Here is a 71,746-nt window from a genome sequence, read left to right as displayed (position 1 = left end):
CATACTTACAGACCACAAGAACCTTTTATACCTGAAGGGCGCACAATGTCTCAACCCTCGTCAGGCCAGATGGGCACTTTTCTTTTCCAGGTTCGACTTTAAACTCCAGTTCTGTCCGGGCTCTCAGAATCGCAAGGCCGATGCCCTTTCCCGCTCATGGGAGCAAGAAAATGAGTCAGAGTCTTCAGACAAGCATCCTATTATAAATCCGTTGGCATTCTCCACGGTAGGGATGGACTCTACGCCCCCATCAGGGAAAAGTTTTGTGAAGCCGATGCTAAGGAAGAAGCTCATGCATTGGGCCCATGCTTCCCGTTTTGCCGGACATACAGGTATCCAAAAAACCCTGGAGTTTATCTCTAGGTCCTATTGGTGGCCAACTCTGAAAAAGGACGTCTTGGAGTTTATTGCATCTTGCCCAAAGTGTGCCCAACATAAAGTATCCCGCCAGTCGCCTGCGGGGCAACTGGTTCCACTATCCGTTCCCCGTCGACCATGGACCCACTTGTCGATGGATTTCATTACAGACTTACCCATGTGCAACAAGTTCAATACCATCTGGGTGGTAGTTGACCGGTTCACCAAGATGGCACACTTCATTCCTCTCACCGGTCTTCCGTCAGCTTCCAAGTTGGCTCAAGTATTCATACAAGAGATCTTCCGACTCCACGGTCTTCCTGAAGAAATTATCTCAGATCGAGGAGTTCAATTCACAGCCAAATTCTGGCGAAGTTTATGTCAAGTCCTCCAAGTCAAGCTAAAGTTTTCCACGGCTTACCATCCTCAGACCAATGGTCAAACCGAGAGGGTGAATCAGGACTTGGAGGCCTTCCTCCGCATCTATGTGTCCTCCTCTCAAGATGACTGGGTTCAATTACTTCCCTGGGCCGAGTTCTGTCATAACAACCAGTATCATTCTTCATCTGCTTCAACACCATTCTTCACTAACTTTGGATTCCACCCTAAAGTCCCTGAGTTCCAACCGCTTCCAGCAACTTCTGTCCCCGCAGTGGATATCACCTTGCATCAGTTTGCCAATATCTGGAAGAGCGTACGATCAGCTCTGCTCAAGGCATCGTTCAGGTACAAGAAGTTTGCGGATAAGAAGCGTCGAGCAGTTCCTGCTCTCAAGGTGGGTGATCGGGTATGGTTATCCACGAAGAATTTGAGGTTAAGAGTTCCCAGTATGAAGTTTGCACCTCGCTATATCGGTCCTTTCAAGATTGAACAAGTCATCAATCCTGTTGCTTACAGACTCCAGTTGCCTCCCTTCTTAAAAATACCCAGGACATTCCATGTTTCCCTGTTGAAACCGCTGATCTTGAATCGGTTTCATTCCTCACTTCCTCCAACTCCGAAAGTCCAAACTCAACGAGGCGTTGAGTATGAAGTGGCCAAGATCCTGGACTCACGTCACCGTTACGGTCAACTACAATATCTTATTGACTGGAAAGGTTATGGTCCTGAGGAACGTTCATGGACCAATGCTTCTGATGTCCATGCTCCTGCCTTGGTCCGGAGATTCCATTCCAAGTTTCCTCAAAAGCCAAAGAAGTGTCCTGGGGCCACTCCTAAAGGGGGGGGTGCTGTCACGATCCGGGTATCTGGACGCCATTTCTTACCCATCAGATGCCTCCTAAGGCTGGCTCAGCGCTCCAGGACCGGATTCCATCTGTTATCCTGATGTGTACATTCCTGTATCCTCTCCTGTCACTCTGGGACGCTGTCACAGTAAACGCCATATTACACCTGGCATGGCGTCTCCCGCGGCCTCCGCCGCCGTCCCTGAACTTCTGCATGCAGAGTGTCTGAGTGGCAATTACGTCAGCCGCGGCCTCCGCTGTGTCCGCGTGGTTGGATGTGCATCTGTCAGCCTGGCGCCTCCTGTCTCCGGTGGCCGGCGCCGCCATTACTGTTTTCATTACCACATGGATTACAAACCAAACTTCCCTCCAAGTGTCTGCATGGGCGCAGCCATCTTGGATTCTGTCAGCTGATCATTTCCACCAATCTGTTCTCAGTATTGATAATCTGCATAATTGCCTAGCCAATCCCTTCCTTGCTGCAGGTATAAATACACTGTGCCTGAGCAAGGAAGGCGTCAGTGCTTTGGTTGTCAAACCTAGTTCCTGTTTGTCTCTCTCCTGTGATTGTCTTCCAGGTTCCAGCTCCTGTCTCAAGACTTCCACCATAGAGACCCGCACCAGCATTCCACCTGCGGTGTAGCCTGACTCTCCAATCCATTGTGGATTCATCTGTTTCCAGCTACAACATTACCTGCTTCCAGCAGAGTACAGCTTCCCTTAAAGGGCCGGTGTCCTTTCTACACTTTACCACTCTCCACCGGTATTATTATTTCTCCGCTCTCAAGTTCTACATTTCAGTTCATATTTCATCGCTCCCAAGTTCATTTATTATTTAACTGGTTCCAGCCAGTATCCACTCCGTGCTAACAACAGTCTGGTTCCAGCCAGTATCCACAGCAGCTGTTTTATCTTCAGCAACCCAGCTTTTCCTGGAACATCAGCTGGCACAATCCTGGGTTATCTCCATTGCTACAGTCGGGCCTGGTAAGGACTTTCCATCTAGAAGATCATAAGAACTATCTCACACTACCAGTGCCCTGTGGCTCCTGCCATCCTGTAGTACCCAGGAACTGTATTTATTCTTTGCTGACTTTTACGTTTTCTTTTACTGCTGCTGTGTTGCGGAGTTCTCATAATAAACATCATTGACTTTTATCCAAGTTGTCGTGGTCACGCCTTCGGGCAGTTATTATTCATGTTACTTACATGTCCAGGGGTCTGATACAACCTCCCAGGTTCCGGTACATCTCAGCCCCTACAACTGAGGCTGCCTCCCGTCAGCTCAGGCCCTCAGTTGTGACAATTGCCGCGTGTGTGTGTGTGTATGTATGTATGTATGTATGTATGTATATATATATATATATATATATATATATATATAATAAGAATTTACTTACCGATAATTCTATTTCTCGTAGTCCGTAGTGGATGCTGGGAACTCCGTAAGGACCATGGGGAATAGCGGCTCCGCAGGAGACAGGGCACATCTAAAGAAAGCTTTAGGATCACCTGGTGTGCACTGGCTCCTCCCCCTATGACCCTCCTCCAAGCCTCAGTTAGGATACTGTGCCCGGACGAGCGTACACAATAAGGAAGGATTTTGAATCCCGGGTAAGACTCATACCAGCCACACCAATCACACTGTACAACCTGTGATCTGAACCCAGTTAACAGCATGATAATAGAGAAGCCTCTCGAAAAGATGGCTCACTACAACAATAACCCGAATTTTTTTTTTGGTAACAATAATTATGTACCAGTATTGCAGACAATCCGCACTTGGGATGGGCGCCCAGCATCCACTACGGACTACGAGAAATAGAATTATCGGTAAGTAAATTCTTATTTTCTCTGACGTCCTAGTGGATGCTGGGAACTCCGTAAGGACCATGGGGATTATACCAAAGCTCCCAAACGGGCGGGAGAGTGCGGATGACTCTGCAGCCCCCAATGAGAGAACTCCCGGTCCTGCTCAGCCAGGGTAACAAATTTGTAGAATTTTACAAACGTATTTGCTCCTGACCAAGTAACTGCTCGGCAAAGTTGTAAAGCCGAGACCCCTCGGGCAGCTGCCCAAGATGAGCCCACCTTCCTTGTGGAGTGGGCATTTACAGATTTTTGGCTGTGGCAGGCCTGCCACAGAATGTGCAAGCTGAATTGTACTACAAATCCAACGTGCAATAGTCTGCTTAAAAGCAGGAGCACCCAGCTAGTTGGGTGCATAGAGGATAAACAGCGAGTCAGATTTCCTGACTCCAGCCGTCCTGGAAACATATATTTTCCGGGTCCTGACAACGTCTAGCAACTTGGAGTCCTCCAAGTCCCTAGTAGCCGCAGGCACCACAATAGGTTTGGTTCAGGTGAACGCTGAAACCACCCTAGGGAGAAACTGAGGACGAGTCCTCAATTCCGCCCTGTCCGAATGGAAAATCAGATAAGGGCTTTTACAGGATAAAGCCACCAATTCTGACACGCGCCTGGCCCAGGCCAGAGCCAACAGCATGACCACTTTTTCTGTGAGATATTTTAACTCCACAGATTTAAGTGTGTCAAACCAATGCGACTTTTGGAACCCAAAAACCACCTGGAGATCCCAAAAGTGCCACTAAAGGCACAAAAGGAGGCTGTATATGCAGTACCCTTTTAACAAATGTCTGAACTTCAGGGACTGAAGCTAGTTCTTTTTTTTGGAAGAAAATTGACAGAGCCGAAATTTAAACCTTAATGGACCCCAATTTCAGGCCCATAGATACTCCTGTTTGCAGGAAATGTAGGAATCGACCCAGTTGAATTTCCTCCGTCGAGCCTTACTGGCCTCGCACCACGCAACATATTTTCGCCAAATGCGGTGATGTTTTGCGGTTACATCCTTCCTGGCTTTGATCAGGATAGGGAAGACTTCATCCGGAATGCCTTTTTTCTTCAGGATCCGGCGTTCAACCGCCATGCCGTCAACGCAGCCGCGGTAAGTCTTGGAACAGACAAGGTCCTTGCTGGAGCAGGTCCCTTCTTAGAGGTAGAGGCTACGGATCCTCCGTGAGCATCTCTTGAAGTTCCGGTTACCAATTCCTTCTTGGCCAATCCGGAGCCACTAATATAGTGCTTACTCCTCTCCATCTTATCAATCTCAGTACCTTGGGTATGAGAGGCAGAGGAGGGAACCCATACACTGATTGGTACACCCACGGTGTTACCAGAGCATCTACAGCTATTGCCTGAGGGTCCCTTGACGTGGCGCAATACCTGTCGAGTTTTTCCCAACGGTTTATAATCATGTGGAAGACTTCTGGGTGAAGTCCTTACTCTCCCGGGTGGAGGTTGTGCTGAGGAAAACTGCTTCCCAGTTGTCCACTCCCGGAATGAAAACTGCTGACAGTGCTATCACATGGTTTTTCGCCCCGCGAAGAATCCTTGCAGCTTCTGCCATTGCCCTCCTGCTTCTTGTGGCACCCTGTCTGTTTACGTGGGTGACTGCCGTAATGTTGTCCGACTGGATCAACACCGGCTGACCTTGAAGCAGAGGTCTTGCTAAGCTTAGAGCATTGTAAATGGCCCTTAGCTTCAGGACATTTATGTGAAGTGATGTCTCCAGGCTTGACCATAAGCCCTGGATATTCCTTCCCTGTGTGACTGCTCCCCAGCTTCGCAGGCTGGCATCCATGGCCACCAGGACCCAGTCCCGCATGCCGAATCTGCGGCCCTCTAGAAGATGAGCACTCTGCAACCACCACAGGAGGGATACCCTTGTCCCTGGTGACAGGGTTATCCGCTGAAGCATCTGAAGATGCGACCCGGACCATTTGTCCAGTAGGTTCCACTGGAAAGTCTTGCGAGGAATCTGCCGAATGGGATTGGTTCGTAGGAAGCCACCATTTTTACCCAGAACCCTTGTGCATTGATGCACTGAGACTTGGTTCGGTTTTAGGAGGTTCCTGACTAGCTCGGATAACTCCCTGGCTTTCTCCTCCGGGAGAAACACCTTCTTTCTGGACTGTGTCCAGGATCATCCCTAGGAACAGAAGACAAGTCGTCGGAACCAGCTGCGATTTTGGAATATTGAGAATCCAATCGTGCTGCCGCAACACTACCTGAGGTAGTGCTACACCGATCTCCAACTGTTCCCTGGATCTCACCCTTATCAGGGAATCGTCCAAGTAAAGGATAACTAAAATTCCCTTCCTTCGAAGGAATATCATCATTACGGTCATTACTTCAGTAAAGACCCGGGGTGCCGTGGACCATCCCTACGGCAGCGTCTGAACTGATAGTGACAGTTCTGTACCATAACCTGAGATACCCTTGGTGAGAAGGGTAAATTTTGACATGAAGGTAAGCATCCTTGATGTCCCGAGACATCATGTAGTCCCCTTCTTCCAGGTTTGCAATCACTGCTCTGAGTGACTCAATTTTGAATTTGAACCTCTGTATGTAAGTGTTCAAAGATTTTAGATTTTAAAATCGGTCTCACCGAGCCGTCTGGCTTCGGTACCACAATAGTGTGGAATAATACCCCGTTCCCTGTTGCAGGAGGGGTACCTTAATTATCACCTGCTGGGAATACAGCTTGTGAATGGCTTCCAAAACTGCCTCCCTATCAGCGGGAGACGTCGGTAAAACAGACTTTTGGAAACGGCGAGGGGAATACGGCTCGAATTCCAATTTGTACCCCTGAAATATTACCTGAAGGATCCAGGGGTCTACTTGCGAGTGAGCCCACTGCGCACTGAAATTCATTGAGAACGGGCCCCCACCGTGCCTGAACTTGTAAAGCCCTAGCGTCATACTGAGAGCTTGGCAGAGGCGGAAAAGGGTTTCTGTTCCTGGGAACTGGCTGATCTCTGCAGCCATTTTCCTCTCCCTCTGTCACGAGCAGAAAAGAGGAACCCTTTTGTCCGCTTGCCAACCAGGACTGCGCCTGATAATACGGCGTCTTATCTTGAGAGGCGACCTGGGGTACATTCCCTTTTTTTTTTTAAGGCAATACTTCCAAATGCCGTTTGGAATCCGCATCACCTGACCACTTTACTGGTATAATTGGACAACGCACTTATACTTGATGCCAGTCGGCAAATATTCCGCTGTGCATCATGCATATATAGAAATGCATCTTTTAATTGCTCTATAGGCAATAATATACTGTCCTTATCTAGGATATCAAATTTCCAGTCAGGGAATCCGACCACGCCAACCCAGCACTGCACATCCAGGCTGAGGCGATTGCTGGTCGCAGTATAACACCAGTATGTGTGTAAATACATTTTAGGACACCCTCCTGCTTTCTATCAGCAGGATCCCTAAGGGCGGCCATCTCCAGAGAGGGTAGAGCCCTTGTTCTTACAAGCGTGTGAGCGCCTTATCCCCCCTAGGGGGTGTTTCCCAACGCACCCTAACCTCTTGCGGGAAAAGGTATACTGCCAATAACTTTTTAGAAATTATCAATTGTTATCGGGGGGAAACCCACGCATCATCACACACCTCATTTTATTTCTCAGATTCAGGAAAACTACAGGAAGTTTTTCCTCACCAAACATAATACCCCTTTTTTTTTGGTGGTATTTATATTATCAGAAGAGTGTAAACTTTTTCCATTGCCTCAATCATGCAATGTGTGGCCCTATTGGAAATCACGGTTGTCTCTTCACCGTCGACACAGGAGTCAGTATCCGTGTCGGCGTCTGTATCTGAGGTAACGGGCGCTTTAGAGCCCCTGTATGAGACGTCTGGACATGCACAAGCTGAGTAGCCGGCTGTCTCATGTCAACCACTGTCTTTTATACAAAGCTGACACTGTCACGCAATTTCAACAGTACATCCACTCAGGTGTCGACCCCCCAGGGGGTGACAACACTATTACAGACACTCTACTCCGTCTCCTCATCATTTTTCTCCTCATACATGTCGACACAAACGTACCGACACACAGCACACACACAGGGAATGCTCTGATAGAGGACAGGACCCCACTAGCCCTTTGGGGAGACAGAGGGAGAGTTTGCCAGCACACACCAGAGCGCTATATATATACAGGGATAACCTTATATAAGTGTTTTTCCCTTTATAGCTGCTGTATTGTTTATACTGCGCCTAATTTGTGCCCCCCTCTCTTTTTTAACCCCTTTCTGTAGTGTAGTGACTGCAGGGGAGAGCCAGGGAGCTTCCCTCCAACTGAGCTGTGAGGGAAAATGGCGCCAGTGTGCTGAGGAGATAGGCTCCGCCCCTTTCTCGGCGTCCTTATCATCCGTTTTCTTGTATGTTTTGGCAGGGGTTAAATGCATCCATATAGCCCAGGAGTTATATGTGATGCATTTATTTTAGCCATAAAAGGTTTTCTATCGATTTATTGCGTCTCAGGGCGCTGCTCCCCCAGCGCCCTGCACCCTCAGTGACCGGAGTGTGAAGTGTGCTGAGAGCAATGGCGCACAGCTGCGGTGCTGTGCGCCTACCTTTATCTGAAGACAGGAAAGTCTTCTGCCGCCGATTTTTCCGGACCTCTTCGCTCTTCTGGCTCTGTAAGGGGGCCGGCGGCGCGGCTCCGGTGACCCATCCAGGCTGAACCTGTGATCGTCCCTCTGGAGCTAATGTCCAGTAGCCTAAGAAGCCCAATCCAGTCTGCACGCAGGTGAGTTCGCTTCTTCTCCCCTTAGTCCCTCGATGCAGTGAGCCTGTTGCCAGCAGGTCTCACTGAAAATAATAAACCTAAACTAAAACTTTCACAAAGAGCTCAGGAGAGCCCCTAGTGTGCACCCTTCTCGTCGGGCACAGAAAATCTAACTGAGGCTTGGAGGAGGGTCATAGGGGGAGGAGCCAGTGCACACCAGGTGATCCTAAAGCTTTCTTTAGATGTGCCCTGTCTCCTGCGGAGCCGCTATTCCCCATGGTCCTTACGGAGTTCCCAGCATCCACTAGGACGTCAGAGAAAATATGTTTATGACTGCTGCCCAGGGCGCCCGCCCTGCGCCCATACAGTGCCGTCAGTGTGTGAATGTGGGAGCAATGGCGCGCAGCGTTACCGCTGCGCGGTACCTCAGTGAGGATCAGAAGTCTTCTGCCGCCTTTGAAGTCTTCTTATACTCACCCGGCTTCTATCTTCCGGCTCTGTGAGGAGGACGGCGGCGCGGCTCTGGGACAAACAACGAGGGTGAGACCTGTGTTCCGACCCTCTGGAGCTAATGGTGTCCAGTAGCCTAAGAAGCAGAGCCTATCATTTAAGTAGGTCTGCTTCTCTCACCTCTGTCCCACGATGCAGGGAGCCTGTTGCCAGCAGTGCTCCCTGAAAATAAAAAAACCTAACAAAAGTCTTTTTCAGAGAAACTCAGTAGAGCTCCCCTGCAGTGCATCCAGTCTCCTCTGGGCACAGGATCTAACTGAGGTCTGGAGGAGGGGCATAGAGGGAGGAGCCAGTGCACACCCATCTAAAGTCTTTAGAGTGCCCATGTCTCCTGCGGAGCCCGTCTATACCCCATGGTCCTTACGGAGTCCCCAGCATTCTCTAGGACGTAAGAGAAAAGGAGACATACCCATGGTAGCCGTGGCAATCCACGCAGCCAGCGCCTCCCCAAAGAGAGCCTGACCTGTATAGGGTAGGCTCTCCACACTTCCTGGATTCCACGTCCGCAGACCATTGGCGCAGACAGAGACCCCTGCGAGCAGAGACTGACATGGAGGAGATCCTAGTGTTTACTCTAAGCTTCTTTCGCAGGGCGCTGCGCCCTGCCGCCCTGTTAATCACCAAAGGACTGCCTTCTCCCCGCGCCAGCGCTGTCACTTCTCCCCGCGCCAGTGTGCTGTCATTTCTCCCCCAGCCGCACTGTTACTCCTCCCCCCGCCGCGCTGATAGCTCTCAGTTGAAGGTGGAGACAGGGTCAGCGTGCAGGAGCAGCCAATCAGAGCCTGCGGTGTCTCCCGCCCGCCAGTCCTCCGGCATGGTTTGAAATTCCCCCTCACCACGGCGCTGCACGGCCATTCCCCCTCACCACGGCAACCTAGGCTCCGCCATCAGCATCAAGAGACTGGACCCGCTGCAACGGTGAGTGCTGCTCTGCATCTGCCCGTCTTCCCTTCTCTCCCAGTGCTCTCTCCCTGGTGCAGTGTGTCTCAGTGCTCTCTCCCTGTGCAGTGTGTCTCAGTGCTCTCTCCCTGGTGCAGTGTGCCTCAGTGCTCTCTCCCTGGTGCAGTGTGCCTCAGTGCTCTCTCCCTGGTGCAGTGTGCCTCAGTGCTCCCTCCCTGGTGCAGTGTGCCTCAGTGCTCCCTCCCTGGTGCAGTGTGCCTCAGTGCTCTCTCCCTGGTGCAGTGTGCCTCAGTGCTCTCTCCCTGGTGCAGTGTGCCTCAGTGCTCTCTCCCTGGTGCAATGTGCCTCAGTGCTCTCTCCCTGGTACAGTGTGCCTCAGTGCTCCCTCCCTGGTGCAGTGTGCCTCAGTGCTCCCTCCCTGGTGCAGTGTGTCTCAGTGCTCTCTCCCTGGTGCAGTGTGCCTCAGTGCTCTCTCCCTGGTGCAGTGTGCCTCAGTGCTCTCTCCCTGGTGCAATGTGCCTCAGTGCTCTCTCCCTGGTACAGTGTGTCTCAGTGCTCTCTCCTTGGTGCAGTGTGCCTCAGTGCTCTCTACCTGGTGCAATGTGTATAACGTGCTCTATCTGGCGCAATATGTATAACGTTCTCTACCTGTCGCAGTGTGTATAGGAGGTTCTACCTGGTGCAATGTGTATTAGGTGCACTACTGTGTGGTGTAATGTGAATTGCCACTATTATGTGGCCACGCCCCTTCCCCACAAAACGCCCCTAAATTTTTGCTTGGCCTATTGGAATGAGGGCACCAAGCATTATAGTATGTACCCAATTTTGCCCTTCTAACTTAAAAATGTGCCCTCCCCGTGATCAGCACCCTGTCCTAAAAAAATCCTAGAGTGAACACTAAGATCCCCGCAGCCATGGAACCCAGATACTTCATGGATTCTACCAGGAACCCTGCAGAATCCTGTATGTTACGCAAGAACGATGCAACGTCACTTTCATCCATTGTAATCAATTACTCAAGCAACGTCTCAGCTTAACTATAGCTTTTAGAAATCCATACATGGGAAATGGTAAGTCATCGCCCCTGGATTTGAGCATAGCGTCAATCCTGCGATCAACCGAGTCCTTGAACGCGGCAGAGCCCTGGGACTGGTAAATTGACAGTCTGGACACAGAGGTCCCAATTCATTCTATCCTCATCCCAGGATATTACAAAACAGTGTCTAACACAAGCATGTCCAAACTGCGTCCCTCCAGCTGTTGTGAAACTACATATCCCAGCATGCCCTGACACAGTTTTGCTGTCAGAGAATGCTAAAGCTGTGTCAGGGCATGCTGGGATGTGTAGTTTTTCAACAGCTGGAGGGCCGCCGTTTGGACATGCCTGGTCTAACACCTTAGACTCAGGGAAGGACAGTGAGGCTCTCATATCGTCAGTGACGTAAGCCCCTCGGCAATATTTAAACATATATAGCTAATGGCCTCCCCCATAAACTGCCCCCACCCCCCCCCCCCCCCCCGCAAGGGGCGCCGTTCTCCTGTAAAGGGAGCTGCAGATGTAAAACGGAGCCGAACTCCACTGAGAAAAAGCTGCGCCCACCGAAGATGGCGCGTCTTCCAGCGCAACTTCTATACACCTGCCTGAGGATTTCGTCGCTAGCCGGGGGATTCAGTCCCCGACTAGTGTCCGTGTACTAAGGATTCAGTCCCCTGCTTGCGACTGTGACCATTTTAGGGTAGACGCTGGTTCAGCAGCGTGATTACATTTCCGTGTATATGAAATGGACCCCCCCCGAGAGGGAACCATATCAGTAGCATATGTCACCGAGACCCTAGACATGGCTATGAAAGGCATTGAACACCGAAATACACAGGGAATTCAAACACAGCTTCCCCCCCCCCAAGCATGGCAGAGACACAGAGCTTGGAGCCAACCCACACACAGCGCTATTATAGGGAACCCCTAAACCAGCGCTATGTCCCTTAATAGGTGACAGTCTTTACACAGCCTCCACTCCCTTGTCAGTGTAGGGTCAGGGCGCCCCACTGAAGTACCGCTGAGCCGTCCGGGAGCGCAGTTAATACTGCGCTCCTACCCTTAAGCCACCATCTTCACACTGACCCCCCCCCTCCCCGCTTGTGAGGGGGACAGTGACTCAATCGCCACACTTCAGCTCTGCAAGGGGGTGGCGGCTGGCTGCTGGGGTGAGCGTTCCCCTTTGGCGGGGCGCGATCTGTCCCCTTTGGAGCTCAATGTCCAGTCAGCGGAGACAGTGACTCAGACCCCGCAGGGCGGACACTGCTCCCCCCCTCAGTCTCTCGATGCAGGGAGGCTGTTGCCAACAGCCTCCTGTAAAAAAATAAACTCTAAAATAAACTTTTACTAAGAAAGCTATGTAGAGCTCCCCTAGCTGTGACCGGCTCCTCCGGGCACATTTTCTAAACAGAGTCTGGTAGGAGGGGCATAGAGGGAGGAGCCAGCCCACACTATTAAACTCTTTAAGTGCCAATGGCTCCTGGTGGACCCGTCTATACCCCTTGGTACTAATATGGACCCCAGCATCCTCTAGGATGTAAGAGAAATAATAAGAATTTACTTACCGATAATTCTATTTCTCATAGTCCGTAGTGGATGCTGGGACTCCGTAAGGACCATGGGGAATAGCGGCTCCGCAGGAGACTGGGCACAAAAGTAAAAGCTTGAACTAGCTGGTGTGCACTGGCTCCTCCCCCTATGACCCTCCTCCAAGCCTCAGTTAGGATACTGTGCCCGGACGAGCGTACATAATAAGGAAGGATATTGAATCCCGGGTAAGACTCATACCAGCCACACCAATCACACCGTACAACCTGAGATCTGAACCCAGTTAACAGTATGATAAACGAAGGAGCCTCTGAAAATAGGATTTTGGTACTTACCAGGTAAATCCTTTTCTTTGAATCCATAGGGGGCACTGGAGTACTCTTGGGGATATGGGCGGCGTAGCAGAACAAAGGCACTGAATATTTAAATTTAGAACTCTCCACCCCTCCATATCCCTAGAGTACCTCAGTGTACGAACCCAGTGTTTTTACTGAGCGAACTACTATAGAGAGGTTGACAATGGAGAATTCCTATAACATAACGGACAACAACAAAGTTGACCCATAACGTTAGTGTCAACTAAACAGTTGACAGCATAACCGATAGACCTTATAGTTTGAACCAATCGGTGAAAATGTGTTACCATAAGCTCCTTTGAGCTTAATACAAACCAGGTAAAACGTGTTACCCTAAGCTCCTCTGAGCTTAAAACAACCCAGGTAAAACTGCTCTGGGTGGGCGTCCAGTGCCCCCTATGGATTCAAAGAAAAGGATTTACCTGGTAAGTACCAAAATCCTATTTTCTTTTTCATCCACTAGGGGTCACTGGAGTACTCTTGGGACGTACCAAAGCTTCCCTCGTGGGCGGGAGAGCTGTTTGACACTTGTAACAGTAGGCAGCCAAAGCTAGATGCTGATGCCGCAACCATTCATATGTAAACGTGCACAAACGTGGTGCACTGAAGGCTATGTAGCCGCGTCGTAGACGCTCCACGACCCGCTGGGTCTGACATTCCCACAGAACCTGTGGGATGAGCTATTACTGACGTAGGCGATTGTAACTTAGCCTTAAAGTAAGCCTGACTTGTAGTCATTATTATCCAACTGGATAATGTCTGCTGAGAAACTGGCTAACCCCAGTTGGCAGCATTATAGAGAACAAACAACGTATCCGTATCACGTACTGTAGACGTTCGGGACATATATAAACGCGTAATGCGTGTACCACATTCAGAATTCTAGAATGTGCTGTCAACACAGGAACCACTATTGGTTTATTGATGTGAAGAATAAGAAAGCGGAATTCGTCCGAAGATTTGCTTTGTCATGAGAAAACTCAAATACGGTGACTTGGAATACAAGGCACCCAAATATGAAAACAAAACCCTTGCCGAAGCTAAGGCTAGAAGAAAAATGTTTTCCCAAGTGAGAAACTTAATCCCCATTTATTGTAAGGGTTCAAAATATGAAAACTGTAAGAAATCTGAACCCAACCTCAAGTCACCTGGCGCTGTAGGTGGGATAAATGGAGGCTGCACTTTGATGACACCTTGTAGAAAGGTGTGTACAGACGCAATAGAGTCAAACGTCTTTGAAAATAAGTTGACCACACAGATACCTGCACCCTCAGTGCAGATAAACGCAGTTTTCCATCCCACCCCGTTTAACAGAATACGGGTAACTTGAAGGATGATGTCGGAAACTTCCGAGCTTTACCACCTATGTAAGCACACCAAATTTTGTAATAATGAGCTGCCTTAAGCGGCTTACTAGCTCGTAACATGGTTGGTATAATACTGTAATGCCCTATTTCTTTTCTTAAGAGGGCGGTCTGAACCCTCACCCCGTCAACCGCAGCTGCGGTACATAAGTAATAGGTAGAACGTTCCCTGTTGTAACAGGCTGGACGTATTATGAGCGGGCCAAGATCGTGTGCAAGTATTCCTTGGAGATTCGAGAAGCAAGCTCTCCGAAACCCATGAGATATCACTAGTATGACTGTGACGAACTGTCTTATGATCCGTTTTGGGAACGGAGAGAGCAGCGGAAAATGGTGGAGCCAGATACACGATGCTGAATGACCACACGAATGTGAGAGACTCCACCGCCACTGCCCTTGTGATCTGTTGTTTTGTACACATACTGAGCTTTTGTAATTGTGGCGAGATGCCATCATGTATACCTAAGGGTAACCCCCTTCTGTGGACTCACATATGAAACACCTCTGGATTTAATGTCCAGTTTTCAGGATCTAAATCCTGACGGGTGAGATCATCTGTCTAACAGATGTCCACTCACGGAATGAACCCCGTTGACATTATCACATAATGGTGTTCTGGGCAATTGAGGATTCGAGTTACCTGCCGCATTGCCATGCGGCTTCTTGGTTCTCCCTGGTTGTTGTGTATGCAACTCCCGTTGCGTTGTCTGACTGTTGGTCAGACTGAAAGCGAAGCATGTAGTGCATTGTAAAATGCACGGAGTTCCAGGACATTTATCGACAGCAATCTGTCGTGATCCGTTTCAGAACCTCTGTCGCTGATCTTTTTTAACTACAACTCCTGAACCTCTGAGACTCTCGTCCAGAGTATATACACCCTCGCCCCTCTGTGGGAAACGCGAGTGAAGGCCGGCGAACTAAATCGCTTTGAAACACATCATTATTCTTAACAGGCGAATACACCAATGTACCGCTAGTGTGCGTTCTTGCTGGTGTAGTAGGTAAATGTCTTCGATTTACCGTATTTATAATCTTACCTAGGAATTGACGTCGTTTAGACGGAATTAGATGCAATTGTTTTTGAACTTGATCTGCCACCGCAGTATACATTAGTAGCGCAAGTTAGAGGAACTTTGTTGAGACAGAGTTCTTATGAGCAGATCGTCTAAGTATGGAACGATTGTCACTGGCAGGTCTCTGAGATGAGCCATCATCACCAACATCACTTTGGTAAATACCCGAGGCGTTGACAAGAAGCCAAATGGTAGACCTGAAATGGTTAATGGTTGTGGCGTTTTGCAAACGCTAGAACCTGTGATGACCAAACCGGAATGGGTAAATACGCATTGTGAAGATCAAGTGAAATTATGCAATTTTGTGGCTCCAATATGCAAATACTAACCGCAGAAAATCCATTTTCAAACTGCATTAAGTGACTTGCTGATTGAGACTGCGACGGAGCTGTCTGGTTTTGTTACCCCAAACAGAGGGGAATAAGTAACCCTGACTCTGTTGGTGTACTACTGCCTGATTATAAAGACAGCTGAAAACCAGCAGAGACTAAATGGCAACCTGCCAAACCGTTCGACAGAGGCAGTCTTGTCCTTTAATCTGTAAATAGCTGAGACATCCATGAGTTGATGTCTGGAAATGCAACTGTAACATGTAAAGACGCGCTTCCACATTGGAAAATGGAGATGGCCTAAGAGGTCATCAAGCCACTGGCTTGCTGACTGTAGCGTCCTGTCGTTACAAGGCGTGACTGTTTTGTACCACCGCCTTGAAAAAACTGAAGTCTAAAGGGATTAAACGCCGGCACAAGTATTTCCGTTTTGATACTGGATGCGGTAATGGCTGAATATCAAATTTAGGACCAAACAAGCTCTAGCCTTGTCGCGCTTAAACTAGCGACGATGAAAAGTGAGAATCGAAGTAACCGGCGTTAGCAGAAGCTTTACAGATATACTCTGCAGCTTCTTTTAACAGTTCATTGTTTCCATACATAGTCTAGTGACCCAAATGTATCTTGGGTCTTTATAATGTTTGACACAGACGCATTTACCAATGGCGGATCGCGTCATTTTGGAAACGATTAAATAGTGGTTAGAGTCTACTCAGTCTCTGTAAAAATGGAGACATTGACTCACTGGGATTTAGCAATGTATGGTTGTCAAAAACCCCGCACTATCTGAGTGCTGGACTAATGTACCCTTCTCACTCGTAGTTATCGGTGTGAGATTTGACATAGAATCGTGCATTAAATTATAAGACCAGTTAAATAAACACCCTGGTACCCAAAGGGAAATTGTCCCTTTGGAAAGACTGTCCTTCGTTAGTGCTGGTGGAGTAACTTCCGAGACTCCGGTATCGCTCTTTTAATTTGAATTGCCAATGCAATTTTTTTTTTTTTTTTAGTCTGCGCTAGAGCCTTACTCGCTATGCAGACAGACACCACAATAGTCAACGGACAGACACTTGCACGACTTATTGAAGTTATTATCATATATATATTTTATTGCTGAAAAGCATATTTATATGAAACTCATGGTTGTTTCTCTCAACGGAAATCTGTAGTAAAAAGCGAAAGCTTTATTCGATCTGAAGAGAAACCAGAGTATTCTTTATGTGAAAAGCAATTCACATGGGCATGTGAAACCCGAACCAAATTCCCACTAACACCCCTGCGCCTCTGGTGGCTTAGAGATGTAGGGCAGGAATGTTCCAGAATTACAAACTGGAAAAACAACAGGAAGCATGTTAAAATGGCCCCTTTGCCATGCTGACTGTGATAATCACCGAACAAGTTACAATTGTTCAGTGTTAATATAGCCTCTTATACAGTATAATCACAGTATGGGTACAACACATGCTCTATGAATAAATATATATATATATATATATATATATATAGGCTCAATAGCCTATGATAATTACAGACATTAATATATATGCTCATTATACAGCATTAATATAGGCTCAATAGCCTATTTGATAATTACAGATATTAATATATAGGCTCAATAGCCTATTATACAGTGATAATCACATACATTAATATAGGCTCAATAGCCTATTATACAGTGATCATCACAGATATTAATATATATAGGCTCAATAGCCTATTATACATGATAATCATTAATATTCTGATATCACAGGACAGGTTATAATACATGTCTGCATTATTTACTGTCCCCTCTAGCTGCATATATAACTGCTGTTTATATATGTATTTTACCTTTCAGCAGTGAGCCACCCGATTCCACCGCCCCCCTTCCCCCCTGTAACACTGTGTCTTCTCAGGAACAGCCGGGAAGGCTTGCAGGGAGGCTGGCATCTGCGGTGCTGGGCGGACGGAGCAGCGGCCCGGTTGTCACCCTGTTAACGCTGTTAGTGAGCGTCTGCGGGTGGATGTGCTGTCGGCCGGACGGAGCGGCTGGGACGGGCGGACGTAGCGCTGCCGTCTGGAACGAGTCTCAGACGTAGCGGCTGGGCGCTGTGGCGGGCGGTGCGTGGAAGCGGCATTCACTGTGACCCACCTAGCGGGGCGGCAGCCTGCGCTGACCGCCCCGTTCCCCAGCTTACCTTCCTCCTATTCAAGGCTGCGACGGGGCTTCTCTGTGTAAGCTCCGTCCAGCTTTCAAGTCATCTTGTTCCTGGCTGCGACGGGGCTTCTTTCTGTAAGCTCCGTCCAGCTTGTTCCTGGCTGTGACGGGGCTTCTTCTGTAAGCTCCGTCCAGCTTATCTTTGATAACTTCTTGCTGGCTGTGACGGGGCTTCTTTATGTAAGCTCCGTCCAGCTCTTTGATCATTTCTTCCTGGCTGTGACGGGGCTTCTTTCTGTAAGCTCCGTCCAGCTGTTGCAGGAGACAGTGGGCTGCCTGTGGCTGTGAGGGTGCTCTTTGTGAGGACCGACACGCCATGCGCTGCCTTGCAGCGGCACCATCCCGGACCCATGTTTTTCCAGAAACTGGGAAGGGATGTGCTAAGTGTAAAATTAAAAAAAAAAAAAATCAAAATGAAAAATTAATAAATCTTCCATCCAAGTGTGGGAATCCCACAAGCCGATGTTAGTGCTTTGAGCACAGAAAAAACACTGGGTTCGTACACTGAGGTACTCTAGGGATATGGAGGGGTGGAGAGTTCTAAATTTAAATATTCAGTGCCTTTGTTCTGCTACGCCGCCCATATCCCCAAGAGTACTCCAGTGACCCCTAGTGGATGAAAAAGAAAAGATGGCTCACAACAATAATAACCCGAATTTTGTAACAATAACTATATACAAGTATTGCAGACAATCCGCACTTGGGATGAGCGCCCAGCATCCACTACGGACTATGAGAAATAGAATTATCGGTAAGTAAATTCTTATTTTCTCTAACGTCCTAAGTGGATGCTGGGACTCCGTAAGGACCATGGGGATTATACCAAAGCTCCCAAACGGGCGGGAGAGTGCGGATGACTCTGCAGCACCGAATGAGAGAACTCCAGGTCCTCCTCAGCCAGGGTATCAAATTTGTAGAATTTGGCAAACGTGTTTGCCCCTGACCAAGTAGCTGCTCGGCAAAGTTGTAAAGCCGAGACCACTCGGGCAGCCGCCCAAGATGAGCCCACTTTCCGTGTGGAATGGGCTTTTACAGATTTTGGCTGTGGCAGGCCTGCCACAGAATGTGCAAGCTGAATTGTACTACAAATCCAACGAGCAATCGTCTGCTTAGAAGCAGGAGCACCCAGCTTGTTGGGTGCATACAGGATAAACAGCGAGTCAGATTTCCTGACTCCAGCCGTCCTGGAAATATATATTTTCAGGGCCCTGACTACGTCCAGTAACTTGGAGTCCTCCAAGTCCCTAGTAGCCGCAGGCACCACAATAGGCTGGTTCACGTGAAACGCTGAAACCACCTTTGGGAGAAATTGAGGACGAGTCCTCAATTCTGCCCTATCCGTGTGAAAAATCAGGTAAGGGCTTTTATAAGATAAAGCCGCCAATTCTGAGACACGCCTGGCTGAAGCCAGGGCTAATAGCATTACCACCTTCCATGTGAGATATTTTAATTCCACAGTGGTGAGTGGTTCAAACCAATGTGATTTTAGGAACCCCAAAACCACATTGAGATCCCAAGGTGCCACCGGGGGCACAAAAGGAGGCTGTATATGCAGTACCCCTTTGACAAACGTCTGGACTTCAGGTACTGAAGCCAGTTCTTTTTGGAAGAAAATCGACAGGGCCGAAATTTGAACCTTAATGGACCCTAATTTTAGGCCCATAGACAGTCCTGTTTGCAGGAAATGTAGGAAGCGACCCAGTTGAAATTCCTCTGTAGGGGCCTCTTTGGCCTCACACCACGCAACATATTTTCGCCAAATGCGGTGATAATGTTTTGCGGTTACATCCTTCCTGGCCTTTATCAGGGTAGGGATGACTTCTTCTGGAATGCCTTTTTCCTTCAGGATCCGGCGTTCAACCGCCATGCCGTCAAACGCAGCCGCGGTAAGTCTTGGAATAGACAAGGTCCCTGCTGGAGCAGGTCCTCTCTTAGAGGTAGAGGCCACGGGTCCTCCGTGAGCATCTCTTGAAGTTCCGGGTACCAAGTCCTTCTTGGCCAATCCGGAACCACGAGTATAGTTCTTACTCCTCTCCTTTTTATGATTCTCAGTACTTTTGGTATGAGAGGCAGAGGAGGGAACACATACACTGACTGGTACATCCATGGTGGTACCAGAGCGTCCACCGCTATTGCCTGAGGGTCCCTTGACCTGGCGCAATATCCGTCTAGTTTTTTGTTGAGACGGGACGCCATCATGTCCACCTTTGGTTTTTCCCAACGGTTTACCATCTCTTGGAAGACTTCTGGATGAAGTCCCCACTCCCCCGGGTGAAGGTCGTGTCTGCTGAGGAAGTCCGCTTCCCAGTTGTCCACTCCCGGAATGAACACTGCTGACAGTGCTATCACATGATTCTCCGCCCAGCGAAGAATCCTTGCAGCTTCTGCCATCGCCCTCCTGCTTCTCGTGCCGCCCTGTCTGTTTACGTGGGCGACTGACGTGATGTTGTCCGATTGGATCAATACCGCCTGACCCTGAAGCAGGGGTTTTGCTTGACTTAGGGCATTGTAAATGGCCCTTAGTTCCAGAATGTTTATATGAAGAGATGTTTCCATGCTTGACCACAAGCCCTGGAAATTTTGTCCCTGTGTGACTGCTCCCCAGCCTCTCAGGCTGGCATCTGTGGTCACCAGGATCCAATCCTGAATGCCGAATCTGCGGCCCTCTAGTAGATGAGCACTCTGCAGCCACCACAGAAGAGACACCCTTGTCCTTGGCGACAGGGTTATCCGCTGATGCATCTGAAGATGCGATCCAGACCATTCCGAATGGAATCGCTTCGTAAGAACCCACCATTTTTCCCAGGACCCTCGTGCACTAATGCACTGACACCTGGCCTGGTTTTAGGAGATTCCTGACTAGCTCAGATAACTCCCTGGCCTTCTCCTCTGGGAGAAACACCTTTTTCTGGACTGTGTCCAGAATCATTCCTAGGAACAGGAGACGTGTCGTTGGAATCAGCTGCGATTTTGGAATATTTAGAATCCACCCGTGCTGACGTAACACTAACTGAGATAGTGCTACTCCGACTTCTAACTGTTCCCTGGACCTTGCCCTTATCAGGAGATCGTCCAAGTAAGGGATAATTAACACGCCTTTTCTTCGAAGAAGAATCATCATTTCGGCCATTACCTTGGTAAAGACCCGAGGTGCCGTGGACAACCCAAACGGCAGCGTCTGAAACTGATAGACAGTTTTGTACTACAAACCTGAGGTACCCTTGGTGAGAAGGGTAGATTGGGACGTGGAGATAAGCATCTTTGATGTCCAGAGACACCATATAGTCCCCTTCTTCCAGGTTTGCTATCACTGCTCTGAGTGACTCCATCTTGAATTTGAACCTCTTTATGTAAGTGTTCAAGGATTTTAGATTTAAAATTGGTCTCACCGAGCCGTCCGGCTTCGGTACCACAAACAGCGTGGAATAATACCCCTTTTCCTGTTGTAGGAGAGGTACCTTGATTATTACCTGCTGGGAATACAGCTTGTGAATGGCTTCCAAAACTGCCTCCCTGTCGGAGGGAGACTTTGGTAGAGCAGACTTCAGGAACCGGCGAGGGGGAGACGTCTCGAATTCCAGTTTGTACCCCTGTGATACTACCTGCAGAATCCAGGGGTCCACTTGCGAGTGAGCCCACTGCGCGTTGAAATTTTTGAGACGGGTCCCCACCGTGTCCGAGTCCGCATGTAAAGCACCAGCGTCATGCTGAAGACTTGGCAGAAGCAGAGGAGGGCTTCTGCTCCTGGGAAGAGGCTGCCTGGTGCAGTCTTTTTCCTCTTCCTCTGCCCCGGGGCAGAAATGAGTGGCCTTTTGCCCGCTTGTACTTATGGGAACGAAAGGACTGAGTTTGAAAAGACGGTGTCTTTTTCTGCTGAGAGGTGACCTGGGGCTGTCGTTTGGAATCCGCATCCCCTGACCACTGTCGCGTCCATAACGCTCTTCTGGCGGAAATGGACATAGCACTCACTCTTGATGCCAGGGTGCAAATATCCCTCTGTGCATCACGCATATATAGTAATGCATCCTTCAAATGCTCTATAGTTAGTAATATACTGTCCCTATCCAGGGTCTCAATATTTTCAGTCAGGGAATCCGACCACGCCACTCCAGCACTGCACATCCAGGCTGAGGCGATTGCTGGTCGCAGTATAACACCAGTATGTGTGTATATACCCTTCAGGATATTTTCCAGCCTTCTATCCGCTGGTTCTTTGAGGGCGGCCGTATCAGGAGACGGTAACGCTACTTGTTTAGATAAACGTGTGAGCGCTTTATCTACTCTAGGGGGTGTTTCCCAACGTGCCCTAACCTCTGGCGGGAAAGGGTATAGTGCCAATAATTTATTAGAAATTAGCACTTTTTTATCGGGGGAAACCCACGCTTTATCACACACCTCGTTTAATTCATCTGACTCAGGAAAAGCTACTGGTAGTTTTTTCACTCCCCACATAATACCCTTCTTTGTGGTACTTGTAGTGTCAGAAATGTTCAATGCCTCCTTCATTGCCGTGATCATGTAACGTGTGGCCCTACTGGACATTACGTTTGTCTCCTCACCGTCGACACTGGACTCAGTATCCGTGTCTGGGTCTGTGTCGACCCACTGAGGTAACGGGCGTTTTATCGCCCCTGACGGTGTCTGAGACGCCTGGACAGGCACTAATTGATTTGTCGGCTGTCTCATGTCGTCAACAGTTTTTTTGTAAAGTGCTGACATTGTCACGTAGTTCTTTAAATACAACCATCCAGTCAGGTGTCGACTCCCTAGGGGGTGACCTCACTAACACAGGCAATTGCTCTGCTTCCACATCATTTTCCTCCTCATACATGTCGACACAATCGTACCGACACCCAGCACACACACAGGGAATGCTCTGATAGAGGACAGGACCCCACTAGCCCTTTGGGGAGACAGAGGGAGAGTTTGCCAGCACACACCAGAGCGCTATATATATATATATATATATATATATATATATATATAACATAGATGAAGTTTGGCACTCGTCAAACATGTACTTAGCTGCAGCCGGTGCCTTCATAAAGGGTAATCACAGGAGACAAAGATGCGGCACTCAGGGCTTTTGAAAAATACACAGCAACAACTTCTTGCTTTGCAACGTTTCAGTAGACCAACCTACTGTCGTCAGGCTTTAATATCAAATAAAAACATGTACATACCTTTATATCATCACCTCGTGCAATCCCGCCAGCTCGCCCCGGGACCACTCACCCGCCGAGCCGTGCAGGGAATGACGTCATCAACAAGCGACGACGCCGTGACGTACCCTTCACCATGGTAACAAATGTAAGCAATGCAGCGGAGAACTGTGTGTGCTGAAAGCATATGGAATGTAATAATCATTACAATTCAAACACAACTTTGTAATAGATTAATCATAATCAGTACACAAGCTGCAACAATATTATATATAGGATACTCATTGAGGACATCAATAGCTATATTATTTAAAAAAGCATGAATAAGAGATTGATTCATTAAGCCCCCGTGGGTGTATTACCCCAAGGCGCAGAATCCATTTAGATTCTAATTGTAATAGTTTGGCACCTCTATTTCCTCCTCTCATATCTGCTGGTATATGATCAATCATTCTGTACCTTATACTATGTATTGGGTGTTTAAAATGAGCGAAGTGCCTGGCAACCGGCTGTTCACTGGTGCCAGTATCTAAGGCATTTCGAATAGCTGAACGATGGGCAGACATCCTCTCTTTGAATTTACGTTCGGTCTTGCCGATATAGCTAAGACCACAGGGGCATATAATTTGATAAATAATAAAATTGGACTAAATCTGTTCTACCATGGGTAAACAAATTTCACACTAAATCTTCCCAGATTAATACGATAACCAAAAAACACTGGCCTATTATCACCTCAGATGATAACCTAAATTTGAAGGATACCAATTTAATGCCGTGTTATTCACGCGGCAGAAATCTGCGAGATTGGTTAGTCAAGACAGATGTAGCTAAATTAAAAAGAGAATCCTCAGCTAAGACCTTTTTAGGTAAGAATCCCAAGCTTGGAAATATTAAATGTGCATGTGTAACGTGTCAATACCTGCTCACGGGAGACAGTTTCAACCATCCCCAGACAGGGCAAAAAATCCCTATCCATTACCAACTGACTTGTAATTCCAATTTTATTATTTATCAAATTATATGCCCCTGTGGTCTTAGCTATATCGGCAAGACCGAACGTAAATTCAAAGAGAGGATGTCTGCCCATCGTTCAGCTATTCGAAATGCCTTAGATACTGGCACCAGTGAACAGCCGGTTGCCAGGCACTTCGCTCATTTTAAACACCCAATACATAGTATAAGGTACAGAATGATTGATCATATACCAGCAGATATGAGAGGAGGAAATAGAGGTGCCAAACTATTACAATTAGAATCTAAATGGATTCTGCGCCTTGGGGTAATACACCCACGGGGGCTTAATGAATCAATCTCTTATTCATGCTTTTTTAAATAATATAGCTATTGATGTCCTCAATGAGTATCCTATATATAATATTGTTGCAGCTTGTGTACTGATTATGATTAATCTATTACAAAGTTGTGTTTGAATTGTAATGATTATTACATTCCATATGCTTTCAGCACACACAGTTCTCCGCTGCATTGCTTACATTTGTTACCATGGTGAAGGGTACGTCACGGCGTCGTCGCTTGTTGATGACGTCATTCCCTGCACGGCTCGGCGGGTGAGTGGTCCCGGGGCGAGCTGGCGGGATTGCACGAGGTGATGATATAAAGGTATGTACATGTTTTTATTTGATATTAAAGCCTGACGACAGTAGGTTGGTCTACTGAAACGTTGCAAAGCAAGAAGTTGTTGCTGTGTATTTTTCAAAAGCCCTGAGTGCCGCATCTTTGTCTCCTATATATATATATATATATATATATATATATATATATATATATATATATATATATATATATATGGTGATAACCTTATATAAGTGTTACTCCCTTTTATGGCTGCTGTTATAATTTAGCTGCCAATAGTGCCCCCCCTCTCTCGTTTTTACCCTGATTCTGTAGGGACTGCAGGGGAGAGTCAGGGAGCCGTCCTTCCAGCGGAACTGAGAGGGAAAATGGCGCTTGTGTGCTGAGGAGATAGGCTCCGCCCCTTCACGACGGCCTTATCTCCCGCTTTTTTCTGGAAAACTGGCAGGGGTTAAATACATCCATATAGCCCAGGAGCTATATGTGATGTATTTCTTTTGCCATCCTAAGGTATTTCTTATTTTTATTGCGTCTCAGGGCGCTCCCCCCCAGCGCCCTGCACCCTCAGTGACCGGAGTGTGAAGTGTGCTGAGAGCAATGGCGCACAGCTGCAGTGCTGTGCGCTACCTTAGTTGAAGACAGGAACGTCTTCTGCCGCCGATCTCACCGGACCTCTTCGTTCTTCTGGCTCTGTAAGGGGGCCGGCGGCGCGGCTCCGGGACCCATCCAGGCTGAACCTGTGATCGTCCCTCTGGAGCTAATGTCCAGTAGCCTAAGAAACCCAATCCACTCTGCACGCAGGTGAGTTCGTTTCTTCTCCCCTTAGTCCCACGATGCAGTGAGCCTGTTGCCAGCAGGACTCACTGAAAATAAAAAACCTAAAATAAACTTTTACTCTAAGCAGCTCAGGAGAGCCACCTAGCATGCACCCTTCTCGTTCGGGCACAAAAATCTAACTGAGGCTTGGAGGAGGGTCATAGGGGGAGGAGCCAGTGCACACCAGCTAGTTCAAGCTTTTACTTTTGTGCCCAGTCTCCTGCGGAGCCGCTATTCCCCATGGTCCTTACGGAGTCCCAGCATCCACTTAGGACGTTAGAGAAATAAAATATATTCAGGGTTCTTCTATACAAGAAGAGCACACGGCAGTTTGATATACCAAAAAACTTTCACAGCAGAACATAGAAGAGGAGAAAATATTTTAATTCCAGGTCTTATGCACCGTAACCTGGGTACAAAATGATAAACTCTGCCGGCTAAAGTAAAAAACAAAGAAAAATAAAGAGATGAGAGGGCGGTTTTTGTGGTGCCGTGGCTGCGTCATAAATGAATAAATTACAAGAGAATGTTTAAAAACAAAAAGAGCTTTTGATTACAACAAAAGATAATTAAGAAAACTACATGGGGAAACAATATATACTAAAAAAAACAAAAACAACATTTAGATGTAACCCATGCGCCCAACACAAGCATGCAGACATTGGTCCAGGTGACAGAGGCGTATTTTGGCAATGACAAAATAACCAAAATGTTAATGGGCTCAAGTTAACTACAAATCCAAAATGCAGCTGAACGCAGCTGTGCGATCCTCAGAGCTTCATTACGAAGGATGACGACAACCGAACAAACGTCTTCAGAACACAGAAATTCTTAGAACCAAAACCTTCCAGACTGGAAACTGTGTGACAAACATGGAAGCAGCTCTGAGTAATCCTGGATGTGCAGCGGGTGTCTGAGGCTGCAGGACATCCAAATAGAAAACACTCGGTACATACTAAGGTAGAAAGAACTCTTCATGTAAAGTCTGTGGCCGCTGGTGACGGAGGAGGCGACACGCAGTCCTCGTTGCAGTGATCACTGCCGGTCCGCTCTGTGTGTCCCATGTCAGTCTCGCCTCACTCAGTAAACTCTCCCTCGACTGCGGTTCCCGCGTCCACCCCAACCTCTTCCTCTGCCGCCGCGGAATCCACCTCTCTGCTCTGCAAGACACAAACGGGAAGGGTTTTGTATTTAATGCAGATACAGGAGTAAAGACACCCAGGACAGTTTGTAGGATTCAATTACAATTTTACATTTTTAATATTAATATAGTCAAGGGACCAGAGCTGCAGTCACCCGTTGTGCTACTGCTTTACGCTCAAGGGCCACAATCCTAAAATGCTTTTTGTCCACAATGGCAGGTTTATCAGTGCTGATCTGACAATTACATTTACCTATAGACATTTTCTATGGACAAACAGTGTTCGACTACACCATACACTCAGAACGATGACTACATTCCTATTCCACCCCTCCGGCAGAGTCACCATGCAGACCACTGTGCAGGTTATAGAAAGCGATAGCCACCAGCATTGGTTTTTGCATGTTAATCATATAACACGTGGACAAACAAGTACAGCCCTGTGCACCACAACATACTGATATAGAGCATGGGTCTTCAACATGTGGCCCTCCAGCTGCTGTGGAACTATTCATCCCAGCATGCCCTGCCACAATTTTAGCATACCTAAGTAGCAGAACTGTGGCAGGACATGCTGGGATGTGTAGTTTCACAGCAGCTGGAGGGCCACAGGTTCAAAACCCATGCTCTAGAGTGTTTTCTAGACAGTTTGGGAAGCACTGAAATAGACTATATGCTGTCTCTACAAGGTCAATGAATCTATTTTCCCCAATTCAAATCTTTTATCATTTGTCACATTAAACAATATACTGTAGCTCATATGATGTATGAACCCACCACCGTAAGAGAAGGGTCCCAGGCCTCCACTGTATTTTCCGCTGGGCGGGTTGTAGATCTGCCTGGAGTCCCTTTTTGGTCCACCAATAGGCTTTTTTGGAGGGGAACTGGATGAAGTGTCTTCACTTGGTCTCTTTTGTCTGAAAGAAAATTATTTTCACAAGTGAAACTCCTTGTAATAGGGTTATGCATAAAACAACCTCACTCCGGCTAACTTCTTGCACAATTCCCCCTCTTTATGCTGCCATTCTCGAGAAATGTCAGGCACATCAGGGCAACTACGTGGGCACCTGCTGTCCAACCACTCCTTTTCCCTGCAGCTGCCACCCCACATTCATGCTAACGGCTGCAGTCATTGGACATTCCATGGGTTTCAGCAGCAGCGCTATAAGTAGAAGCAAGTCTCCTTATACCAAATGGGCTCTTATCCAAAGTGCAGCTGGTGTGAGGCTATTCATCTTCATTTGTCTGTCCTCCCTCTATATCATCAATTGGGGGCACCTCAGTGTGGCATGCTGTGAACTGGGGCAGCACCATGGTGTGGCAGACTATAAATTGGTGAAGGACGATGGTCTGGCTACTAAACCTGCAGACGTGCTCCTGCATATAATGTATAATAATTAATGAGCTACACGCCGACCTATAACATGACACACGCTGGCACGGTTCAGGTTACATGTCACACTCACCCAACATCTGTTTTCTGGACTGGTTTCCAAGACAGAGTGACCGTGCTTTTGTACGATGGAGGATTGTGAAACAAATCCTAGAAATACCAGTAAGACCGTTTTAGAATAAGTGAAAGGAACGGAAATCTCATATATAAAAAGCCATTAAGAGAAAAAAAATAATAATAATTAACAAATACAACACATACTTTTGTGTAACGGACTTATTTCATTATACGCTTCCCATAAATCTCACTATTCTCATTACTACTGAAAATCTTAATCCATTAGATTAAGCAAGGGAAAGTAAAATCACAATGAGACAACCTATAACCTAACCCGTGGGTACATGAAATGCAACTGATAAAGACTTTATCCCTTGTAAAATGTTTCAGTAAGAGTCTAATCACTGGAAGTGTAATGATATAAATTCTACTCTCTACAATAAGAATATAAGCACATAACAGGCCGTCAGCAACACCAAGCTTCAAGAACACTCACCTTGATCAATACATTGATATTGTTGGTTATTTTCAAGGCTACCACTTTGATTTTGTTCTGAAAGTGGGGAAAAAAAGCTCGGTAAAAAACAACACGGTGATATTCACCACAGCAAGGGGCTGATTCATTCATTATTTTCTTTAAGACGTTAAGGTGTCTATTCATGAAGCAGTAAAAAGTGTGGAGAAGTGATCCAGTGGAGAAGTTGCCCACGGCAACCAATCAGCTGCTCTGTATGATTTTGTAGTACGCAAATTATAAATGTTACTTCAATGCTGATTGGTTCTTCTCCACTGGCTCACTTCTCCACAGTTTTCCCTGCTTCATGAATAGACCCCTAACTATGACTGCAAGTGGCGATGACGTGTGAACCTTATAAACCCATGGGTGGGGACAGCAGAGGGCAGGATGTTTCAGAGTGGCGCTTTCAAGAGGGCAGGGCGCACTGTCATTTCAAAAACGGGAAGGGCAGCGCCCCGCTGAAACAGCCTAGGGGGAACGCTGTGATAGATGAGTTCAATACATCAATATAGATAGGAGGTAGATACCATATAGAAACTAGATAGGCATGACAGATCTCTAGATACGAGGTACGTAGATATGGCAGATCGATATAAGGGTAATAGTTTTTCTTTTTTGTGTTCGGCATTAGAAGGATTCAAGTGTGAACTATTGTACAATTAAATATAGGGCGAGTTTTTACTAAAACTCGATTATATGCTGCCTTCTAGTGGTAAATAACACTACATTTAACTGTACAGTAGAGAAGGCTGCTAATATCCTATAGGTAGAGATATTACTGTTATCCAGGTCATTACACATTTACATGTCACATTACAGGGTCTGAAGCCAGCACAGCACCCCAGGATTACCTCTTCTGTTTTAAGCGAGTCCCCAGACTTCCCCTGCAGAGCCAGGCGTAGCTGTCTAATGTACCCCTGGAGTCCTCTGGCAAAGTACTGTAACCTGCAGGACAGAGTGATTAGACGCTTACAGAAGAGCCAATACATTGCAGCAGTGGAAGGGACTGCCCTGCTGGACTCCTGCCCCCCATCTCATGCCGGTCCTATGTTTGCCTCACCTGATTTTGAAGTCTTTCAGCTTCTCCGCATTCACTTTACCAATGAGAAAATCTGGCAATTTCCTCCCAAGCTGGTGGAAGCTGAAGAGTAAACATTCCACGTAGCTGAACTGCAGCTTAGGCTCCTCACTGACGGTGTTCTCCCCATTCTCTACCTCCTCCGGTGGTAGCGGCATGTACTCCTGTAGCACAGAAAGGTTATATAGACCGCTTCTGAGGACAAAGTAACTTCTTTACATTAGAAATGGATACACCACCTAGTGTAATTAGTAGATACATAACTATCCCAGCTCCAGTACCAAACTATACTCAGGAAGACCCCAAAACATGGACGTCTTCAGTAAACCTTGGAGATTTGTCATTTTAAGGAACCCCGACCACTTTCTTCATGTGGAACATTTACTGAGCATATGTACTGTAGACAAAACCTATCCAGTAACACCTACACTACCAGTCACATTTTAGAACAGAATCCTTAACAAAACTGAATCTAAAGTTTTGACTAAAACAGCAACGTTTTTGAGATGTAACAAAAATAACTTTTTGTAATATAAACTGACATTTTGCAGTTTTTGCTAGCCTAATTTTTGTTTTTAACCTCTAGCAATTTACCTTTGTACCACTTCAGGTTATTCACCGGACATGAATTGCTTAAAATAAATTTCAAGCTTTGGGGTTCAGCAGCCCCCAGTCATGGTGCACCTGCTTCCTGCAGGCACCAACTAAACACAATGCCTGAGCATGGAAGAGGGGTTATAGGGGAGAGGAGCAGAGTATTCTGGGTTACGCTAAACGCTTTAACCGTTTGGTGCCTGGAATCTCATCCACCACCTACAACCCCGATGTTCCCTGTGGTACCCGCCCTTTGAACCCTGAAGAAGAAACTGTAGTGTTGTAAAATGTTTGACCAGTAGTATACGTTATTATGCATCTTAAGTGCATATAGGATATGTACTAGCTGCATCCACACGCCTGACAATCTGTGCATGTTTAATGTACATACCAGTAACTTATCGAAAAGTTTGTTCAAGTTTGATTCTAATTTGTCCATGTCGCCACAGAATGAGCTCATCTCAGCCAACAGCTTCAATACCTGGAAAACAGCACTCCGCAGTCACATCCGAGGCCCACTGTCACATTATCACATAAGGCAGACCCCCTATGCATGCAACATATTGATTACTTAATAAACAACAACAAAAATTACTTCAACCAGCCCAAAAAGGATTCTTACCTCCAACTGGACATCAATGCCCTCACCCGGACTGGTCAGGGAGCTCAGGATGGGAAGAACGTGCTCACAGAAATAGGTCACAAATTTAGTGGAGTGGACATTTTTCTGCAAGCCAAGAGCAAACAGCATTGAAGTCACTGGTTAGTGATGGACTCAATACCTGGTTCTATGCATTATGAGGACTTACTGAACTTGCATGTTCTGGGACTTATAAGGACACCCAGGCAGTAGACACTTACTGAGAATAGAGGCACGGCCTGGCGCATACATTGCAGCAGGCGGTCCACCGAGTCTGGGTCTGCCGGGTTCAGTGTTTGATGCAGTCCTGCTTGCTCAGACACTAAATCCACCAGCTGCTGTCTTCCACTAACTGTCTGCAATGTCTTCAGTGAAGACAGGATCTTCATAAACAGGACAAACTCCTCTCCTGTTACGTCATATAGAACCTAAGGAATACAAATGTCAATGAATCACGAGAAACTATCACACACAGAGAGAGAAAGAGAGAGAGAGAGAGAGAGAGAGAGAGAGAGAGAGAGAGAGAGAGAGAGAGAGAGAGAGAGAGAGAGAGAGAGATATATGCGGTCAGCATCCCAGCACACTGGATGCCGGCAGTCAGGTGAACAACGCCGGAAGCCAGACACCACATGGAATCCTGGTGCCAGAAACCCCTACGAGGGCACCCCGAAGGTGATTATAATCTATAAGCAGATGTATTTGAGAGAGTGTATATGGATTACCTTCTTGGATTCAGAGAATATTAAGTCCTCCACCTCCTTGGTCATTACATCTTCGGGAAGCGTTTTCAGCTTGGCAGAGAGGAATTTAATGGCTCTCTCGCGGACAATATCTTCTCCTTGAAGAATCTGGCTGAACAAGCCCCCTAACGTGCCTGCGCAAAACAGTGAAGATTAGGACCAAATTCCTTAACTGAAAAAAGAGCTAAGTCCTACATTAATAGGACTGCCGACACAGAAGTGTCATCACAAATTTACAACGCAGCCACTTCTAGCTGAGAATGAATGAAACAAAACAGACTTCCGATTGGTGGAGTGGTGTAGGTGGGAGGAGACAATGCAGAAAAGTTTTTAGCTTAATGCCAGGTGCTAACTCCTACAGCGCCCCCTACAGCCCATGTTTAGCAGTAAATTATTCTACATTAAAGCAGATTACTTGCAATTTTGGCATAAACAGCCTTTCAAATGTATTAACTTTGTACATTTTACCATTGTTTCGTTAGACATTCTCCCAATTAAGGCTGCCGAGTTTATGTAAATTCTGGTTACAGTACTTTATAATACAGATAGTTGCAGTATACTTTATACTACATTGCACTTTACCATTTCAATGTGTTACAGGTTTAAGATGCAAATATTATGAGCTGATGTGTCATTAAAACCGCTTAGGAAACACTTATGAACCTTACACAGCAAGGCAGGCGCACGTTACAACACAGTTACAGTTCTTTGCACAGTTACCTTTAGCGTCCATCTTGAATATGCTCAGCAAAGCATTGTTCACCAAGTTGAATTCAGCAGAGTCATCTAAAAGGAAAGAATTGACAGATCGGTACAATGAAGCAGTGAACACAGTACACAGCAAATCTAAGATAATTGAAATGCAATACTTTGATCATTCTTAAGAACAAACAATACAATAGGCTGGATTGCTAGTTACACTGAGTTTCTCCCTTCACAGCTAACCAATCGTAATCCACACAATAAGCCACTCCCTTAGGGCAACACCATTCAGTGGAGTAGTAAATTAATCACATGGAAGGAAGGAACCATTTCTTATCTAGGACCCTTATTCAGAGTCGCTTAGGATAGAATGTAAAACAGCCATTAAGGCCGGCAGTTATCGTCCGAATTATAGTGTAATCCAATATAAGTGACAAAAACCCGAGGGGTGACAAATTCCATGGGGGACATCATGTAGTGTAAGGAGTATGGGTGCTTTCAAATTAACCGCTTATATTCCAGCTGCCCCCCCTCTGTACCCTGCGGAGATGCCTCAGGTATTCTCTAACAAAGCCCCAATAGGACAGAGGCCTAGTATAACAGGGCCGTCTGCTGAACCATACAACTCCTAATGCTGTATCCTGTGACATGAAGTATACAGCATTATTGCTGGTTTTATTGTGACTGATGCATGATATTACACGGAAACACTTTTCTGTTTTTTTGCAGATATGGTGCGCTGGTTTATTTCTGCTCTTTATCTTTTACAACTAGGCACCCAGTGAATGAATATAGGTTTGAGTAGGGGTGGGCAAAATACGGCCCGCGGGCCGGATGCGGCCCGCGAACCGATCCTGCCCGGCCCGCTGCATGCAATGACAAGCGGCCCGACAGGGCCGCTTGTCATTGTCCCGGCCAGCTTCCAGCCAGTGCCGGCGCTACCCACTCAGCAAGGGTATGCAAAGCAGGGAGGCGCCGGCTAGGAGAGGCGCTCTCCCCGCTCTGCTACCCTGCTGCTTTCTGTCCCTGTTACTGCCGGCTGTGCAGCGTGAACAGTGAAGTGCGCCGTGCAATCTCCAGTGTCTGTCCCCCTCCCCCTTACTCCACACTGCGCCTATTGGCAGGCCCTTGAATAGGGGGGTACTCGTGCTTCCGAGGGGCCCTGGCACATCCCCCCCCCTGCTAGTGAAAAAACTACCTGCCGAACTGCTTAGGCTGGACCGCAGTTGCTTTAGTGAGCACCGCGGTGATAGCAAAAAGAGGTAAGACGGAGGAAGCTGAGCATGCTCAGCAGAGTCTGTAGCGTCTTCTTCCAATGACCTTTCCACCGCACATTGGGCCGTACTGCCGGCAGCAACGCACACCATGATGAGGGTGTGTTGCACAGTGCTCGCCGCATCTGACGCCATCAGCCACTCTGCGTGCGCTGGCCTGGGACTGTCTGCCCGGCATCCCTCCCTCTGTAGCTGTTCTGTGCCCGGCTGCTGCACAGATGATGAGGAGCCACTGTGCAAGAGGAGCTGCATGGCACGGAAAAAAGTACAGTAGAAGATCAGAGGAAAAAGTTGAAAGGAGAAATACTGTGAAAAATGTAAGAATTAAGCTGTTGTATTATATTAAGCTGTAGGCATAGTGGGTCATACTGTATGATGTAATTTGGGGCACAGTGGGGAGGGGGATTGGCACAGCATTGCCACTCTGTGCATGACCCACTGTCCTATGTTCTGTGAATTATGTCTCACTGTCACCTCGAGGGCATAACCCACTGTCACCCTGTGTATATGTGCCACTGTCCCCTGTCTATGCCCCTCTATCACCATGTATATATCCCTGTCACCCGTGTATACGTGCCACTGTTACCCTGTATATGTCCCTGTAATCCCGTGTATATGTGCTACTGTCACCCTGCGTATGTCCCTTTCACCCCATGTATATCTGCCACTGTCACCCTGTTTATGTCTCTGTCACCCCGTGTATATCCCTGTCACTCTGTGTATATCTGCCACTGTCACCCTGTGTATGTCCCTGTCACCCCGCATATATCTGCCACTGTCACCATATATGCCCCTCTGTCACTCGGTGTATGCCTTTGTAGGAGAGAGGGCGCAAATTGATATTTTGCAGGGGGGCGCCTAACACCTTAGCACCGGCCCTGCTTCCAGCCCAGGTCACCAGCAGCGGCTGCGAGCTCTGTTGCCGCAGCCGGCACTATGTGATCTCTCCCCCTTCTCCCTGTCATCGCAGCTCCTCCTCCCCCTGCTATTCTCACTCACCCAGCCAGCCAGGCAAAGCTCCGCCTCTGAGACAGGGGGAAGGACTGCTTTGCCGTGCGGAGAATGGTGGGCTCTCAGTAGCAGGGGTCTCTCGGGGCATGTGTCCTGGGCCCCCCTCCTTTAATGGGAAATCCCTGATTATCAGAAAGAAGAAAGGAGGAAGTAGTGTCCCTGCAGGGGGCGGGGCTATCCAGCACGGAGCACAGCCCTGTTGCTCCTGCACTTTATTATGAATGGCAGGTAGGATGATGGGCTTCCAAAGAAGTCAGTTTTCATGCAGTGACAGTCTTTCATTTAAGGTATGAGGGACCATAAAATAAGATTTTACTTACCGATAAATCTATTTCTCGTAGTCCGTAGTGGATGCTGGGACTCCGTAAGGACCAAGGGGAATAGCGGCTCCGCAGGAGACAGGGCACAAAATAAAAGCTTAAGGATCAGGTGGTGTGCACTGGCTCCTCCCCCTATGACCCTCCTCCAAGCCTCAGTTAGGATACTGTGCCCGGACGAGCGTACATAATAAGGAAGGATATTGAATCCCGGGTAAGACTCATACCAGCCACACCAATCACACCGTACAACTTGTGATCTGAACCCAGTTAACAGTATGATAAACGCAAAGGAGCCTCTGAAAAGATGGCTCACAACAATAATAACCCGAATCTTTGTAACAATAACTATATACAAGTATTGCAGACAATCCGCACTAGGGATGGGCGCCCAGCATCCACTACGGACTACGAGAAATAGATTTATCGGTAAGTAAAATCTTATTTTCTCTGACGTCCTAGTGGATGCTGGGACTCCGTAAGGACCATGGGGATTATACCAAAGCTCCCAAACGGGCGGGAGAGTGCGGATGACTCTGCAGCACCGAATGAGAGAACTCCAGGTCCTCCTCAGCCAGGGTATCAAATTTGTAGAATTTAGCAAACGTGTTTGCCCCTGACCAAGTAGCTGCTCGGCAAAGTTGTAAAGCCGAGACCCCTCGGGCAGCCGCCCAAGATGAGCCCACTTTCCTTGTGGAATGGGCTTTTACTGATTTTGGCTGTGGCAATCCTGCCACAGAATGTGCAAGCTGAATTGTACTACAAATCCAACGAGCAATCGTCTGCTTAGAAGCAGGAGCACCCAGCTTGTTGGGTGCATACAGGATAAACAGCGAGTCAGATTTTCTGACTCCAGCCGTCCTGGAAACATATTTTCAAGGCCCTGACAACGTCAAGCAACTTAGAGTCCTCTAAGTCCCTGGTAGCCGCAGGTACCACAATAGGTTGGTTCATGTGAAATGCAGAAACCACCTTAGGTAGAAATTGAGGACGAGTCCTCAATTCCGCCCTGTCAGAATGAAAAATTAAGTAAGGGCTTTTATATGATAAAGCCGCCAATTCTGACACACGCCTGGCTGAAGCCAAGGCTAACAGCATCGACACCTTCCATGTGAGATATTTTAAGTCCACAGTGGAAAGTGGTTCAAACCAATGTGACTTTAGAAAACTCAACACCACATTGAGATCCCAAGGTGCCACTGGAGGCACAAAAGGAGGCTGTATGTGCAGCACCCCTTTTACAAATGTCTGAACTTCAGGTACTGAAGCCAGTTCTTTCTGGAAGAAAATCGACAGGGCCGAAATTTGAACCTTAATGGACCCTAATTTTAGGCCCATAGACAGTCCTGTTTGCAGGAAATGAAGGAAACGACCCAGTTGAAATTCCTCTGTAGGGGCCTTCTTGGCCTCACACCACGCAACATATTTACGCCAAATGCGGTGATAATGTTTTGCGGTTACGTCCTTCCTGGCTTTGACCAGAGTAGGGATGACTTCTTCTGGAATGCCTTTTTCCCTCAGGATCCGGCGTTCAACCGCCATGCCGTCAAACGCAGCCGCGGTAAGTCCTGGAACAGACAAGGCCCCTGCAGTAGCAGGTCCTTTCTTAGAGGTAGAGGCCACGGTTCGTCCGTGAGCATCTCTTGAAGTTCCGGGTACCAAGTCCGTCTTGGCCAATCCGGAACCACGAGTATAGTTCTTACTCCTCTCCTTCTTATGATTCTCAGTACTTTTGGTATGAGAGGCAGAGGAGGGAACACATACACTGACTGGTACACCCACGGCGTTACCAGAGCGTCCACTGCTATTGCCTGAGGGTCCCTTGACCTGGCGCAATATCTGTCCAGTTTTTTGTTTAGACGTGACGCCATCATGTCCACCTTTGGTTTTTCCCAACGGTTTACAATCAGGTGGAAGACTTCTGGGTGAAGTCCCCACTCTCCCGGGTGAAGGTCGTGTCTGCTGAGGAAGTCTGCTTCCCAGTTGTCCACTCCCGGAATGAATACTGCTGACAGTGCTATCACATGATTTTCCGCCCAGCGAAGAATCCTTGCAGCTTCTGCCATTGCCCTCCTGCTTCTCGTGCCGCCCTGTCTGTTTACGTGGGCGACTGACGTGATGTTGTCCGATTGGATCAACACCGCCTGACCCTGAAGCAGAGGTTTTGCTTGACTTAGGGCATTGTAAATGGCCCTTAGTTCCAGAATGTTTATATGAAGAGACGTTTCCAAGCTTGACCACAGGCCCTGGAAATTCCTTCCCTGTGTGACTGCTCCCCAGCCTCTCAGGCTGGCATCCGTGGTTACCAGGATCCAATCCTGAATGCCAAATCTGCGGCCCTCTAGTAGATGAGCACTCTGCAGCCACCACAGGAGAGACACCCTTGTCCTCGGCGACAGGGTTATCCGCTGATGCATCTGCAGATGCGATCCGGACCATTTGTCCAGTAGATCCCACTGAAATGTTCTTGCATGGAATCTTCCGAATGGAATCGCTTCGTAAGAAGCCACCATTTTCCCCAGGACCCTCGTGCACTGATGCACTGAGACCTGTCCTGGTTTTAGGAGGTTCCTGACTAGCTTGGATAACTCCCTGGCCTTCTCCTCCGGGAGAAACACCTTCTTCTGGACTGTGTCCAGAATCATTCCTAGGAACAGTAGACGTGTCGTTGGAATCAGCTGCGATTTTGGAATATTTAGAATCCACCCGTGCTGACGTAACACTACCTGAGATAGTGCTACTCCGACTTCTAACTGTTCCCTGGATCTTGCCCTTATCAGGAGATCGTCCAAGTAAGGGATAATTAAAATGCCTTTTCTTCGTAGAAGAATCATCATTTCGGCCATTACCTTGGTAAAGACCCGAGGTGCCGTGGACAATCCAAACGGCAGCGTCTGAAACTGATAATGACAGTTTTGTACTACAAACCTGAGGTACCCTTGGTGAGAAGGGTATATCGGGACGTGGAGATAAGCATCTTTGATGTCCAGAGACACCATATAGTCCCCTTCTTCCAGGTTTGCTATCACTGCTCTGAGTGACTCCATCTTGAATTTGAACCTTTTTATGTAAGTGTTCAAGGATTTCAGATTTAAAATTGGTCTCACCGAGCCGTCCGGCTTCGGCACCACAAACAGCGTGGAATAATACCCCTTTCCTTGTTGCAGGAGGGGTACCTTGATTATCACCTGCTGGGAATACAGCTTGTGAATGGCTTCCAAAACTGCCTCCCTGTCGGAGGGAGACTTTGGTAAAGCAGACTTCAGGAAACGACGAGGGGGAAACGCCTCGAATTCCAGTTTGTACCCCTGCGATACTACCTGTAGAATCCAGGGATCCACTTGCGAGTGAGCCCACTGCGCGTTGAAATTCTTGAGACGGGCCCCCACCATATCTGAGTCTGCTTGTAAAGCCCCAGCGTCATGCTGAAGACTTGGCAGAAGCAGGGGAGGGCTTCTGCTCCTGTGAAGCGGCTGCATGGTGCAGTCTTTTTCCCCTTCCTCTGCCCCGGGGCAGAAAAGAATGGCCTTTTGCTCGCTTGTACTTATGGGAACGAAAGGACTGAGTTTGAAAAGACGGTGTCTTTTTCTGCTGATGTGGAGTGACCTGGGGTAAAAAGGTGGATTTTCCAGCCGTTGCCGTGGCCACCAGGTCCGATAGACCAGCCCCAAATAACTCCTCCCCTTTATACGGCAATACTTCCATGTGCCGTTTGGAATCCGCATCCCCTGACCACTGTCGCGTCCATAACGCTCTTCTGGCAGAGATGGACATAGCACTTACTCTTGATGCCAGGGTGCAAATATCCCTCTGTGCATCACGCATATATAGTAATGCATCCTTTAAATGTTCTATAGTTAACAAAATATTGTCCCTATCCAGGGTATCAATATTCTCGGTCAGGGAATCCGACCATGCGACTCCAGCACTGCACATCCAGGCTGAGGCGATTGCTGGTCGCAGTATAACACCAGTATGTGTGTATATACTTTTTAGGATATTTTCCAGCCTTCTATCAGCTGGTTCTTTGAGGGTAGCCGTATCAGGAGACGGTAACGCTACTTGTTTTGATAAACGTGTGAGCGCCTTATCTACCCTAGGGGGTGTTTCCCAACGCGCCCTAACCTCTGGCGGGAAAGGATATAATGCTAATAATTTTTTAGAAATTAGCTGTTTTTTATCGGGGGAAAACCACGCTTTTTCACACACCTCATTTATTTCCTCTGACTCAGGAAAAAATATTGGTAGTTTTTTCTCACCCCACATAATACCCTTCTTTGTGGTACTTGTAGTGTCAGAAAGGTTCAATGCCTCTTTCATTGCCGTGATCATGTAACGTGTGGCCCTACTGGACATTACGTTTGTCTCGTCACCGTCGACACTAGACTCAGTATCTGTGTCAGGGTCTGTGTCAGGGTCTGTGTCGACCCACTGAGGTAACGGGCGTTTTAGCGCCCCTGACGGTGTCGGAGACGCCTGGACAGGCACTAATTGATTTGCCGGCTGTCTCATGTCGTCAACAGTTTTTTGCAAATTGCTGACATTATCACTTAATTGTTTAAATACAATCATCCAGTCAGGTGTCGACTCCCTAGGGGGTGACATCACCAACACAGGCAACTGCTCCGCCTCCACATAATTTTCCTCCTCATACATGTCGACACACGCGTACCGACACACAGCACACACACCGGGAATGCTCTGATAGAGGACAGGACCCCACTTAGCCCTTTGGAGAGACAGAGGGAGAGTCTGCCAGCACACACCCAGCGCTATATATATATATATATATATATATATACAGGGATAACCTTATATAAGTGTTATTCCCTTATAGCTGCTGTTAATATATTTATTTGCTGCCAAACGTGCCCCCCCTTCTCTTTTTTACCCTGATTCTGAAGCAGGACTGCAGGGGAGAGTCAGGGAGCCGTCCTTCCAGCGGAGCTGTGAGGGAAAATGGCGCTTGTGTGCTGAGGAGATAGGCTCCGCCCCTTCACGACGTCCTTATCTCCCGCTTTTTTGTGTAAAATGGCAGGGGATTAAAATACATCCATATAGCCCAGGAGCTATATGTGATGTATTCTGTTTTGCCACCTAAGGTATTCTGTTATATTGCGTCTCAGGGCGCTCCCCCCCCAGCGCCCTGCACCCTCAGTGACCGGAGTGTGAAGTGTGCTGAGAGCAATGGCGCACAGCTGCGGTGCTGTGCGCTACCTTAGTCTGAAGACAGGATGTCTTCTGCCGCCGATTTCACCGGACCTCTTCGTCTCTTCTGGCTCTGTAAGGGGGACGGCGGCGCGGCTCCGGTGACCCATCCAGGCTGAACCTGTGATCGTCCCTCTGGAGCTAATGTCCAGTAGCCTAAGAAGCCCAATCCACTCTGCACGCAGGTGAGTTCGCTTCTTCTCCCCTTAGTCCCACGATGCAGTGAGCCTGTTGCCAGCAGGACTCACTGAAAATAAAAAAACCTAAACTAAACTTTTATTCTAAGCAGCTCAGGAGAGCCACCTAGATTGCACCCTTCTCGGCCGGGCACAAAAATCTAACTGAGGCTTGGAGGAGGGTCATAGGGGGAGGAGCCAGTGCACACCACCTGATCCTTAAGCTTTTATTTTGTGCCCCGTCTCCTGCGGAGCCGCTATTCCCCTTGGTCCTTACGGAGTCCCAGCATCCACTAGGACGTCAGAGAAATTATATTATGTCTGTGTAACTGTAAATGATAATGTGCCTGTAACTCTGTGTATGTGTCTGTATATGTCTCTGTGTAACTCTATATGTGTCTATAGCTCTGTATATGTGTCTGTAGCTCTATATGTGTCTGTAGCTCTGTATATGTGTCTGTGTAACTCTATGTATACTGTATGTCTGTAACTCTGTATATGTGTCTGTGTAACTCTGTATATGTGTCTGTGTAACTATGTATATGTAACTCTGTATATGTGTCTGTGTAACTCTGTATATGTAGCTCTGTGTATGTGTTGGATCAGTATCATTCACCGCCACTTGGGATCCCGTCGTTCAAAATACCGACGCTGGGATCCCGATATCTCGAAACTGACAGGGGTGAGTAAGGGGTGTTCTCCCTTCTTCCCAACGCCCTAACCCTCCCTCCCCGCAACCTAACCCTAACCTCATCCCTTGGTGCCTAACCCTAACCACCCCCCATGGCTGCCTAAACCTAGGGCCCTTCCCCCAGTAGCCTAACCCTAACCCTCCGAGGGCGGTGCCCAACCCTAACCTCCACTCCTCGCAGCCTAACCCAAACCCTCCCCCCACCCCCACCCACAGTGTGTAAAAGAGAGCTCTACCTGCTGTAATGTAAAAGGGGCTCTACCTGGTGTAATGTGTGTAAGTGACGCTACTGTGTGGCATCATTTAAATAATGGAGACTATTGTGCAGCCTAATATGAATCTGTATGATTTTTGGCCACGTCCCTATATTTTTGGCGCATGGAGGGGGGGGGGGGGGGGCTGCTATTTTGTGTGCGGCCCTCGAATACTGACAGGAAAGTGTCAAGTGGCCCCTCAGCTGAAATAATTGCCCACCCCTGGATTTGAGTGTGCATTACTGGCCAAACAAGAATGAATATAACAGATCAAAGTAGTGTTGGGGAGGGCATCCTGTATCGGTCATGAAAATCAGACAATAGAATTTCAAGTACAAAAATCCTATTTCCTCATTTATCCACAGGCATAAGAAACATAATCCAAGCTGGTCAGACCCATTTTTGGGAGTCAAATAGGACTAAATTAACGCATGCCTGACTACTTATTCCGCTGGACATAAGTCTTAAGAGTTCGGATAGAATCCAGACTACTTGAACTGGGAAGCGCACAGAGTGACTCCAATCGGTGACAAATCTGAAACCTTTAGTCAGGGGGAACCCACACTTCGCTCAGAAGATCCTCTGACTGAGTGAAGAAGAAAGTTCTATTCTGCTTAAAACAGCGTGCTCGGAGCCCCAATCCCCTCGCTATCCTGACTGTACAGTAATTGGCTGACTGTTTACACCTGTGTACCGGCAATACCTTCCTCAACAAGCAAAAACAGCTTTCAGTCTGAATCGACTAGACCCCAACCCTTTTCTTGTGAGGAAGCCGTCTGGTCTTTGTCCAAGATGTGGATACAGAAGCCAACGTCCCCACTAGGGAGGCCAATCCCGGGGCATTTTTTCAATCCCGGGATTCGGGATTGAAAAATGCTCAATCCCGGGATTGCAGTAGGGATCAGTGTAGGGAGCAGAGAGAGTATATGTGGAGGGCAGCGAGGGGTGGAAGGCAGCGAGGGTGGATGTAGGGAGCAAGGCAGGGTGGGTGTAGGGAGAATGTAAGGAGCAGGAAGGCAGGGTGGGTGTAGGGAGAATGTAAGGAGCAGGAAGGGAGGGTGGGTGTAGGGAGCAGCGGGACAGTGGGTGTGTAGGGAGCATGTGAGGAGCAGGAAGGGAAGGTGGGTGTAGCAAGCAGGGAGGATGTCAGGAGTAGAGAGAGAGAGGGAGGATGTCTGGAGCAGTGAGAGAGTGTGGCTGTAGGTAGCGATAGTACTTACTAATTGGGCGGGCCGCGGGCAGCAGCCATGGACACACACACACTGACCGGATTTCAAATGTAGCGCTGGCCGCTAGCCAGTTAGAACTGGCAGTCCGGCAGCCAATCAGGAGCCGCGGCCGCGTCCCTGATTGGCTGCCGGTCTGCCAGCTCTGATTGGCTGGCAGCCGGCGCTACATTTGAAATGCAGCTAGCGCGGTCAGTATGTGTGTGGAACTACCTCGCTGACAGCTGGGCAGCGCTGAGCTATAGTGCTCAGCGCTGTCCGGTAAAAACTGCGCATGCGCACTCTAATCCCGGGATTGGAAGCTCCAATCCCGGGATTCAAATCCCGGCATTTTTGGGCCCAAATCCCGGGATCCCGCCGATCCCGGGATTGGCCTCCCTAGTCCCCACAAGTGAGGAAGAGACCGAACTAAACAAGCCAAATCCTGAGCCTATACTAACTCAGTTTTCTCCAAAGGGTGGGTGCCAAAGTCTCCTGGGCACTAGTGCATCCCGCAACTACTGTAGAGGGACACTGAATCCCTGCTGTCCTTGGGGTTACGATATAGCCTGTGTAACAGTTCTGTATAGGCAGGTTCCACCATGTGCGTGCTGGCACACAAGGGCCAGTGCAGACGCTAAACGTCCACCTCGCAAAGCACATTTTAGACTGAGACCAGGCACGTGGAAGTTTTATCTGACACTTTGAGCAGGCAAAAATCTTCCCCCTTTCTCAGGGTGGAGAGTACAAGAATGGGAAATGCTGGGTGTTCCGTTTAGCTAATATAGATAAACTTAAACAGTGTACAGATAAAATTGTAAAAATTTATTATAAACCAGTTACAATAAACCCCCATGGCTCCATAGCCTTCTGAGGAAACTGCCAGATCTAAACAGCAGGGAAACGCGTCAAGGTTCTTGTTCTGTGTCTGTCACCACTTAGAGGTCCACTGTATTCATCGTAGCAGCAGCTGCCTGAGTGTAAGCGGTTCATTTCAGGGCTACTCTCCCCACTTTCTGTATCCCAGTAGCCCCCCACAGAAATTAGAACAATACTGCTCGCATCAGTCGCCTCCTATAGACCGCGGATAATATGCTGTTATGAGGGGGTGACTGATGGTATCCAAGGACAGTTTGCCACCATGTAAGAAAAACAATGTATATCATGATATGTTCCATTCCGTACCTGATTGCAGAAGCTGTGTGAGAATGTCTGCCACACGGGGGAGGTTCTCTCCTGCAGCAAACTGGGACAGTTCTTTAATGGCTTGCCGACGGATCTAGCAAAAGGGAAGAGAGAATTAATCTCACAGCTCATCCCGGCACTCATAAGGCGGGTTACAGTCAGCGTGGGAGAAAGGAATATCAGTGGGGAGTTCCTCCGACCCCTCAACAGCAGAAAGCAGTCAGAAAACATTAGTGTGCTGTGCCATAAAATCTTCTTTGGAAGAGCTGTCAGACACAGAAGGAAACCTCAATAAACAGTCTGGTCTTGGGAATGGTTACAGCCGAGCTACCGCACAGCTCAATGCGACTCTGAACCCGATACATAGATCATTCCAAACCCTGTGTGCTCATCATTAGCCTGAAAGCAGTGAGCATGCCTAGAGATACGAGAAGGCATTGCTGCAATATGCTCATCATTGCTTTGCCATGGACCAACATAAAGACAACAGAATGTATAAACCATTCACAGCGATCCTCAACATTATAACAGATGAATATGAAACAACCAATCAGCTCCTGTCATTCTCCAAACAGGGCCTGTAAAATGACAGATAGAAGCTGATTGGTTAGTACTTTCTCTCCCCGCTTTGATAAATCTTCCCCACAATTAAGCTGGGCATACACGGTCAGATAAAATGCCTGTCACGCCATCATTTTATCTGACAGTCTCACACATCAGATATCATGGGCATACAATGTGAGCGTATATGGCCACGATATTTGGGTTCCTCCCCCTGGGGGAGGAGACATTTCCCCGTTCCTCCGCTGTGAAGGAGAAACATCCGTCGGTCCCCCACCACAGCAAGCCATACACCGCCTGATGAGGATGACTTGTAATGTCGAAATACTGCATTGGACGGACATACCGCACAATCCAAAAAGTTCGATCAGTCGCGCAAATCCACTATATAATTATCTGGGCGATTCACATATATTGGTTGGATTGCACAGAATGGGGCAGATGTATTAAGCCTGGAGAAGTGATAAAGAAGTGATAAAACAGTGATAAGTGCTACCCACAAAAAAAAACAAAAAAAAAAACGTGATAAATGCAAGGTGATAATGCACAAGCCAATCAGCTCCAATATGTAAATTGACAGTTCATGCTATAGTGCAGAGGTTCTCAAACTCGGTCCTCGGGGGCCCACACAGTGCATGTTTTCCAGGTCTCCTCACAGAATCACAAGTGAAATAATTCGCTCCACCTGTGGACCTTTTAAAATGTGTCAGTGAGTAATTAATACACCTGTGCACCTGCTGGGTTACCTGCAAAACATGCACTGTGTGGGGTCCTGAGGACCGAGTTTGAGAGCCTCTGCTATAGTGTATGCCTAGCGTTACTGAGACATGAAATAGGATACATACCGAAACGTCCTCATCCTCGCACAGATCCAGCTGCGCATTCAGAGCAGCGTCTGACAACTCTGGAAAATGCTTAAAGAATTTGGGTATAAACTGAGCGGCCAGTCTCTTCTCCTTTGCGCCTCCTTTCACACCATCCAGGATAACCTGATAAGCGTCTTTGTGCTACAATGCAGAAACATGGGATAGTAATTAGAGGATTTTTATACTTCTGTGAAATCCACGTCACCCGTATTGGTGATACTGGTAAACCCGGGGCACAGCGGGTGCTCACACAGGACTAGGCACTAATTCATAGAAGAACAGTGTTGAATTCCTATAGTGCTTCATCAGGAACTCCTCGGTCTGTGAGGGCAATTTATCTATGAGTGATAAAAATTTGTTGTGAATGATAAAACTCATTGCGTATGATAAATGGTGCTACAGCCAATCAGCTCCCAACTGTCACTTGGGATTTACCACTTTTAATACGATTTCTCGTCCTGATGCGTCGAAATCGGATGAAATTGGGCAAAATCGCACTAGTGTATGGGCACCTTAATACTGAGGTGAGGCTGGAGGAGGGGTATAGCAGGGTAAAGAGTTTATATAGTCATGTAGGGCGGGATGTAATGAAATCGTAGTTCACCGGCTGTGGAGGATGCCGGCCAAACGCAAATGGATTTTAAAGGGGCACTTATGTACAAGGCATGGTGTAGCATTGTAGACGATTACCCTTTTAAAAAAAAAAAAAAGTCTGAGTAGGTCCAGCATCACAAACTCAGACTTGATTACATCCCGGCTGTAGTGTCTAATCCAACATGAGCGCCAACTAGAGGTAGAAAGATTACAATTTATGCTAATACATTATTACAGAAAACAATAATGCAATTTTATAAACACATTAAGAAGGGAAAAAAAACACATGCAGACAGACAGGTCTACTTTGACAACTGTGAAACGTCCACTTGATCCAGTGGCCAACCTGTAGCCAGCCATGGTTCCGGTGCAGTGTCCAGGACCAGCAATGTCAGATTGCCGTCATCTGCTCTGGCAATTGCCGAGCTGAAGGAAACTGTACCCAGCTTTACTAACTCATCAGACCAGAGCCACTAACTCCTCAGACCAGAGCCACTAACTCCTCAGACCAGAGCCACTAACTCCTCAGACCAGAGCCACTAACTCCTCAGACCAGAGCCACTAACTCCTCAGACCAGAGCCACTAACTCCTCAGACCAGAGCCACTAACTCATCAGACCAGAGCCACTAACTCATCAGACCAGAGCCACTAACTCATCAGACCAGAACCACTAACTCGGAGCAGCTCATCAATGTTGCTCAATGTCCACAAAGCGGGATTGCCTGTAACCAATTATACAGTGTTTCTGGTTTATACTGTATTTGTACTTCAGGTCTGAAGCATAGGGCTGTTACTACGTAGCGCACAGTATGGCGATTACGTAGTGATGACACCCAAGCTTTGCTACTTACGTTATTTTATTACATTTTTCCTGGTCAGGAATTTGGCACAAAAATAATTCACACTTTTCATTGGTATAAAAACTTCAGCCAAGCAAAAGGGCAATATACGAAAACCTCCAAATCCAACATTGCAGTCTGCGCATAAGCTATTCACTCAATCAATATAATATAAAATAGGAATTTAAATTCCTACCGATAAATAATAATAATTTTATTTATATAGCGCTCTTTCTCCAACAGGACTCAAGGCGCTTCTATTTCTCGTAGTACATAAGGGATATTGGGGGAAACTAGTACGATGGGGTATAGACAGAGTCCAAAGGATCCGGTGCACTTTAAATTTCTTTAACTGGGTGTGCTGGCTCCTCCCCTCTATGCCCCCTCCCACAGGCAGTTATAGGTAAAAACATGCCCGAAGAAGAAAGGACATATATGAGAGAAGGAACATGAGAACAAAGAGTGGCGAGATTTATACACCAGCACACCACTAACATACAACAACCAGCAGCAACAGCTGAACAGGTAACCATATAACAAGAACCTGCAGAAAAGTCACTGCACGGAGGCGGGCGCCCAATATCCCTTATTGACTACGAGAAGGATTTACCGGTAGGTATTTAAAATCCTATTTTCTCTAGCATCCATAAGGGATATTGGGGGAAACTAGTACGATGGGGATGTCCCAAAGCTTCCAGAACGAGCGGGAATGTGCGGAGACTGCTGCAGCACCGCCTGCCCAAACTGGGTATCCTCTTTAGCCAGGGTATCAAACCTGTAGAAATTGACAAAGGTGTTCTTCCCCGACCAGGTAGCAGCTCTGCAAAGTTGTAAAGCCGAGACTCCAGGGGCAGCCGCCCAGGAAGAGCCCACAGACCTTGTAGTGTGGGCCTTCAGAGACTTAGGAACTGGTAAGGCTGCCGACACATAAGCCTGTTGAATAGTAAGCCTAATTCAACGAGCAATGGACTGCTTTGAAGCAAAACAACCCTTTTTCAGCTCATCATAGAGAACAAAGAATCCGTCTTTCTGATCTGAGGCGTTCTGTTGACATAGATCTTGAAGACTCGCACTGCATCCAATACCTCTGGAGGAGCAGAACCGTCAGAACTGGACAGAATCACAATGGGCTGATTCAAGTGAAACACTGACACAACCTTCAGCAGGAACTGTCTAGTCTGGAGCTCCGCTCTGTCCTCATAAAAGACCAAGTAGTGACTTTTACACGATAAGGCCCCCAATTCTGAAACACATCGAGCAGAAGCCAGGGCCAGTAACATCACCGTCTTCCACGTGAGATACTTATCTTCTACTGTCATCAGAGGTTCGAACCAGGAGGACTGTTAAAATTTCAAGACCACATCCAAATCCCAGGGTGCCGTAGGTGCCACAAAAGGAGGTTGTTTGAGGACAACGCCTTGCAAGAGGGTCTGAATTTCTGGCAACACTGCCAATTTCTTCTGAAAGAAAATGGACGGAGCTGAAATCTGGACCTAAATGGAACAAAGACGTAAGCCCTTATCCACACCAGCCTGCAGGAAACGTAAGAAACATCCCAAGTGGAACGCTGCAGGTGGATACGTGCGTTCCTCGCACCAAGAGACATATCACCTCCAGATATGATGATAGTGTTTTAACGTCACAGGCTTCCGGGCCTGAACCATGGTAGCAATAACCATTTTGGAAAGGCCCTTGTGAGCAAGGAAGCTCTGCTCAACCTCAATGCCGTCAAATGCAGATGCCGTAAGTCCGGGTAGACAAACCATCCTTGTTGAAGATCGCTTCACAGTGGTGGAGGCCAAGGGTCTTCGATGGACAAGTCCAGAAGATAAGCGTACCACGCCCTCCGAGGCCAATCCAGGGCAATTAGAATTGCCTGGACTCCCTGATGTCTGATGCATTTGAGCACCCTGGGAAGGAACGGAATACGTGGAAACAGATAGACCAGCCGGTAAGGCCAAGGCGACGTCCGTGCATCCACTGCCCTCGCCTGAGGGACCCTGGTTCGTGAGCAATACCAGTGAAGCTTCTTGTTGAGACGAGAAGCCATCATGTCTATCTGTAGGCAGCCCCACCGGTGGACCATCTGTTGGAAAAGCTGCTGGTGGAGACCCCACTCCCCCGGGTGAAGATCGTGACAACTTAGGAAGTCCGCTTCCCAGTTGTCCACTACCGGAATGAAGATTGTTGACATTGCTCTTGCATTTCTTTCTGCACAGAGGAATATTCTTGACACCTCTCGCATGCAGGCTCTGCTTTTTGTCACTCCTTGCCGATTGATGTACGCCACTGCTGTGGCATTGTCCGACTGTACCTGGATCGTATGATCCCTGAGTAAGGGAGAGCCCTGAAGAAGAGCATTGTAGATTGCCCAAGTTCCAGAATGTTGATTGGAAGGAGACTTTCATGGGCTGACCACCTGCCCTGGAACTGCGCCCCTTGGGTGACACCTCCCCGTCCCCGGAGACTTGCATCTGTCGTGAGGAGGGTCCAAACCTGAATCCCGAAACTCTGGTCCTCCAGAAGATTGGAGGACTGCAGCCACCACAAGAGGGAAATCCTGGCCTGAGGTGACAGCAGCATCATCCGGTGCATCTGTAGAAGTGATCCGGACCATTAGTTCAGGAGATCCAACTGAAACGTCCTGGCATGGAACCTGCCGTATTGGATCGCCTCATATGAGGCGACCATCTTGCCCAATAATCTTATGCAAAGATGGATGGATGGACACTCGAGTAAGTCGGAGCACCATGCGGACCATTTCCTGAAGCATTCTGACTTTGTCTTCTGGTAGGAACACCTTCTGGGCCACAGTATCCAACAACATCCCCAGGAACAGGAGCCGTTGAGTCGGCTCCAGGTGGGATTTCTATAAGTTGAGGATCCACCCATGGCGTGACAGAAGTTAGACAGTGCGGTCGATATGGAGCAACAAGAGCTCCCTGGATCTTGCTTTTATCAGAAGATCGTCCAGGTAAAGGACAATATTGACCCCCTGGACCCAGAGCTGTAACATCTCCACCATTACCTTTGTAAATACCCTCAGAGCTGTGGACAGGCCGAAGGGCAGTGCCTGGAATTGGTAGCGATTGTCACGCAAACCTCAGGTACGCCTGATGAGAAGGCCAAATTGGAATATGGAGGTAGGCATCCTTAAAATCCAAGGAATCCATGAATTCCTGTTCTTCCAGGCCCGCAATCACTGCTCTCAAGGATTTCATTTTGAACTTGAACACCGTCAGGTAAGGATCCACGGACTTGAGATTCAAAATGGGCCTTACCGAACCATCCGGCTTCAGCACCACAAACAGGTTGGAGTAATAACCCCTGCCCCGTTGTGGTATTGGTACTGGAACAATGGCGTGGGACTGGACCAACTTTAGGATGGCCTGTTGCAGCGTAACCCGCATCTCCTCCAAAGCTGGTATGCTTGATTTGAAAAATCGTAGCAGAGGAGCACTGTCGAACTCCAGCTTGTAGCCGTGAGAAACGAGATCCCTGACCCAGGTATCCTGGCAGGACGTCTCCCAGACGTGGCTGAAGTGACACAGAGTCGAGCTCCCATCTCGAGGTCCCCTCGGGTGGGCACTGTCATGCTGAGACCTTAGCGGAAGCAGAATCTGTGGACTGTTCCTGAGAGCTGGTGCTGGCAGGTTTTCTTGACTTGCCTCTGGTGCCTTTAATTGCATTGGAGGTACCTCTGGCCTTAGAGCGAAATCTGTGAGAACGAAAGGACTGGACAGATGGCCCCGGGTGGGTGCGTCTCGCCGGCGGGGCACCCAGAGGGGAGAAACGTGGAATTCCTTCCGTTACTTTGGAAATCCAGGTATCCAATTCAACCCCAAAGAGCCATTCCCCAGGAAAGGGAAGTGACTCCACACTACGTTTTGGATTCTACGTCCGCAATCCACTGAAGCAACCACACGGCCCTGTGTGCCGACACTGCCATGGCATTAGTCCTAGCATTAATGTTCCCCATTTCGTTGAGCGAATCACAAAGAACACGTGTAGTGTCCTAAATGTGTTTTATTAGGGTTACCATAGTAACCAAAGGCACATTCCCCAAGAGGCCCCCCCTGAATTTGAGTGGCCCAGGAATGAATGGCATGGGTCATCCAGCAACCCGCAATGGCCAGTCTTTGCGATAAACCTGCTGCTGTGTAAATAGACTTTAGTGTAGTCTTTATAATTCTATCCCCAGGATCCTTCATAGTAAAGGAGCCCAGGCGGGCAGCACCGACTTTTTAGACAGACGAGAGACCGATACATCCACTCCAGGGGGCTCTTCCCCAAATTTTCTTTGTTCAGGAGCAAATGGGAAAGTACGCAAAAACTTCTTGGACATTTGGATTTTTTTGTCTGGATGCTTCCAGGCCTGCTTAAATAGGGAATATAACTCTGGAGAATCAGGGATAGTGACATTAGGCTTGGTATGTACAAAGAAAAACGACTGCCGAGATGCAGCGTCCTCTAGAGTGAGCTTCAGCACATCCCTTATAGCCAAAATGAGGGGCTCAATACCCTGAGTAGCATCTGGATCCCCACCAACAGGATCCAGGCCATCCCCATCATCTGTATCAGATAGTATAGCAGGTAAACCACGCTTCTGTGGTCCTGCATGAGAGGGGGGGCTGTGCATCTGCCCTAGCAGCTAAATGTGCAACAGCTTGTTGCAGTAGCTGAGTTTTCTGCACATTAGCAGTGAGCTGGGATGACAAATCTGATATAGTCTTAAGAGACCCTAACCAGTGGGTCTCTGCGCAGCGATCAAGCAAAAAAGGCGCGCACGCGCGTCGTACTATTACAACGAACGATGTAGTTTCACACAGGGTCTAGCAAAGCTTTTCAGTCGCACTGCTGGCCGCAGAGTGATTGACATGAAGTGGGCGTTTCTGGGTGTCAACTGACCGTTTTCAGGGAGTGTTCGGAAAAACGCAGGCGTGCCAGGAAAAATCAGACGTGGCTGGGCGAATGCAGGGCGTGTTTGTGACGTCAAATCCGGAACTGAATAGTCTGAAGTGATCGCAAGCGCTGAGTAGGTCTGAAGTTACTCTAAAACTGCACAAAATTATTTTGTAGCCGCTCTGCGATCCTTTCGTTCGCACTTCTGCTAAGATACACTCCCAGAGGGCGGCGGAATAGCATTTGCACAGCTGCTAAAAACTGCTAGCAAGTGATCAACTCGGAATGACCCCCAGAGTCAGTAGATGAAGAAGAGAATCTGGTGTGAAACACTGCACAGTTTGTGCTATCCCATGTTCACAGTAAGCACAAATAGCACACACAAACACACACAGTGATAACGCAAGCAAGCCTGCCCTTCTGTATGTGAGAGGAGACACAGAGGTAGAGAGAGGACACCAGCACACCCTGAGCTGCACTGCCCCAGTGAGGCTGTCAGCTAACTATATAACAGTAAACACTAACAATTTTAGTCCTAAATAGGATCAGGATAGTGTACACAAGCGGCTCTATCCCTTTGCTACACTCCGTACCAGATATCCAGTGTGGCTGAGGATCAGGAAGCAGTGTGCTGTATATGGCTGCAGTAAGCAGAGGAAGGCGCCAAAACGTCTGCATGTCCCGCTCTGAGGTAGCTCCGCCCCCTCCAATGGTGCCGGAGTTACACAGATTATACTGGCAAAGTCTCCAAATTAGCTTAAAACATCACACAAGTGCTAGCCAAGCCCTGTTGTGCCAGCTCTACACAGGGGATCTTAGCGGGACCCCCCAGGGAGGGTGACGCACGCCGCGCCCGTGGTCAGCCGCACTTTGAACCAGGGGACTTCCCTAGCGGGGCCCCCCGTTTGTGCTCACTACCGATGTCACCTTCACGCAGCGTTAGGGATGAGGTCAGGGGGGGGGTGATACAGGGCCAGGGCAGGAAGGTAGCTCAGATGAGTAGAGGGGGGGGATGGGATACAGGGTCAGGGCAGGAAGGTAGCACAGATGAGGGGGGGGGTGGGATACAGGGCAGGAAAGTAGCTCAGATGAGGTGAGGGGGATGGGATACTGGGTCAGGGCAGGAAGGTAGCACAGATGAGGTGAGGGGGTGGGATACAGGGTCAGGGCAGGAATGTAGCTCAGATGAGGTGAGGGGGGGGATGGGACACAGGGTTAGGGCAGGAAGGTAGCACAGGTGAGGTGAGGGGGAGATGGGATACAGGGTCAGGGCAGGAAGGTAGCTCAGATGAGGTGGGGGGGTACTGGGTCAGGGCAGGAAGGTAGCACAGATGAGTTGAGGGGGGATGGGATACAGGGTCAGGGCAGGAAGGTAGCACAGATGAGGTGAGGGGGGATGGGATACTGGGTCAGGGCAGGAAGGTGGCACAGATGAGGTGGGGGGGGGAATACAGGGTCAGGGCAGGAAGGAGGCACAGATGAGGTGGGGGGGATACAGGGTCAGGGCAGGAAGGTGGCACAGATGAGGTGGGGGGGATACAGGGTCAGGGCAGAAAGGTAGCACAGAGGTGGTGAGGGGGGATGGGATACAGGGGCAGGAAGGTAGCACAGAGGAGGTAAGGGGTGGATGGGATACAGGGTTAGGACAGGAAGGTAGCACAGAGGAGGTGCGGGGTGGATGGGATACAGGGTCAGGGCAGGAAGGTAGCACAGAGGAGGTGGTGGGATACAGGGTTATGGCAGGAAGGCGCATACAGTGATGGAGGGGGGTAATCAGAGCAGTGGGGGGCAGGGGTAATAAGTGGAGCTATGGAGGAGGGGGTTGAAGGACAGGTGATGAGGGGTCGCTGAGCTCGGTGGGGGGAGGGGCCCTGTGAGTACAGCGGACGAGGCCCGGCCACCTGATAATACAGTGACCCGGGGGACACGCTCCTACCTGGCTGACATCGTCCTTGGCGTCGGCCAGAATGCCGTAGTTACGGTACAGCTCCTCCACGGTCGGCATCTCCGGCTCTGTCAGGTCTCAGCGTTCCGGTCTCACTGTGTGCGCAGCGCCGAATGCCAGCGAGAGGAGGCGGGAACGGGGAGGAGGCCAAGAGAAGGCGGCCGGGGGTCACAGCGACACCCTGCGGCTCCTGCTCACATTGCACTGTGGCCTCTGCCCGGCAGCACCACAGCACATAAACTACAGCGACGCACGGCGGCTCCTGCGCACACTGCGCCTCTGCCCGACGGCGCTATAGCTCATAAACTACAGCGACACCCTGCGGCTCCTGCTCACATTGCACTGCGGCCTCTGCCCGACGGCGCTACAGCTCATAAATTACAGCGACACCAAGCGGCTCCTGCTCACACTGCACTGCGGCTACTCTGCCAGTCCCACATCCAATAAACCCGGGTACACACTGGAGCTATCAGGCCAATGTGGGGCCATTTCCCTTGAGCCTGATTGCCAGTACACACTAAACGATTAAATGAACGATGGAAAGATATATCATAAAGGCAAATGATCGGGCCGAATTCCTTTCAGCCCGCACCGTGCCTGATTGCCCGTGTACACCAGGAAAATTTCATGAAATATGTAACGATCATTGTTCCATCCTTCATTAATATGCACCGGTTAGCATGTGATAGCTTCTGGTTGGCCATGCTGCACAGCCGACCCGAAGATATAGCACATGCAATCGTGGGTACACACTATATGACCTGGCTGATAAGTCGTTCCGATTTGGCCGGAAATAACATATCGTGCCGAGATTGTTCAGGTGTGTATCCACCCTTAATCTAAATGAACAGTTTTGATGCAAGACTGGCCGGTGGACACGGTAATATACACGATCTCTAAAGCTGGATATACACTGGTGCGATGTTGCAGACGATATTTCGGTTCCGGAGGATTCGGACCAATATATCGGCCTGATCACTGTGAGTTTCTACTCGGACTTTAACTCACATCCTTTTACATTTCACCCAAGGAGTGATTGCTCTTGGTTAGGGGCATATACTGAGACAAGGGTAAGGTCCTCCGAATGGAGGATACCGATCACCATTACAAACCATTACTCTCTTTCTTACAATCTGCAGAGGCTATGAAGGTGTGGGTAAAATGCTTACCTTGTAGATGAGAATTGGAGCTGGTAAAATGAGTCTCCTGAAGGAAGACTAGGTCAGCTGTCTCCCTCCTACAGGCGCCCAAGACCACAGTACGTTTCCTGGAGGAGTTAAGCCTATTAACATCTATAGAAATTAATTTGAGGGCCGTGGTCGGGTAGAAACAAGGTTCCAGTCTAATAGAATGCAACAGCCAAAAATTGGAGATAGGGTCACTGAAGGCCCATCCCAGAGAAGAGAGTAATGGAGAAAGAAGAAGAGAGAAAGACCATGGAAAGAAAACAGGTGGGTCAGATGAAATGCTCTTTCTTTATTCCCAAATCTGAATCAGGCCCATAGTCCAGAAGAGACAACACATGAATGTTGTGTATACAGGGTGATTCACGTTATGGTGACGGGGCCAACCGGCACCAAGAAGAAGAGGCAGCGTGGCAATGGCGGTACTACTTGCAGTGCCCTGGCTGGTGGCACCACCGTCACACACAAGAAGTGCTATGGAAGAGGATGACAGGCCCTGAGGCTGCCGGTATCACCAGTAATCATGTACAGTGTAATGAGTCAGAGCCACGAGGCATGTGACCAATGACAAAAGCCTCCTTAGCTAATGTCCAGTATATTGTGGCAGCAGTGTCATCGGTGCAGGTGCTACTGGGCACCGGATTTGAGGGAAGCCTGGTCTGATGCTGTACACCCCTCATGACGTCCCCCAGCACTGCTCCCAAAAAGTCCCATTTCCGAGTGCACAGAGTGCGTATGTGAGAAGGTGGGGTGCTACAGTATAGGACTATTCCCCACTCCACCACTGACTGTATACGACCTCGGAACCATATTGGTGGGTAGCCTTCACTGCATAGTCTACCCTATACTCACCAGAAATACAACAGTAAGCAATGCACTATATGTACCTAGTCCTGAAATCCGGCGGTAGTTACTTTATTGACTTTCAATTGGGGGACAGTGGTATGTCCAGTGCGATATGCTAGCACAGTGGTTTTCAACCACTGTGCCGTGGCATACTAGTGTGCCCTGAGCAGTCTCCCGGTGTGCCGCCATAGAAGCAGAGCTAGGCCCGTCAGTGTTTTGCCGCTACTGAGGCCCTGGAATGATCAATACTGGTGGGTTTACTGGTTGCAGAGCCAGTTCTAATTTTGGGCCCAGGCAGTATTGGGCTCTTCTGGCTTTCTCAGATGTGGCTCAGGCGTTAGCTATGGAGAAGCTGCAACATGACATTCTAGGACACGCAACTGCACCATGTATCAACATTATATTTGAGTGTGCCTTGGCAATATTTAGATCTTGCTCAGTGTGCCGTGAGTTGTAAAAGGGTGAAAATCTCTGTGCTAGCATGTTGGTACTGCGATGTACAGCATTGTTACCGCCTCAGCTTTACAACATTAATCGTGATGCTTTACCATTATGTTTAAAAGCGGTAAAGCCGAGACTGCCGCCAAGCACTACCGCCATATGACCTGCATCCACACGCAGCACCAACGCGTAGGACAACGGAACGCCAAGACAATGATGACGATGGGTAAATGGACTGAGCTGTGAAGCCAGGCTCACTAGGGATAATCACAAGGAGATATTCTCCAAATCCGGCAGCAGAACAGAACACTCAGCAATTCATACACATTTATTTACCCCAAGGTCTTCCAGGGAGCTGTCACACACTAACCCAATATCTGGGAAAGAATCCCATGAGCCTTATCAACAAGGGACCTTGGCAGCTGGCAGGAGACCCAGATATTGGTATATAGCGGAGAGGCTCAGAAGAAGACAGGTAGGTTCCCTCTCAGCGAGTGTCCGCACAGTTGTAGATCCTCGAGGATGATGTATAATCTTCATAGAGTCTTCGTCTGGCTTTTCCTCGTGTCGTTGACAGCTGCTATTCCTGTAAGTACCGCACTATCCTATTTGCCGCGTTTTATTGTAACTTAGCCATAGATTTATTTTTAGGGATTTTCAAATATTAAATACATTTAGGAGATACTGTTTCATAATGTCTGTTCTCCCAATCAAATCTCACATCCACTTGCAGCCATTGGCAGGTAGATGCAACTATGAGGAACACCAAACATTTAGACGGTCAGATTTGTTCTGCAACATTCACATGCACACATATATATGTGTTTGGGATCCTATAGTTACGGGGGTGTGGTTCATCAAATCGACAGTGTCTAGGTCAACAATGTTTAGGTCGACCACTATAGGTCGACAGTCACTAGGTCGACATGGATGGAAGGTCGACAGGGTTTCTAGGTCGACATGTGCTAGGTCGACAGGTCTAAAGGTCGACATGAGGATTTTTTATTTATTTTTGGTGTCGTTTTCTTCGTAGAGTGACCGGGATCCCAAATTAGTGCACCGCGTCCCCTCGCATGGCTCGCTTCGCAAGCCATGCTTCGGGCATGGTGCCTTCGTTCCGCTACCGCTTCGCACGGCACACTTTACCGTTCCAATCGTAGTCCACGTGGATCGTTAAGTATGAAAAAATTCAAAAAAAGAAAAAAATGTGAAAAACTCATGTCGACCTTTAGACCTGTCGACCTAGCACATGTCGACCTAGAAACCCTGTCGACCTTCCATCCATGTCGACCTAGTGACGGTCGACCTATAGTGGTCGACCTAAACATTGTCGACCTAGACACTGTCGATCTTCAGACCGGATCCCAGTTACGGTTACAAGAAGGGACCTTGCTTCCCTTATAACAAGTTGATGTTGATGTATTTTGCCATAGTAGCTGCAGTGACCAAAATCATTTCCATAAACTGTTATTGTTACTCTATTTCCTGCATGGTCAGGGTAGGGATTGCTATCACGTCCGTTTCACAAACATTAAGGTCACATTTATAGACAACTGTCATGTTACAGAAGTAATAATTGCAAAGTTTCTAAAAGCATATGTCAGAGGTTCCCAAACGCGGTCCTCAAGGCAGCCCAACAGTCCAGGTTTTAGGTATATCCTTGGCTCAGCACAGATGCTTAAATCAAATTGACTGAGGTGCTAATTAAGGCCCTCATTCCGAGTTGATCGCTAGTTGCCGTTGTTCGCAGCGCAGCGATCAGGCCAAAAATTGGCACTTCTGCGCATGCGAATGCGGCACAATGCGCACACGCGACGTACTTTCACAAAAGCCGATGCAGTTTCACACAAGCTCTAGCGACGCTTTTCAGTCGCACTGCTGGCCGCAGAGTGATTGACATGAAGTGGGTGTTTCTGGGTGGTAACTGGCCGTTTTCGGGGAGTGTGTGTAAAAACGCAGGCGTGCCAGATAAAAACGCAGGAGTGGCTGGGGAAACGTAGGCGTGGTTGGCCGAACGCAGGGTGTGTTCGTGACGTCAAAACAGGAACTAAATAGTCTGAAGTGATCGCTAGCTAGGAGTAGGTCTCGAGCGACTCAGAAACTGCACAATCTTTTTTTGTAGCAACGCTGCGATCCTTTCGTTCGCACTTCTGCTAAGCTAAGATACACTCCCAGAGGGCGGCGGCTTAGCGTTTGCACAGCTGCTAAAAGCAGCTAGCGAGCGAACAACTCGGAATGAGGGCCTAAGTCACCTGTGGCCAAGCATGGATACATTTAAAACCTGGACCGTTGTGGTGCCTCTAGCACCGCGTTTATGAACCTCTGGAATATGTTAAGTCATCAAACTATCCAGAAGTATTTGATGACATAAAAAATGTATTATTGCATTTATTATTGTTTCTTAATAGCAAATGTATTTCTTATTAAAGCTTTAAATTGTTTATTTTCTTTTTTTTTTTTGTTAACAGTTGCGGATCCCGAGTGATGGTGAGTTGTACAACTGCTGCATTACCGACCGTGGCCACTAGGTGGCTGTAAATGTATGCATCCTGTGCTATTACACAAGACCCATGCAGACAGCTTATCAATACTTAAGTGGCAAACGCAGGATTTTTAGGGAGGGGTTTCCAGATACGTTTTATATATATATATATATATATATATATATATATGTATTATTATTTTTTACTCACACATATATGGAAACCCCCAACCCAGAGAGAGAGGGGTATGGGGAGAGTGAGATGGACATGGGGTGAGAGAGGGAGGGAGAGAGGTATCGAGAGAGATAGAGATGGGCATGGGAAGAGGGAGGGAGAGAGGTATCGGGAGAGATAGAGATGGGCATGGGGAGAGAGAGGGAGGGAGAGAGGTATCGGGAGAGATAGAGATGGGCATGGGGAGAGAGAGGGAGGGAGAGAGGTATCGGGAGAGATAGAGATGGGCATTGGGAAGAGGGAGAGATAGAGATGGGCATGGGGAGAGAGAGGGAGGGAGAGAGGTATCGAGAGAGATAGAGAAGGGCATGGGGAGAGAGAGGGAGGGAGAGAGGTATCGGGAGAGATAGAGATGGGCATTGGGAAGAGGGAGAGATAGAGATGGGCATGGGGAGAGAGAGGGAGGGAGAGAGGTATCGGGAGAGATAGAGATGGGCATTGGGAAGAGGGAGAGATAGAGATGGGCATAGGGAGAGAGAGGGAGGGAGAGAGGTACCGGGAGAGATAGAGATGGGCATTGGGAAGAGGGAGAGATAGAGATGGGCATGGGGAGAGAGAGGGAGGGAGAGAGGTATCGGGAGAGATAGAGATGGGCATGGGGAGAGAGAGAGGGAGAGAGGTATCGGGAGAGATAGAGATGGGCATGGGGAGAGAGAGAGAGGGAGAGAGGTATCGGGAGAGATAGAGATGGGCATGGGGAGAGGGAGAGATAGAGATGGGCATGGGGAGAGAGAGGGAGGGAGAGAGGTATCGGGAGAGCTAGAGATGGGCATGGGGAGAGAGAGGGAGGGAGAGAGGTATCGGGAGAGATAGAGATGGGCATGGGGAGAGAGAGAGGGAGAGAGGTATCGGGAGAGATAGAGATGGGCATGGGGAGAGAGAGAGGTATCGGGAGAGATAGAGATGGGCATTGGGAAGAGGGAGAGATAGAGATGGGCATGGGGAGAGAGAGGGAGGGAGAGAGGTATCGGGAGAGATAGAGATGGGCATGGGGAGAGAGAGGGAGGGAGAGAGGTATCGGGAGAGATAGAGATGGGCATGGGGAGAGAGAGAGGGAGAGAGGTATCGGGAGAGATAGAGATGGGCATGGGGAGAGAGAGGGAGGGAGAGAGGTATCGGGAGAGATAGAGATGGGCATGGGGAGAGAGAGGGAGGGAGAGAGGTATCGGGAGAGATAGAGATGGGCATGGGGAGAGAGAGGGAGGGAGAGAGGTATCGGGAGAGATAGAGATGGGCATGGGGAGAGAGAGGGAGGGAGAGAGGTATCGGGAGAGATAGGGATGGGCATGGGGAGAGAGAGGGAGGGAGAGAGGTATCGGGAGAGATAGAGATGGGCATGGGGAGAGAGAGGGAGAGAGGTATCGGGAGACATAGAGATTGGCATGGGGAGAGAGAGGGAGGGAGAGAGGTATCGGGAGAGATAGAGATGGGCATGGGGAGAGAGAGGGAGGGAGAGAGGTATCGGGAGAGATAGAGATGGGCATGGGGAGAGAGAGGGAGGGAGAGAGGTATCGGGAGAGATAGAGATGGGCATGGGGAGAGAGAGGCAGGGAGAGAGGTATCGGGAGAGATAGAGATGGGCATGGGGAGAGAGAGGGAGGGAGAGAGGTATCGGGAGAGATAGAGATGGGCATGGGGAGAGAGAGGGAGGGAGAGAGGTATCGGGAGAGATAGAGATGGGCATGGGAAGAGGGAGGGAGAGAGGTATCGGGAGAGATATAGATGGGCATGGGAAGAGGGAGGGAGAGAGGTATCGAGAGAGATAGAGATGGGCATGGGGAGAGAGAGGGAGGGAGAGAGGTATCGGGAGAGATAGAGATGGGCATTGGGAAGAGGGAGAGATAGAGATGGGCATGGGGAGAGAGAGGGAGGGAGAGAGGTATCGGGAGAGATAGAGAAGGGCATTGGGAAGAGGGAGAGATAGAGATGGGCATGGGGAGAGAGAGGGAGGGAGAGAGGTATCGGGAGAGATAGAGATGGGCATGGGGAGAGAGAGAGGGAAAGAGGTATCGGGAGAGATAGAGATGGGCATGGGGAGAGAGAGAGGGAGAGAGGTATCGGGAGAGATAGAGATGGGCATGGGGAGAGATAGAGATGGGCATGGGGAGAGAGAGGGAGGGAGAGAGGTATCGGGAGAGCTAGAGATGGGCATGGGGAGAGAGAGGGAGGGAGAGAGGTATCGGGAGAGATAGAGATGGGCATGGGGAGGGAGAGAGGTATCGGGAGAGATAGAGATGGGCATTTGGAAGAGGGAGAGATAGAGATGGGCATGGGGAGAGAGAGGGAGGGAGAGAGGTATCGGGAGAGATAGAGATGGGCATGGGGAGAGAGAGGGAGGGAGAGAGGTATCGGGAGAGATAGAGATGGGCATGGGGAGAGAGAGAGGGAGAGAGGTATCGGGAGAGATAGAGATGGGCATGGGGAGAGAGAGGGAGGGAGCGAGGTATCGGGAGAGATAGAGATGGGCCTGGGGAGAGAGAGGGAGGGAGAGAGGTATCAGGAGAGATAGAGATGGGCATGGGGAGAGAGAGGGAGGGAGAGAGGTATCGGGAGAGATAGAGATGGGCATGGGGAGAGAGAGGGAGGGAGAGAGGTATCGGGAGAGATAGGGATGGGCATGGGGAGAGAGAGGGAGGGAGAGAGGTATCGGGAGAGATAGAGATGGGCATGGGGAGAGAGAGGGAGAGAGGTATCGGGAGACATAGAGATTGGCATGGGGAGAGAGAGGGAGGGAGAGAGGTATCGGGAGAGATAGAGATGGGCATGGGGAGAGAGAGGGAGGGAGAGAGGTATCGGGAGAGATAGAGATGGGCATGGGGAGAGAGAGGGAGGGAGAGAGGTATCGGGAGAGATAGAGATGGGCATGGGGAGAGAGAGGCAGGGAGAGAGGTATCAGGAGAGATAGAGATGGGCATGGGGAGAGAGAGGGAGGGAGAGAGGTATCGGGAGAGATAGAGATGGGCATGGGGAGAGAGAGGGAGGGAGAGAGGTATCGGGAGAGATAGAGATGGGCATGGGAAGAGGGAGGGAGAGAGGTATCGGGAGAGATATAGATGGGCATGGGAAGAGGGAGGGAGAGAGGTATCGGGAGAGATAGAGATAGGCATGGGGAGTGAGAGGGAGGGAGAGAGGTATCGGGAGAGATAGAGATGGGCATGGGGAGAGAGAGGGAGGGAGAGAGGTATCGGGAGAGATACAGATGGGCATGGGAAGAGGGAGGGAGAGAGAGAGAGAGGTATCGGGAGAGATAGAGATGGGCATGGAGAGAGAGAGGGAGAGAGGTATCGGGAAAGATAGAGATGGGCATGGGGAGAGAGGGAGGGAGAGAGGTATCGGGAGAGATAGAGATGGGCATGGGAAGAGGGAGGGAGAGAGGTATCGGGAGAGATAGAGATGGGCATGGGGAGAGGGAGGGAGAGAGGTATCGGGAGAGATAGAGATGGGCATGGGAAGAGAGAGGGAGGGAGAGAGGTATCGGGAAAGATAGAGATGGGCATGGGAAGAGGGAGGGAGAGAGGTATCGGGAGAGATAGAGATGGGCATGGGAAGAGGGAGGGAGAGAGAGAGGTATCGGGAGAGATAGAGATGGGCATGGGAAGAGGGAGGGAGAGAGGTATCGGGAGAGATAGAGATGGGCATGGGAAGAGGGAGGGAGAGAGAGAGGTATCGGGAGAGATAGAGATGGGCATGGGAAGAGGGAGGGAGAGAGGTATCGGGAGAGATAGAGATGGGCATGGGAAGAGGGAGGGAGAGAGGTATCGGGAAAGATAGAGATGGGCATGGGAAGAGGGAGGGAGAGAGAGAGGTATCGGGAGAGATAGAGATGGGCATGGGGAGAGAGAGGGAGGGAGAGAGGTATCGGGAGAGATAGAGATGGGTATGGGGAGAGAGAGGGAGGGAGAGAGGTATCGGGAAAGATAGAGATGGGCATGGGAAGAGAGAGGGAGGGAGAGAGGTATCGGGAGAGATAGAGATGGGCATGGGAAGAGGGAGGGAGAGAGGTATCGGGAGAGATAGAGATGGGCATGGGGAGAGGGAGGAGAGAGGTATCGGGAGAGATAGAGATGGGCATGGGGAGAGGGAGGGAGAGAGGTATCGGGAGAGATAGAGATGGGCATGGGAAGAGGGAGGGAGGTATCGGGAGAGATAGAGATGGGCATGGGGAGAGGGAGGGAGAGAGGTATCGGGAGAGATAGAGATGGGCATGGGAAGAGAGAGGGAGGGAGAGAGGTATCGGGAGACATAGAGATTGGCATGGGGAGAGAGAGGGAGGGAGAGAGGTATCGGGAGAGATAGAGATGGGCATGGGGAGAGAGAGGGAGGGAGAGAGGTATCGGGAGACATAGAGATTGGCATGGGGAGAGAGAGGGAGGTATCGGGAGAGATAGAGATGGGCATGGGGAGAGAGAGGGAGGGTGGGAGGTATCGGGAGAGATATAGATGGGCATGGGAAGAGGGAGGGAGAGAGAGAGGTATCGGGAGAGATAGAGATGGGCATGGGAAGAGAGAGGGAGGGAGAGAGGTATCGGGAGACATAGAGATTGGTATGGGGAGAGAGAGGGAGGGAGAGAGGTATCGGGAGAGATAGAGATGGGCATGGTGAGAGAGAGGGAGGGAGAGAGGTATCGGGAGAGATAGAGATGGGCATGGGAAGAGGGAGGGAGAGAGATATCGGGAGAGATAGAGATGGGCATGGGGAGAGAGAGGGAGGGAGAGAGGGAGGGAGAGATAGAGATGGGCATGGGGAGAGAGAGGGAGGGAGAGAGGTATCGGGAGAGTTAGAGATGGGCATGGGGAGAGAGAGGGAGGGAGAGAGGTATCGGGAGAGATAGAGATGGGCATGGGGAGAGAGAGGGAGGGAGAGAGGTATCGGGAGAGATAGAGATGGGCATGGGGAGAGAGAGGGAGGGAGAGAGGTATCGGGAGAGTTAGAGATGGGCATGGGGAGAGAGAGGGAGGGAGAGAGGTATCGGGAGAGATAGAGATGGGCATGGGGAGAGAGAGGGAGGGAGAGAGGTATCGGGAGAGATAGAGAAGGGCATGGGGAGAGGGAGGGAGAGAGGTATCGGGAGAGATAGAGATGGGCATGGGGAGAGAGGTATCGGGAGAGATAGAGATGGGCATGGGGAGAGAGGTATCGGGAGAGATAGAGATGAGCATTGGGAGAGAGAGGGAGGGAGAGAGGTGTCGGGAGAGATAGAGATGGGCATGGGGAGAGAAAGGGAGGGAGAGAGGTATCGGGAGAGTTAGAGATGGGCATGGGGAGAGAGAGGAAGGGAGAGAGGTATCGGGAGAGATAGAGATGGGCATGGGGAGAGAGAGGGAGGGAGAGAGGTATCGGGAGAGATAGAGATGGGCATGGGGAGAGAGAGGGAGGGAGAGAGGTATCGGGAGAGTTAGAGATGGGCATGGGGAGAGAGAGGTATCGGGAGAGATAGAGATGGGCATGGGGAGAGAGAGGGAGGGAGAGAGGTATCGGGAGAGATAGAGATGGGCATGGGGAGAGGGAGGGAGAGAGGTATCGGGAGAGATAGAGATGGGCATGGGGAGAGAGAGGGAGGGAGAGAGGTATCGGGAGAGATAGAGATGGGCATGGGAAGAGGGAGGGAGAGAGGTATCGGGATAGATAGAGATGGGCATGGGGAGAGAGAGGGAGGGAGAGAGGTATCGGGAGAGATAGAGATGGACATGGGGAGAGAGAGGGAGGGAGAGAGGTATCGGGAGAGATAGAGATGGGCATGGGAAGAGGGAGGGAGAGAGGTGTCGGGAAAGATAGAGATGGGCATGGGGAGAGAGAGGGAGGGAGAGAGGTATCGGGAGAGATAGAGATGGACATGGGGAGAGAGAGGGAGCGAGAGAGGTATCGGGAGAGATAGAGATGGGCATGGGAAGAGGGAGGGAGAGAGGTATCGGGAGAGATAGAGATGGGCATGGGGAGAGAGAGGGAGGGTGGGAGGTATCGGGAGAGATATAGATGGGCATGGGAAGAGGGAGGGAGAGAGAGAGGTATCGGGAGAGATAGAGATGGGCATGGGAAGAGAGAGGGAGGGAGAGAGGTATCGGGAGACATAGAGATTGGTATGGGGAGAGAGAGAGGGAGGGAGAGAGGTATCGGGAGAGATAGAGATGGGCATGGGGAGAGAGAGGGAGGGAGAGAGGTATCGGGAGAGATAGAGATGGGCATGGGAAGAGGGAGGGAGAGAGATATCGGGAGAGATAGAGATGGGCATGGGGAGAGAGAGGGAGGGAGAGAGGTGTCGGGAGAGATAGAGATGGGCATGGGGAGAGAGAGAGAGGGAGGGAGAGAGGTATCGGGAGAGTTAGAGATGGGCATGGGGAGAGAGAGGGAGGGAGAGAGGTATCGGGAGAGATAGAGATGGGCATGGGGAGAGAGAGGGAGGGAGAGATAGAGATGGGCATGGGGAGAGAGAGGGAGGGAGAGAGGTATCGGGAGAGTTAGAGATGGGCATGGGGAGAGAGGGAGGGAGAGAGGTATCGGGAGAGATAGAGATGGGCATGGGGAGAGAGAGGGAGGGAGAGAGGTATCGGGAGAGATAGAGATGGGTATGGGGAGAGGGAGGGAGAGAGGTATCGGGAGAGATAGAGATGGGCATGGGGAGAGGGAGGGAGAGAGGTATCGGGAGACATAGAGATGGGCATGGGGAGAGAGAGGGAGGGAGAGAGGTATCGGGAGAGATAGAGATGGGCATGGGAAGAGGGAGGGAGAGAGGTATCGGGAGAGATAGAGATGGGCATGGGGAGAGAGAGGGAGGGAGAGAGGTATCGGGAGAGATAGAGATGGACATGGGGAGAGAGAGGGAGGGAGAGAGGTATCGGGAGAGATAGAGATGGGCATTTGAAGAGGGAGGGAGAGAGGTGTCGGGAGAGATAGAGATGGGCATGGGGAGAGAGAGGGAGGGAGAGAGGTATCGGGAGAGATAGAGATGGACATGGGGAGAGAGAGGGAGGGAGAGAGGTATCGGGAGAGATAGAGATGGGCATGGGAAGAGGGAGGGAGAGAGGTATCGGGAGAGATAGAGATGGGCATGGGAAGAGGGAGGGAGGGAGGGAGGGAGGGAGGGAGAGAGGTATCGGGAGAGATAGAGATGGGCATGGGAAGAGGGAGGGAGAGAGGTATTGGGAGAGATAGAGATGGGCATGGGGAGAGAGATGGAGGGAGAGAGGTATTGGGAGAGATAGAGATGGGCATGGGGAGAGAGAGGGAGGGAGAGAGGTATCGGGAGAGTTAGAGATGGGCATGGGGAGAGAGAGGGAGCGAGAGAGGTATCGGGAGAGATAGAGATGGGCATGGGGAGAGAGAGGGAGGGAGAGAGGTATCGGGAGAGATAGAGATGGGTATGGGGAGAGGGAGGGAGAGAGGTATCGGGAGAGATAGAGATGGGCATGGGGAGAGGGAGGGAGAGAGGTATCGGGAGACATAGAGATGGGCATGGGGAGAGAGAGGGAGGGAGAGAGGTATCGGGAGAGATAGAGATGGGCATGGGAAGAGGGAGGGAGAGAGGTATCGGGAGAGATAGAGATGGGCATGGGGAGAGAGAGGGAGGGAGAGAGGTATCGGGAGAGATAGAGATGGACATGGGGAGAGAGAGGGAGGGAGAGAGGTATCGGGAGAGATAGAGATGGGCATTTGAAGAGGGAGGGAGAGAGGTGTCGGGAGAGATAGAGATGGGCATGGGGAGAGAGAGGGAGGGAGAGAGGTATCGGGAGAGATAGAGATGGACATGGGGAGAGAGAGGGAGGGAGAGAGGTATCGGGAGAGATAGAGATGGGCATGGGAAGAGGGAGGGAGAGAGGTATCGGGAGAGATAGAGATGGGCATGGGAAGAGGGAGGGAGGGAGGGAGGGAGAGAGGTATCGGGAGAGATAGAGATGGGCATGGGAAGAGGGAGGGAGAGAGGTATTGGGAGAGATAGAGATGGGCATGGGGAGAGAGATGGAGGGAGAGAGGTATTGGGAGAGATAGAGATGGGCATGGGGAGAGAGAGGGAGGGAGAGAGGTATCGGGAGAGATAGAGATGGGCATGGGGAGAGAGAGGGAGGGAGAGAGGTATCGGGAGAGATAGAGATGGGCATGGGGAGAGAGGTATCGGGAGAGATAGAGATGAGCATTGGGAGAGAGAGGGAGGGAGAGAGGTATCGGGAGAGATAGGGACTGGCATGGGGAGAGAGAGGGAGGGAGAGAGGTATCGGGAGAGATAGAGATGGGCATGGGGAGAGAGACGGAGGGAGAGAGGTATCGGGAGAGATAGGGATGGGCATGGGGAGAGAGAGGGAGGGAGAGAGGTATCGGGAGAGATAGAGATGGGCATGGGGAGAGAGAGGGAGGGAGAGAGGTATCAGGAGAGATAGAGATGGGCATGGGAAGAGGGAGGGAGAGAGGTATCGGGAGAGTTAGAGATGGGCATGGGGAGAGAGAGGGAGGGAGAGAGGTATCGGGAGAGATAGAGATGGGCATGGGGAGAGAGAGGGAGAGAGGTATCGGGAGAGATAGGGATGGGCATGGGGAGAGAGAGAGGGAGGGAGAGGTATCGGGAGAGATAGAGATGGGCATGGAGAGAGAGAGGGAGAGAGGTATCGGGAAAGATAGAGATGGGCATGGGGAGAGAGGGAGGGAGAGAGGTATCGGGAGAGATAGAGATGGGCATGGGAAGAGGGAGGGAGAGAGGTATCGGGAGAGATAGAGATGGGCATGGGGAGAGGGAGGGAGAGAGGTATCGGGAAAGATAGAGATGGGCATGGGGAGAGAGAGGGAGGGAGAGAGGTATCGGGAGAGATAGAGATGGGCATGGGGAGAGAGTGGGAGTGAGAGAGGTATCGGGAGAGATAGAGATGGGCATGGGAAGAGGGAGGGAGAGAGGTATCGGGAGAGATAGAGATGGGCATGGGAAGAGGGAGGGAGAGAGGTATCGGGAGAGATAGAGATGGGCATGGGGAGAGAGAGGGAGGGAGAGAGGTATCGGGAGAGATAGAGATGGGCATGGGGAGAGAGAGGGAGGGAGAGAGGTATTGGGAGAGATAGAGATGGGCATGGGGAGAGAGAGGGAGGGAGAGAGGTATCGGGAGAGATAGAGATGGGCATGGGGAGAGAGAGGGAGGGAGAGAGTTATCGGGAGAGATAGAGATGGGCATGGGGAGAGAGTGGGAGGGAGAGAGGTATCGGGAGAGATAGAGATGGGCATGGGAAGAGGGAGGGAGAGAGGTATCGGGAGAGATAGAGATGGGCATGGGAAGAGGGAGGGAGAGAGGTATCGGGAGAGATAGAGATGGGCATGGGGAGAGAGAGGGAGGGAGAGAGGTATCGGGAGAGATAGAGATGGGCATAGGAAGAGGGAGGGAGAGAGGTATCGGGAGAGATAGGGATGGGCATGGGAAGAGGGAGGGAGAGAGGTATCGGGAGAGATAGGGATGGGCATAGGAAGAGGGAGGGAGAGAGGTATCGGGAGAGATAGGGATGGGCATGGGAAGAGGGAGGGAGAGAGGTATCGGGAGAGATAGGGATGGGCATGGGAAGAGGGAGGGAGAGAGGTATCGGGAGAGATAGGGATGGGCATGGGAAGAGGGAGGGAGAGAGGTATCGGGAGAGATAGGGATGGGCATGGGGAGAGATCATCAGCAGAATATAATGGGGCAGAAGAACTTGCACTTACAGTGAGGTGCCTTGAAGAGCAATTACCTGGAGGCTGGAGATCTCTGGGAGAAGGCCACGTCATCTCTCCGTCCATGTGCCCTGGGATGTCCGGTGGCTCTGGTGGGCTCTCCGCAGCCCAGCAAGACTTAGGCGGTCGCGCGGGGGTTGGTGGGAGGTGGGATAGGCAAAGACGAGGCTGCTGATGCAGGGCATGGTGAGAGAGGGGAGGAGGCGGCTTGCCTGATGGTACTTTTTTACAGCTAGGTGCTACACATAAATATATATTTATTTCTCTGACGTCCTAGTGGATGCTGGGGACTCCGTCAGGACCATGGGGATTAGCGGCTCCGCAGGAGACAGGGCACAAAAATAAAGCTTTAGGATCAGGTGGTGTGCACTGGCTCCTCCCCCTATGACCCTCCTCCAAGCCTCAGTTAGGTTTTTGTGCCCGTCCGAGCGGGTGCAATCTAGGTGGCTCTCCTAAAGAGCTGCTTAGAAAAAGTTTTTAGGTTTTTTATTTTACAGTGAGTCCTGCTGGCAACAGGCTCACTGCTACGAGGGACTTAGGGGAGAGAAGTAAACTCACCTGCGTGCAGGATGGATTTGCTTCTTAGGCTACTGGACACCATTAGCTCCAGAGGGATCGAACACAGGCCCAGCCATGGAGTCCGGTCCCGGAGCCGCGCCGCCGACCCCCTTGCAGATGCCGAACAGTGAAGAGGTCCAGAAACCGGCGGCAGAAGACTTTTCAGTCTTCATGAGGTAGCGCACAGCACTGCAGCTGTGCGCCATTGTTGTCACACACTTCACACCAGCGGTCACGGAGGGTGCAGGGCGCTGCGGGGGGCGCCCTGGGCAGCAATGAGAATACCTTGTTCTGGCTAAAAAATACATCACATATAGCCCCTGGGGCTATATGGATGTATTTAACCCCTGCCAGGTCTCAGAAAAACGGGAGAAGAAGCCCGCCGAAAAGGGGGCGGGGCCTATTCTCCTCAGCACTCAGCGCCATTTTCCCTCACAGAAATGCTGGTGGGAAGGCTCCCAGGCTCTCCCCTGCACTGCACTACAGAAACAGGGTTAAAACAGAGAGGGGGGGCACTTATTTGGCGATATGATTATATATATTAAAATGCTATAAGGGAAAAACACTTATATAAAGGTTGTCCCTGTATAATTATAGCGTTTTGGTGTGTGCTGGCAAACTCTCCCTCTGTCTCTCCAAAGGGCTAGTGGGGTCCTGTCCTCTATCAGAGCATTCCCTGTGTGTGTGCTGTGTGTCGGTACGTGTGTGTCGACATGTATGAGGACGATGTTGGTGAGGAGGCGGAGCAATTGCCTGTAATGGTGATGTCACTCTCTAGGGAGTCGACACCGGAATGGATGGCTTATTTAAGGAATTACGTGATAATGTCAACACGCTGCAAGGTCGGTTGACGACATGAGACGGCTGGCAAACCAATTAGTACCTGTCCAGGCGTCTCAAACACCGTCAGGGGCGTTAAAACGTCCTTTTACCTCAGTCGGTCGACACAGACACGGACACTGACTCCAGTGTCGACGGTGAAGAAACAAACGTATTTTCCTTTAGGGCCACACGTTACTTGTTAAGGGCAATGAAGGAGGTGTTACATATTTCTGATACTACAAGTACCACAAAAAAGGGTATTATGTGGAGTGTGAAAAAACTACCTGTAGTTTTTCCTGAATCAGATAAATTAAATGAAGTGTGTGATGATGCGTGGGTTTCCCCCGATAGAAAATTATTGGCGGTATACCCTTTCCCGCCAGAAGTTAGGGCGCGTTGGGAAACACCCCTTAGGGTGGATAAGGCGCTCACACGCTTATCAAAACAAGTGGCGGTACCGTCTCCAGATAGGGCCGCCCTCAAGGAGCCAGCTGATAGGAGGCTGGAAAATATCCTAAAAAGTATATACACACATACTGGTGTTATACTGCGACCAGCGATCGCCTCAGCCTGGATGTGCAGCGATGGGGTGGCTTGGTCGGATTCCCTGACTGAAAATATTGATACCCTTGACAGGGACAGTATTTTATTGACTATAGAGCATTTAAAGGATGCATTTCTATATATGCGAGATGCACAGAGGGATATTTGCACTCTGGCATCAAGAGTAAGTGCGATGTCCATATCTGCCAGAAGTTGTTTATGGACACGACAGTGGTCAGGTGATGCAGATTCCAAACGGCACATGGAAGTATTGCCGTATAAAGTTATTTGGGGTCGGTCCATCGGACCTGGTGGCCACGGCAACAGCTGGAAAATCCACCTTTTTTTACCCCAAGTCACATCTCAGCAGAAAAAGACACCGTCTTTTCAGCCTCAGTCCTTTCGTCCCCATAATGGCAAGCAGGCAAAAGGCCAGTCATATCTGCCCAGGGATAGAGGAAAGGGAAGAAGACTGCAACAGGCAGCCCATTCCCAGGAACAAAAGCCCTCCACCGCTTTTGCCAAGTCCTCAGCATGACGCTGGGGCCGTACAAGTGGACTCAGGTGCGGTGGGGGGTCGTCTCAAGAGTTTCAGCGCGCAGTGGGCTCACTCGCAAGTGGACCCCTGGATCCTACAAGTAGTATCCCAGGGGTACAGATTGGAAATTCGAGACGTCTCCCCCTCGCAGGTTCCTGAAGTCTGCTTTACCAACGTCTCCCTCCGACAGGGAGGCAGTATTGGAAACAATTCACAAGCTGTATTCCCAGCAGGTGATAATCAAAGTACCCCTCCTACAACAAGGAAAGGGGTATTATTCCACACTATATTGTGGTACTGAAGCCAGACGGCTCGGTGAGACCTATTCTAAATCTGAAATATTTGAACACTTACATACAAAGGTTCAAATCAAGATGGAGTCACTCAGAGCAGTGATAGCGAACCAGGAAGAAGGGGACTATATGGTGTCCCGGGACATCAAGGATGCTTACCTCCATGTCCCAATTTGCCCTTCTCACCAAGGGTACCTCAGGTTCGTGGTACAAAACTGTCACTATCAGTTTCAGACGCTGCCGTTTGGATTGTCCACGGCACCCCGGGTCTTTACCAAGGTAATGGCCGAAATGATGATTCTTCTTCAAAGAAAAGGCGTCTTAATTATCCCTTACTTGGACGATCTCCTGATAAGGGCAAGGTCCAGAGAACAGTTGAAGGTCGGAGTAGCACTATCTCAAGTAGTTCTACGACAGCACGGGTGGATTCTAAATATTCCAAAATCGCAGCTGTCTCCGACGACACGTCTGCTGTTCCTAGGGATGATTCTGGACACTGTCCAGAAAAAGGTGTTTCTCCCGGAGGAGAAAGCCAGGGAGTTATCCGAGCTAGTCAGGAACCTCCTAAAACCAGGAAAAGTGTCAGTGCATCATTGCACAAGGGTCCTGGGAAAATTGGTGGCTTCTTACGAAGCGATTCCATTCGGCAGATTTCACGCAAGAACTTTTCAGTGGGATCTGCTGGAAAAATGGTCCGGATCGCATCTTCAGATGCATCAGCGGATAACCCTGTCTCCAAGGACAAGGGTGTCTCTTCTGTGGTGGCTGCAGAGTGCTCATCTACTAAAGGGCCACAGATTCGGCATTCAGGACTGGGTCCTGGTGACCACGGATGCCAGCCTGAAAGGCTGGGGAGCAGTCACACAAGGAAAAAATTTCCAGGGAGTGTGATCAAGTCTGGAGACTTCTCTCCACATAAATATACTGGAGATAAGAGCAATTTACAATGTTCTAAGCTTAGCAAGACCTCTGCTTCAAGGTCAGCCGGTATTGATCCAGTGGGACAACATCACGGCAGTCGCCCACGTAAACAGACAGGGCGGCACAAGAAGCAGGAGGGCAATGGCAGAAACTGCAAGGATTCTTCGCTGGGCGGAAAATCATGTGATAGCACTGTCAGCAGTGTTCATTCCGGGAGTGGACAACTGGGAAGCAGACT

General features: G+C 49.4%; 1 protein-coding gene and 1 non-coding gene across 3 annotated transcripts; both read right to left on the bottom strand.

The window, feature by feature from the left end:
• Positions 1-16,395: 16,395 nt before the first annotated feature.
• Positions 16,396-16,516, bottom strand: LOC134971079 (U5 spliceosomal RNA). Its single transcript, XR_010190223.1, has one exon. It is a non-coding gene; the product is annotated as a U5 spliceosomal RNA (small nuclear RNA).
• Positions 16,517-25,606: 9,090 nt separating this feature from the next.
• On the bottom strand, positions 25,607-53,160 carry API5 (apoptosis inhibitor 5). 2 transcript variants are annotated; one of them, XM_063946308.1, is made up of 14 exons: positions 52,960-53,160; positions 44,667-44,828; positions 43,261-43,354; positions 31,958-32,023; positions 31,220-31,371; positions 30,719-30,925; positions 30,480-30,584; positions 30,249-30,338; positions 29,246-29,427; positions 29,037-29,130; positions 28,165-28,221; positions 27,685-27,761; positions 26,996-27,135; positions 25,607-26,237 (listed from the first exon to the last, which is right to left on the bottom strand). In XM_063946308.1, exons 1-14 carry the CDS (start codon positions 53,026-53,028, stop codon positions 26,158-26,160), a joined length of 1,575 nt encoding a protein of 524 aa, XP_063802378.1. In that variant the 5' UTR covers positions 53,029-53,160; the 3' UTR covers positions 25,607-26,157. The 2 variants fall into 2 exon arrangements, with proteins under 2 accessions (XP_063802378.1, XP_063802379.1); XM_063946309.1 differs by lacking the exon at positions 44,667-44,828 and having other exon boundaries at positions 52,960-53,157.
• Positions 53,161-71,746: the final 18,586 nt, after the last annotated feature.

This window comes from Pseudophryne corroboree, chromosome 11 (genome assembly GCF_028390025.1).
Source record: "Pseudophryne corroboree isolate aPseCor3 chromosome 11, aPseCor3.hap2, whole genome shotgun sequence".
Classification (NCBI taxonomy): domain Eukaryota; kingdom Metazoa; phylum Chordata; class Amphibia; order Anura; family Myobatrachidae; genus Pseudophryne; species Pseudophryne corroboree.
The sequence above is the reverse complement of the archived record's forward strand: the minus strand, read 5'-3'. Positions and strand labels throughout refer to the sequence as shown.

What these genes read in the sequence shown, in the direction of transcription:
- API5 (XM_063946308.1), bottom strand. Translation starts at nt 53,028, where the DNA reads ATGCCGACCGTGGAGGAGCTGTACCGTAACTACGGCATTCTGGCCGAC. An exon ending in GCGAGGATGAGGACGTTTCG is followed by an intron (nt 43,355 to 44,666) that starts GTATGTATCCTA and finishes CCCTTTTGCTAG; the next exon opens with ATCCGTCGGCAAGCCATTAA. An exon ending in ATTCAAGATGGACGCTAAAG is followed by an intron (nt 31,372 to 31,957) that starts GTAACTGTGCAA and finishes TGTTTTGCGCAG; the next exon opens with GCACGTTAGGGGGCTTGTTC.